Below are 62,628 nucleotides of genomic sequence, written 5' to 3'. Positions count from 1 at the left end.
ATTTTCACAGCATATCTCTCTATCTGTTTTTTCTCATACAGGGTTGTTTAGTCTATTTGATTTAGTACACTTTTCATCTGCTTTCTGAGTCTAAACTACCCATGAACAGTATTTATCTGCAAAATTCATCCATGGTGAATCTCCCTATACAACATCTTCACCAGACTTCTGAAGATGACCTTTCCAACTATTACTCTCTGATTTGCCATCTTCATCATCTTCCATGCTTTCACCACCTGTGGTGGAGATACCTCCAGCAGTACCCGACAACTGAAGGGGACCTTGTGGAGACCCAGACTGAGATGTACTGGACTTTGAGGAGGCCCCATACTGATCTTGACCCACCCATAGTTCACCTAATACCACCACTGTTTGATTCCCTTGTGTCTCAGCTGTTGGACCTCTACGAGTGTGAAGTCTGTATTTCTGAAACAAAACAAGAAAATTTCATCTTCATCACCCATTAAACAGACATAGCAAGAAAGATAACATGAAATTGAAGTAAACCTCAAAGCCCACCTGCAAATGACTCTTCACTTCATCATTGGTGAGACCATCTACCTTCATCAATTCTCTTATTTGCTTGGGTGTGGCAGCTGCATATATAAATGAGAGATTAAGGACAGATGAATTGAGAGATCCAAAGTAAACAGTAACTTTTGGTTTGCAGGACTCAAAAAATTAATGTTCTGGAGATCTAGCAAAAGAAAAGGGAAAAGGGAAATCACTTTATGTTAATTTTATACCTTGTGAACCTCCAAGCTGTTGAAGGGCATTAACAAAACGCCGGTGTAACTCCGGGGACCAGCATCTCCTTTGCTTCCTTGCAGGTTGTTGCTCTTGTTGCTGTTGCAAAGAAATTGTCTTCTGAGCACTAATAGGAGATGACCCAACAGTTTTCTTCGGATTCAGACAAGAGCTTGCTTCGGTTGCAGGAGTTTCAAGTAGAGGAGTCAAAAGAGAAAGCCCAGTTCCTGGTACGGCCTCCTCCTTGTCTTCATTCATGGGTTGTGCTGGAAAACCAGAATAGCCCTTCAAAGGCATGAACGCCTCTGCTCCTCCACTGTTGTTCTTGCATAACTGAAATGAGTTATCAGTGGTACTGGGACAGTGATCATCTTCTTCGGGTCCCTGTCAACATATTGGAAAATTATTAGGAAAGTATAAATGGAAAATAAAGTTTTTTATACCAACTGAAATTCGTTTAAATCATTTAAAATTTTAGATATTATCCTTCTGATTAGAAAGGGAAAGAAAAAAAACAAAGAAAGAATTATTCAATTATCACCTCTTTTCCATCTGCAACAGATTTCTGTTTACTATCGCAGTTTAGATCACCATTAGAACAACCATTTGTACTCCACAGCTGAACAGAGCTCATCCAGTTTTTCTTATCTTTACAATCCTTATCCATTTTAATCTCTCCATCTTCCTTACAGATTCTCTTTAATGGAATGAATTCTTCCATTAAATGTCGACCATCGGATGCCGTACACTGCATTGTTCGCTCCTTCAATACTTTAATGGCTGCAAGCAATAGAGAGAGATACAATTCTTTAAAAACCACAAAGAAAACCCATCACATATAATCATAGAAAAAAAAAAAATTAGAAACCCATTGCAGAAAATTGAAGGAAAAAAAATGGGAAAACAAGGGTTGCCCTGAAAAGCAATTAGATGAAATTAACAACCCACCATCGCTAACCAGAAGCATGCAGAGAGGAAGCTCGCGCTTAAAGGCTTCGATCTTCCTCATTTCCTCTTCTAACATCTTCACATAATCATTGAGTTTCGATAGCCTCCCAGAAACGTCTCCGATCATCGAAAGCTCTCGAAGAAAACTGCTGATAGTTTCAGGAACATACGGCGGATTAAAATCTAAGCTCAGTTCCGGCGGATTCGAACCCATTTCTTCTTTTAGATCTCTCTCTCTCTCTCACACACACACACACACACACACAAAACACACAGTGTTCTTGTGTTTCTCTGTATCAGGTGAGAGCTCTAACAACGCCCAGATAAAACGATAGATTGATGGAAAGAGATCAGAAAGGCAGAGAGAGAGGTTTTATACGAAACGATAAGATGCCCAAAAACCGGAATCAGGGGATCTAAAAGGGTTGTTTTTGGGAACCAGTGAAGAAGGATTAAATCACGAAGATTCGGTTAGACAACGCCGGTTCTCGACAGCTCAAACTCACTCTCGGGTCGTCGCGTACCTCCTGGATCTTCATCAATCGCTGAACTCGGCCCACTCACTGTTCTGAGTCTCGACTCAGCGAGTTTTGAGACATACTCACACAACTCATACTTTCTTTCATTTATGGCATGGAATATAAAAAAATACCTTAAAAAGATATTCCAGGTTGTGCTTGGCTTTGAAAGATTCTTGGTGTAGTAGGTGGGGCTAAAAAAGGAATCACTCACCCATGGAGATTTTCTCTATTCAATGCATTTTGAATATGATTTATTTTATTCATATTGCTTTTTGTGTCAGTATCGAAACAATCTCTCGGCAAAAAATTGTTTGAGAGAGACTGGTAAAAAATTATCCTCTCAGTCTTTATTCGCATGAAAACCTTTGACACTGAATTTATCAATGAAATGAATATCAGTGTGATAATGCTCATTGATAATGAGTGTTATAGAATCTAGGTGAGAATGGTCCCTAAATATTTTTTTTTCCTTCCTTCCTTAATAACCCTTCAATTGTTCAAGAAATTTGACTTAGTAAAATGGATTCAACATTAGACAAAGTCTTTTTATTATAAAAAAATATTATAGGTCGAGGTCCACCTAAGGCTGGTAGTCAAAGAACAAAAGAAAGTATTCAACAAATATTCCACTTATCATTCTTATGAACACCCAAAACCTTAAATTGCATTTGCTTTCGAATAATAAATTTAAAAATTCATTTTCGATTCTTTTAGAGGTGATTTGATTACCTGGTTAATACAAGAATGATATTTAATGATAAATAAATGAATCTAAATTACAGGATCACGTATCAATCTTTTGTTGCAAGAAAACGATAAAATTATTAATCTTAAATTCAAAAATAAGTAGAATATTCACCGAATGATTCAAGCACATTCTTTGCTAAATCAAATAAGCCAACCACCCAGATTTTTGAAAAAGAATAATTATAGGTAGGTGACCTGATCAAATCCCATGTTCTTGTATATATTATTTGACTAATTCAACTTGAAATAATAAAAAAATAATATCCCAAATAATTCCAATAAGGTCCAAACAAGATTGTTCATATCATACAAATCTTTAATTATAGACTAAGCGAAATCTCACTGTATATCTAAATAATTATAAAATTAGTTTTTAAAAATAAATTTAAGCTCATTCGGATAAACCAAAATTAGGGGGGGGGGGGGAAATAATTATATGAGAAGCTTCTTATGGGTTTCATTGTTATTTACACCCTTCAACGTTGAAAAATCTGTGTTGTCATTCACGTGGCATGTGTAATCCTTAATTATTATTAAATTATTATTAATTATTTGAAATGAGAAAAAAAAAATAAATTTTGAATTTTGTTAGTGGTGAAACGCGGCTATTGGCTGGCTGGGTGGGCCCTAGCCTATTCTGTTTGACTTTTCTACCCCGTACACAAAAGTCTTTTGCTTTGGGAAATAAAAGAATCTCCACCGATTCCGCTCTTTCCCAACTCCCAAAATTGACCCTCAACTAACACGTGCTTGTAATTTGGGACATGAGGATCAACTTGTCTTTTCAAGTATTTCACCGACAAATTAATGTCATAAATCATAATTAAGATGTTCTGTGATGGAAAGAGGTTTCCATCGAAACCGTCTCGAATCAACGACTTCTTTACTAAAAGGTATTGGTTTTAATAATATTTTTGAACACGTAAATACAAAGCTTATACATTAAGATTGAGATTTCAATCCTAACGAGATCTAGATCCACGACCTTTTAATTCATCTTAACATATCTTTATCATAACCGTCACTTTCACGTAAAAAGTAGAAGTTCAAACTCCCTTTCGACTAGAGGCAAAACTAACCTCGCATTATATTTAAGTTATATGTAACAACTACCACTAAGGAGTAGTCAAGGTACACATATGCTAGTAAAAACCCTAGTTCCCCCCCCCCCCCCCTCAAATTGTTTTTTACAGAGAATGGATGCCAATAGAATAGTTGATTCTTTATCGTAGTTGGCCGTTTCGGTAAATAGCAATAGAGCTGCCCTAGAGCGGCTCCACTCCCCCATTTTTTTAAGTTTTGTTTTTTAATTATCTAGTCTTCTTTCCTTATATATGAACGTTTGACTCTTGTTCTTATTATAACAAAATTTTAACGATAAAGACAATGGGTAGAAAGGTCATTATGACCACCTAATGTCAAATCCTGACTCTACCCTTATTGATAAAACTATTATTTGTTTGAACAATTACCAACCAGTGGTTGAATTGGTGTAGATCCCATTTATAAAACATGGAATTCATGGGGGGAGGGGAGCGGAATGAATGCCTATCAAGATTATTAATCACATGATAAGGGAGGGGAATCTAATTCAAGAGATCATGCCAAAAGTAGTCCAAAATGTAGAAATAATGAGCCGATTTATTCAGTTAACTCAGTTTTAAACATGTCTGAGTTGACTCACTTTACTTGAATTAAATCGGAACATTTTACTAGTGTCGATCACTGACTCACTTGTCCGAGTTTTCAACAATCGAGCACGTTTTGATGACCTTTATTTAGTTAATTATTTGGAGTTTGTATTTATTGTTTAAGATGACATTGTTTGGGGCATGTTTGGTTATATGAAATCAGATATTTCAAATCTTTGGATCATGAATGCGAGATTTATACCCGTTTGATTGTGAAAAACTTAGGATTCATGAAATCTAGAGATTCATCTTTTTACACTAAAAATGTAAATCTGTAGATTTTTGGGCATGGACCCGTACTATAAAATTGCCAAACATTTGAACATTCACAAAAATCACATCGACCAAATAGATTTCATTCAATAAATTCAAAATAACCAAGAAGTTAATTTTATGAATTATGAATCAAATCTATGGAGTCATAATTCATAAATAACGGTTTGGTTAATCTGTATGTAGAATGAAATATGTGGATTTATCCTAAAAAAGTGTTTGGTCGACGTGATTTTTGTGAATGAGCAAATGTTTAGTACTTTTATTATTAGGGAGATCTCAGGATTTGGAATTTTCACAACTAAATGGTTATAAATTTCGCATTCAAATCTCTGAATTCATGTAACTAAACAGACCCTAAAAAAATGCAAATTTTCGTGATCTTCTTTACTTAATTAAATTGTCCGAAGTTTGAAGAGGATAAATTTTCTTTTCTTCTATTAATTTGTTTTTGCATGTAAGGTTTAAAGTATGGATATCGAGTATCGTATCGGTAAGGTGATTTTAAGAGACGCATCGTTCTGTATCGAGTATTGTATCACTCTGACTAATGTTTTTAGTATATTTCAATGGAGAGACGTATCGAGACGTATCGTATCAGTTGGGTCAAATATGGATACGTATCGGCTAGTATCGTATAGTATCGTGGGATACTTTAAACCTTGCTTGCATGTACACCCTTAGCTCTTGTGTCTCCCCCAAAGGGAATTCAAATCTCTTAATTTATTTTATTAAATTAATAGAATTATTGGAATCTTGATAAGCAGAGATAGTGGAGTAAAAGATGCTGTTCCCGTGAAGCATATTCGATGTGATGATTACCACAAACCCTAATTGGATGCATGAACTTTTGTCACCTTAATTAGGTGGCGGTGAGTTTCTTATTAACAAAAAAGGAATCTAAAAACAATGGAATCTTTACTTTTTTTATTCTTTTATTCCCTCTAAATAACAAAACCAATGAGATGAACAGTGTTAGTATCTATTTCAACTCTGATTCTTGTTTCAAAGGTTACGTTTGGCATCTTATGTTGGTTGGCAAAATTGATTGTTTTCTAATAAACTAGTTTTGAGATTTGTGTTATGATTTTTCATTTTCTTCTCTTCTCAATGATATGTGGGTTTGATTTTGCGTGACTATAGGAGGTGGCAGGGGAGTGATGACCCTTTGCGGGTAAAGGAGTTCATGAAATTTTCAACAACTTTACATTGACGGCCTAGGCTTTGAATCAAAAACTATTTTGATGAAGCTAAATTGCATTCGAATTCTTTATTTGAGAGCGCACATTATCTTGAGATACAGAGGCGGAGCTACTCGAGGGTCAAGGGGCCATGCCACCCACCCCTAATAGTTTGAAAATTTCCATGTTCCCCTTTTTAATTTGTTGAAATTTCCTTTTTGATCTTTTTTAAGTGCGTGAAATATTAGCACTTACCTCCCCCCCCACCCTTTCCTTTGTTGAATTTTTGTAATTTAATCTCTCGTCCTCTTTCACGTGTAAAATATTAGTACTTATTGGCCCCCTAATTAGAGAAGATGTTGAGTAGAAAAGTACATGTCATTGTGCTTTCTGAAAATTTTTAATACTTGCTCGCCTTATGTCAAATCCTAGCTCCACCCCCAAGTGTTGTTAATATCTCAGACTAGTGTTTTGATATTAATATGTAACTCTCTTCTCTTCTCGGTGTAATTATTTAATAGTATTTTTGTGTTTTTTTTCTTCTTCATTTTGTAATTGTTCCTAAGATTCGATTCTAACATTCATTCAGGCCTTCGATTTGATTAATCCTGTGGCTGTGGGCTTATATATATATTGAACTATATGAACGAAGGAGATACTCCAATCTGGGTTTGTGAAGTTGGCTCTGGTCAATATTCAATGCTTAGTGCTTGGGATTATCTCAGAGAATCCTCGCCACCGGCTTTCTGGTCAAAGTTGGTCTGGTTCCTACTTGCCAACCTCTTGCTTCTCTTTTCAAGCTTGGACGGCCATATACTTCCAAATGACCGAGCATCAGGTGAAGGGACAAGGAAACTGAAGATCATTTTTCTATAGGATTTGGACATGGTTGCTACGACTCAATGGCTTCAAGATCACTTTCACAGGAAATAAAATGGTTGGAAACTCACTTCTGTGGAGATTCTTTAATGGTATAGATTTTGAAGATGATTCAGTTTCACAGTGGCAATATCGTATTTGGGAAGCGAGAAACTTGTTGGTGTTTCTAAATGTTAAGTCGACACCAATTTCCGTTCTCAGACACATATGGTTCTTGATACTCGCAGTCGCTATGATACTTTTGATCGGATTGACTTGTTCATCTTGATTTCTTTCAATTTGGGATATCACTGTCCTTTTTATCCATCCACACCAACAACGACTAGTTTGGGTCAAGCCATCTGAGGGATGGGTAGCCATCAATTGTGACAGGTTGGTTTCTTCAGACAATAGGGCGAACCTCGGAAGACGATGTCTTATTTGCTATAGCTGGTGGCTACACTTCACAGAACGTATTGCATATGAAGCTGCAATAAGCCATCCTCACTGGATTACGAGGCACTCGTCGGTGAGGATATCAGAAGGTTGAAATCAGATCTAATTCTTTAACTGTAATTCAACAGATCACCCAACTTTGTGTGATCTAATGGTCATTGCATGATTTGCTAGAATATTTTTGGTTATTACAAGGCGAATTTGATGAGTGTGTGTTTTTACACTGCTTAAGGGAAATTAACGTAACAATTGATTTTTTAGCAGCCATATGACTACTAACATAAAAATTGTCTACATGTGAATTATTTACCTGAACGTCTCCATGTCATCATCAATGACAATGCTCGTGTACACGTTTATTATCGTATGTAATGTTATTTACCTTTTATTTTTAATATAATATCAAACCCGGCCCTTAAAAAAAAACATGACTTACATTGGGTTATGAGGGTGGAATGAGATTATCATTCAAGCTACACTAAAAAAATGTAAAAAGCAGTGTAGTTGCCTAGTGAGTGCGATAACGACTAGAATCTAAGTCAATTAGAGGGTCCATTATTATCTTGTTAATTAAGATTTGGAAAGTTAATGATCTTTTAAATACGTGATAAACCAGTGGGCAGTGGCAGGAAGAAAATCAAAGATTCCATGCAATGAAAGCGGAATTTGGAAAAGAGAAAGAGAAAGAGAAAAGATTCGAATTTCCACCTACGGGATCGATCAAGAAATCTAAGAATGATAGATTAGATACGGTGCAGTTTAAAGAGATATCTTTATACATACAAGTGTCACTATTTATTTGTTATGGATTTGATGACGTGGCCATTAAGGAATCGGTTCGCCGCATATGCATATGAGCGGCTTTGGTTGGTTTTCAGGAATCGGACTCTTGGGTCTGGGTTGCCTCCATCGTCCCTTTTGGATTCTAATTCTATTATTATTGTATTTTCTTCGGTCACTTTCTCTATAATTACGGTGAGTGGGACCCATGCGTTTTTTTTTCCACTTTCGTTATTCATTTGAATTATATATATATTTTCTCGCTTTTTCCTAGTAATCAATCAGAATCAGTCTGAGTCATAATCTTACCCATACGCCAAGAAAATTGAAGAAAGAAAGAAAGCGCGTCTTCGCATGCTTTTCAGAGTTTCCATGATGAGGAGCTGAATCTACCAAAACGATCGACGACCGTTGCAAATTCCCAATTTCGTATTTCCAAAGTCTGCTCCAGACTTCCATCATTTTCCTCTATATGGTTTATCACTCCAAGATTCCTAATTCATTCTCTCTCTCTCTCTCTCTCTTTTTCTCTCTATACTTTGCTTTCAATGCAAGTAAGGTGGTGGGAAGTTAACTACCTATATGTGTAAAAGCCCACCCATGAAGTCTGGATCTTCCACTTATGTGGAGAAGAAATTTTTTAACTGTGGTAGATAAAAGTTCATTACATATGTTCAATTTAAAAATAAAATTTCTTTTGGAGTGAGGTGTTGAGAATTTGTAGAAGAATCTACATGAACACTTGAAAGATTTGAACTCATTCCCATCAAGTCTGCTTTATTTTTGGGAATTCTACTTTTCAAAACTTTGTTTAGAACACACTCAAAAAGGATTCTTTTTTTATGTTGATATTTGTAATATTCGATATCTACATTCTAGTAATCAAATCTTGATAAGCTCATTAATGACCAAGAAAATATTAGAAACCATGATATTTATAGCGTTCGATATCTACATTTGAATAATCAAAAACCTTGAAAAGACTCTTTTTGGCTAAGCAGTGTTGGAGGTTGATCTCTCAACCCAAATATCTTAGAAACCATAATATACTTAATGCAGATGCTTCTAGATATAGCTCTTGGGGTTGGAAGAGCAAAGGGGCTGGGAGGGATTTGCTTGCCCTAGGTTTGGTTAAAAAAAATTGGAATGGGTTGTGCACTTCCATTTATCTTGATGCTTGGGTACATTCACTTCTTGTAAAAAGAATTGTTAGCCCTCTTATCCCAAATGGACCTACTTTGGTATATGATTTGATTGATTGGAATAGAAGAATGTGAAAACCTAATCCATTGAATTTCCTATTCTCACAATTTGAAGTGAGTGAAATATTGACCATACACATCTTGTCTGAAACCACGCCGGATTCATGGCTATAACAAAGCATCAACATGAAGTTTTTTCAATCAAGACTACCATCTATGTCTGTCAATGATGCCAGGGACTCACAATAGTGCATCTTCATCTAATCCCATGAACTATTGGAAAGAGATTTGGTAAACCCCTAACATCCCAAAGATTAAACATTTTATATGGCGAACGGCTAGTGATGCAATTGCAACTTCTGAAAATCTATTTAATAAGAAGTACAACTTGTCACCTTTATATTTACTTTGTGCTTCCTCCATTGAGTCTTTATTACATGCTTTATTTCCCTACCCTCATGCACAAGATTGTTGGAGAGCCTCTCCTTTGAGGATAGATTATGGAGAATTTTCTAGGAAATCAATGCATGATTGAATTAGGTTTCTATTGTGCTTGGGAAAACCAAAGCAAGAAAGTTGGTAGAGGATGTGTTTTATGCAATGTTCATGGTGACTTTCTAACAACAAAAACGCCTTTTGGCAGAACTATCTCAGCAGTGGCAGTGGAAATGGAGGCCATAAGGGTGGGTATCTTTTGGCACAATCACTACAGTGGTGAAGTTGGTGGTTTTATCTAACTGCAAGTGTGCAATTGAGAGTCCGGATCAGTCACCCCGACGCTCCCTGACCACAAAAACCAGTGGGGCCTACGGTGAAAAACACTTTTTGGAAAAAATTTAAAAAAAAAAACTTTTTTCACCAATGGGACCACTGGTTTTTGTGGTCAGAAAGCCATGGGAGAGCACTCTGTGCTCCCTCGACGGGGAGAAGATCTGGATTCTGCAATTGAGGCGATCAATGAGTGTGGCTTCTCCCTTGATAGAATCACAATTGACATTCTGATGAGATTACCAAATTGAGAGATAGATTCAATCACCTTTAAGCATGTAAGTAGGACTCATAATGCTTTTGCAACTTATACTGCTAGATGTGCTAGGTCTTTTGATCTTGTTAGGGTTTGGTGGAACTGTCCCCCTCTCTTTATGTTGGATTCTACTTTCTCTTCCTCTAGGGCGGTTGCCCTTGAGCTTCTAATATAATCATCATTTGGGCGGAAAGAAAAAAAAAAAGAATTTTGATTTTGTGATAACTACTTGTGTTTGATTTAAACGTGGACTAAAATTTGTTACTTCAATTCAATCAAATACCTTAAAACATTGAAGATGGATGAGATTCATAGAACTAAATATAGATTTTCCATGTGGATGGCGATGTTATCTATAGGTATAATCTAATGGATAAACATCTTGATTAATACTAATGACATCTATATATTAGACCTATCAATTTGCCTTGCAAATCTAGGCAAATTGATGATAATGACAACGATGACCATGATAGTAGTGGTGGTGGTTGCAATAGTCATGGTAACCATGGAAGGCTTTAACAAAAAGTATAAAGAAGAAACATAAACCATATAATGTCCTTATCTCTTTAGCCTCATTGGTAACACATCACAAGAAGTCAAAATATCAAAACTAAGTAAACAACACCTTATCCTTGTTACCAAACTCTCTTTATCTCCTACCTTCTAATTTCTATATCCTATCACCAAAACAACTTTTTTTTAAAAAGAACTTATGGAGAAAGAATGAGAATCAAAGTGAGTTTAGATTTCCTAACAGATAATTAAGTTAATGAATGCTTTATTTAACAAAAGCTTAATGACAAATGTAAGAGCTTTGTTAGGTTGGCTTCTTTAGAAGCTAAATCATGAAACAAGGAAGAAGGGTTTGAATCACTTTTACCTCATTGTATCAGTAGTGTTTAAGATTAGGACGTCTCCTTTGCCTTTAATATTGCTTCTAGCTGCATTTTTCACCTTCTCTACTAAGTTTTCAATTTAGTATCTCAGAGGCAAGTAGGATTTGTTCCAAAAAAGAGATAATAAAGATTTTACATATCATTTCTTATATTGCATGCTTTTATTTTCTATGTTCCACTCTTTTTCCCCTTGAGAAGAAAATTGTTGAAAAACAGAGCAAAACAAGCACATAAAACAAAATTTTATGTGATTCACTCGGGCTATGCTCACAACTAAACAGATGTGACATTTCTGCTATTTTTGAAAAGGCAATTCAATTTTGTTTTTTTCTTTTGGTAAATATACAATCTTGGTTAAAAAACCCCCATAAAATATGAACTTTTTTTTATTAATTTTTCTTTTTCTTTTTTAGGGTAGAATTAGTAATCACTTAAATGGTTATAGAATATAGTTTGAATAGGAATCTTTGTGTTATAATATGATGTTCTTTTAACAATGTAATGAAATATGAAAACTTTTTTCATTCTTATCCAAAAAAAAATGAAATATTGTAATATCTTATACTTTTTAAAAAGGCAACATGATTTTGATAAAAATACATAAAATATGATATTTTTTATTAAGAAAATTTTTTCTTGGATGGTTTTTACTAAGATATCATCTTTTTCATTCCCTACCATACACCACAGAGATGAGGATTTCTCCAATGGATTGCCTGAAAAGCATCTAAGTAACTCTACTTAGAGCACATCAGTAATGATGGGATTCTTGAAAATGCACAGGTTCATTTCTTCTCCTTTGGTCTTCACTGATTCATTGTTTCTTATGTATTATGGCTTATATTTTACTTATCATTCATCCATTATTTAGAAATTCATCAGTGCATATTGTTCATCATGTGCATCCTAGGAATAACATTGTGTTTTACACACGCCACGAATCAAAAGAGGAAGCGTTGAGTATACTACGAAGACGACTGAGAACTGATGATCATAAGAACTATAGTACCTATGGGGCAATAAAGAAACGAAACTGTTCTGTCCATCTAATAATTAAATTTGGGGTTTCCTTTTCAAAGTTTCAGATCCCCGTTGTTCTTCACTGAAAGCAATCATATCCTCTCTAATTTATTTAATGACTTTAATATTTAGCTTTAGATCGATATTAATAAAGGATATCTTTGTTAATTTTGAACAATGAGCAAATGTTGTCGTTTAAGCTTTATTTATTCGTGTGATAATTTTTCAGGTTTGTAGATATGTTATTTCCTTAATTCTTGTTTGAAATTGTTAATCACATATTTTGATTGTAAAGATATTGCTCTACCATTCTAGATCCTTAGGAGTTGATCATCCTGCACTTTGGGACTTCTTTTCTTGAGTTCTACTAATTTATTTTATTTTGTTTGATCCGTCTGTGTAATTGGAATAGTTTTTTTTTTTTTTAATCATTTTAGCTTAATATTTCATCCTCGCTTAATTTTTTTGCAAGTTAATGTTTGGTTGGAAATTTGGAGCATTTTATTAATTAGTTGAAATATTGTGAAAAGCTTATGATCATGGGTTTATTCAAGCGGGTGCTGAGTAACACGCCTCATTCCCTATCCAGACACCATCACGTGAGCCTCACTCTAATCTCTACCACGCTCTCAAATTTGACGATAACGAGGTGAAGGATTGTTTGCTGATAAGGGTTTCTCTAATGGGTCACCAAAGATGAATGTCCCCAAAGAAGCAGATTTGCCGCCTAGAGCATAGCATTAACAAGGAACTTCTTGCAGATTTTGCTACATAGGTTCATTTATTCTCTTTCAATCTTCACAAATTTATTATTTCTTATGTATTGTCATCTCCCAAATTCTGAATGCTTGCTTAAGTTTTCATTGGTTGGTCTATTTTTCTTCAATAGAATTACTAGGTTAAGGCTTCGAACTTGATACTAAGAAAGATGTGTCTCAATTGAAGTTATTATTAGAAAAATCTACAAAGTGAAGTAAAAATGTGACTCTCTATTGCATGCTTTGCATATAGTTTAGTCTGCAATGTTGTTTTTTAAACTACCTATCGTATATTTGTCGGAAATGTGATCCTAATAAAGGCATTTTAGTTGCAATCTTTAGTTCCTAAAAATCTGAAACTAGCAGGTTGCAAGTTTGATTTTCCAATTGGAAGGGGTTTCCCACACGGATTTGGCTGATTAAAAGTATGTAAAGCATTTGACTATAAAGTCTATTTTAGAATCAAATAAGTAAACATGCTCAATCATTTTTTATTAGCTTTTTCTAAGAGAGGAAATTAGTTGATGAATCAATAGCTTCCCTTCGAATTATTGTTTTTCCCGCTTTATCTCTATGGATTTTTACATTTTTGAGTCATGATCTTCCACTTGGATTATTGCATAAGTTGCATATTTTGAAAAGATATTTGTCTTCAAATCCTTTGGTATAAATTTTCTTATGAAATATTTCTTAGGCTATTGTTTTCAAGTATCATCTCTAATGCCATGCTTGAGTGATGTTTCATTCTTTTCTTCTCTAAAACTTCATGAGGCCATTGCTCGTGAAGGGTCTCAAGAGTTTAAAAAAAAGCATCATAATCCAAGAACCATCTAAAACATGTGCACTCAAAAGTCCCCTCTTGATGATTCCCAGAAACTTTATAACAAATACAGTGAGTCCTTCAAATAATGCATTACTTAAACATTGTGCTTTCTCCCCCAAAATTTGATTATAGGAAGCCCATGTATTCATTGGAAAACCTATTGTGTGACTCCTTCTCCAAGCCACATGGAGAACTAATAGAATACCAAAACTTGGTCGATCTTCTCCAACTCGCAAAGATTGAAGGTTATCTCTTAGTGTCTCTATCTCCAGCTCACATTAAACGAATGGTTCTTTTTTATCTTCCAAATCAAGTGGGTGCTTCTTTTGTTTTCAGATTAACATAGAAATGAAAAGAAAATTATAAAATTATTTTATTTAGATTAATAAACATACAAATGAAAAGGAAAAAGAAAAACATAACAAAACATTCAAAGATAAAATAAAAATCAGGGGGGGGGGGGGGGGGGGGGGGGGGGGTGGGCCCCGAAACCCCCCCAGGAGACCCCCCCAAAAAAAAAAAAAAAAAGACGCGGAATATTAAATGCAATGCAGCAAACCAAGGAATTCTAAACTTGAGTAGCAGCCAACCTTTTTATCAAATCCATGAATTATCCTCTAAGCTTGTCTTCAAACCCAAATACCAATGTAAAAGGGACACAATACGACATTTCCACTTACCCCCCTAGAAGTAAATCATGGTGCAGCCAAGCCCTTTCGATGGACGACATGTCAGCTACATAAATAACCAAGCACTGATGTGACGTCCATCCAAAGACATAGGCAGCAAATGGGCAAAGTAGGCAAACACTACCTTTGGGCGAAAAGGATCTAGATTTGGACCATAACCCATATAGAGAGCTGGAGAGTTAATTTCAACTCGCTTAAATTCTTGACACGTGTTTAATCTTAAATAGTATTAATTAATGATGTTAAGGAAAATCTCACATTGACATTGGACACACATCACCGAAAATCCAACCAACCAACCATTTAAATTGGAATATTTATTTCCTTTCACTTGGGTACGCAGAAGATCCAGAATCAAGCAGCTCACATCTTTTTCTTTCTGTCTCTTTCTTATTTAATTTCTTCACCACCTTCACTTGTAGATATGGTTTGAATCTTTTCTCCTATGGGATCTAAATAGATCCAAACACAATTTACATTTGGACGAAAATCAAATTGTTACCCTTTTAGGTTTACCGTTTACCACATCATATCATAAAAAGTAACAATAAGAAGACGGGTGCAGTTCCATCGGAACAAACAAGCGCTTCCTACTGACACAGGTTTTTAAGAAATGGGTCCCGCTCCCACCTATCCCATTTATAATAGAGTGGGTCAAACGATGTGGGACAATCCACATCCGTTACAGGTCGTTGCTAGGTCATCATGGTTCTTATCAGGTTCTAGATATTTATATCAGATCTTTTACTAAATAAAGAACAATAATATTATATCATTGAATAAGCTTCTGAATCTTAGTATTATTATATGATTTTATATTTATACACACCAGCTCGCTTGCACAATACAGAGAGAGGATAATAAAAGTCTAAATCCCCACAGTATTGAGAGCAAATTTGTTTGAAAGCTAACCATTGTGATTGTATTCATCTCCAGAGATTTAGAACAAGGAACCTCCACAGCAGGTCGAGTTTTCTTTACTTCTCTAATCAAAGGTTAAAAAGAATCAGAAACTGGCCAAGCCCGAATCCAATTCCTGCTGATCCAACATCCATCATTCTGAAAACTACTGAATCTGGGTTTAAACTTCAAAATAGACACCCCTATGACCCTATGGAAGAACAGTGCCAATTCTCTACCACCCAAAGCCACAATCCCTCAGACCCCACCAGGGATGTTGATAGATAATCAAAATCCCTATATGCATCTCATAATAAAATTTTTGAAAAACTTTGATACCATGTGAAATGCTTAGAAACTAATCAGATATGGTCACTATTAGTAATATCCAAGATTCCTTCTGAGAGTCCTTTTCACATGGAATTCTACTCCCTCCTTTCTAAGAGAGACAATTCCAGTTTTAAGTAATCAAACTACCTCTAGGGTTGAAATTCAAACAGTCAATGTTGGATTGTAGCACTGAAGCAAAGGAAGTTGGGTATAACTTCGTTGTCAGCAGTAGCCATCATTTAAAGTTTGATTCCCTACCAAAAGATAACAAAAAAGATTTCCAGAACCAAAAGATCTAACTGAAGAGCTATTGACCATCCAGGTGGTCGACCATTGTCCAACGCTGGATTACAAATCCATCCAACTACCAGAAGAAGAAAAAAGGATTAAAAATCCATCCAATGGTCGGTATACTTGAAGTCAACTTCTTGGCTCTATAGAGAGAAAGCGACCTAACAGGATTCCTGACATGAATTTAATAAAAATCAACCATTGATGGAAAATATGTATTTGTGAACATTTTTAACAATTTCATATCTAACCTAATAATCATGAGACAATTCATAAGCTTCACAGAGGGGCTGGATCAGTGCTTCCAAGAAAGAAAGAACGAAGAGTCACTCTCATAATGAGCACAAAAAATATTAAGAAACCTGCCAGTGGGTTAATGCAGCAAAAAGAGTTTCTGGCACTATAATAAAAAAATATAAAAACAAAAACCGCAGCAGCGAACACAGAAAAACTGATGAACAACATGCAACAGGCAGTATGAGACAAAGCACTAACAGCATAGGCCACAGAAGTAGGCAAAACCTGTTCAACAGTGTATCCACATTCACTGACTTGTTATATATGGAATCTGAAGAAAGTGCTCAATAAGACAATGAATAGCTCCCTCATTTCTCTGTGAATACCAACTAAGCACAGTGTCTGATCATTTGAGACCATTTAATCCATATTCTGTGAAATTTAACTCATGATGTTGAAGATTGATTCTTTACAGGGATTCTGCACTAGTGATCAATTTCCAACCATCAATATGTTTCAAAAAAATGCAATATAACGTGTGGGTAGAAACGAGAGTTTCTTTAAATACCCATGAATAATGCAAATCATCAATAATGGCATACCATTGCAGAAAAGTGAAGATCTGGCAACTAATGCCAATAGCAAGTTTTCATCAGAGTACTAACCACTCATAAGAAACCCCATCCTTGTTCTAATCAGTCAATGTAGGGATGTTGTAAATCACAATATTTATTTGTTCTGCAATGGTTCCAACAAATCGCTATTAAGGGAGGTATAGCTTCAACTGCAGCACAGAATTTTCATTAATCCTGCATGATGGTTAGTTCAACTTCATAAACTTAACATTTACATTAATAATAGGCCCTTCATGCATCTGGAGAGTAACATGAATAATCAAAGTGGATGAATTCTTGGTACTGAGTAATAGAGGTCAAAAATTAATGAAACTTCCACGACTTTAATGAGTCCAAAAACGAAATAAAAGGAGAACAAAAGTATTGGCAGCGTTTCAATTGAAATTTCGGTCATTTCAACACAGATAGAAATGCACTTACAGCAAAATTTCACCCATTTGAGCTGTTTGTGCTCCCTGAAAAGGCCAACCAAGACTCATGGCAAAATATGCTTTGTTCCAGCAAACTTGTGATCATTAAATTGGACTAAAATGAGAACCAGAGCTTTCAAACTATGCCAGTAAATTACAGTCCCCACTCCAAAATTTGCTCAATCAATAAGAAACTCTCATGATTGACAAGCAAGCTTCTGCTGATCTCCTCTAGATTTGACATACTACTGAATTCTCATTAGTCTCTATCATGCTCACGCTCAATCACATGATATTGTACTAATTAACAGAAAGAGACTTAGATTCACTCAGCCTCTAAACCATGAATTAGCAACAAGAAAAATATCTTTTGAACCACAATATGACAGATATCTATTACAACATTACTACCATTAGTTAAAACCCTATAACCACTACACAGTCACCAGGTTGTAAGCCCTGGCTATCTGAAACCTTCAATGCGCTGTTCATTGGTCCTTTAAATCATCTCTCAAATAACATGAAATGAAAAGGTGAGAAGAAACAAGAAAAGGTGAATTTCTAATCCATACCTGGACTCCCAACATTAGTTTAGATTACTATCTCATTGCTTTAAACTTGTGATGCTACTTGAAAGGATGAAGACTTTAGGAGTACAATTTTAGTTTCACAGGCAACAAGAAACTAAGCGGATCAGAATAACTTCATCTCCAACATATATATTTAACTAATTTGCATGACTTTAAAAGCCAACAAGAAACTAAGCGGATCAGAATAACTTCATCTCCTACATATATATATAACTAATTTGCATGACTTTAAAAGCCTCAACTTTACAGTCTAAAAGAAATGAATTAGCGAATTTCAGGAAAGGCACATGGAACACATAGCTGCAAAATTTAAGCCTCCCAAAAAATTGAATTATATATCTAACAATTCTAGAAGACAAAAAAAGGAAAATTTTAAAATGTGTAGGGAGGGGAGAAAGGAGAAAGAATTTCAACTTTAGATTTATTCCAAGATATCTCAATTTTTTTTGAATTGTAACAATCAAATAACCATAACTTTAGCTGTACAGATCACATAAAGTTAACTGGGCTGCCACTCACCAAAAATTTGATCTTCAGTGCGCACACATTAAAATGCTTATATGGAACTTTATGAGAGCTTCTAGAGCTTTTCCCAAGTAACCAGGCTTTAATTGCAAACTTCTTTCGAGTGACCCATGAAACAACAAGACACAACTATATAATGGAGGAACCAAGGTTCAACCTTAATGTAAAATAAGAGAAAATTTCAATCGATGGCCCCAAACCCTCAAAGAAACTCAGTCCTACTGGATCAATTACATGATCTTTCAGAACTGATAGAGAAGCTGGAGTCAAACAAATTCATGAATTAATTTAAAGATCCAAGACCAATTTTAACAGTTCCTAGTCCATTCGAGTTAGTTTTCTTCCCAAAATCAACCTAGTTTTCTGAAAGGTATCTAGTTTCAAACAGTCAACAACTAAATTAATGGATCAAAGGAGATAAAGAAGCATAACAGGACAACCTCCAAGTTTATTTAAGCAGAAAACCTCTGCGAATTTAAATTTTAAGACAAAACAGATTCATGCACAAAAGTCAAATTCCAGGCAAGGCGAGTCTCTCTTTTAGTAAAAATCCCAGACAAACACAAGTGTCAATTTGTTTGACTTTAATCCTCCAATATCAAGTCTTTCCATGAATGATCAACAGCAGTGACTAGGGGGTGAAAGGGCTCCAACACCTAATTCATTCACCATCTAAAAACTAGTACTAAAACTTCGTCCATTGGCGAACCCTAATATCAGATAGTGCAACAAAGTGTAATATAAATGCCCAAATGCTACTGTACCTGCAAGACTTTACCATCTGTAATTTTACAGGAAGCACTAATCTTGTTACCGCCCAAGAAACAAATCTAGAACAGCTTAGGATACATAACATGATGATGATAGTCAGAATGGAGGACCAGTTCATGCACAATACAGAGATGAGAGGTGAATTCCACTGAACATGATTCCACCCTTGAGCCAACAGGCAACAACTACAATATTGAGGACAATGTTCACACTAAATTTTTTTATGATTTTCTCATGCCAATTATTTCCCACCAATTCACCATGAGTCAGTTGAATGGAAACTAAAATTTTATTGAAACACAATGACGATCCAAATCAACACCCATCCACCATGGTAAGACAAATTCACACGCAACAAATAAAATCACGTCTGATGATATAGGTGGTATCTGGAAAAGTATTAACACCAAAAAAGCGTATAAACCAGGGGCAGGCCTTAGTGCAATGGTCTGTGGAACATGGTTGTAGCCTCTGAGGTCAAGGCATCCAAACAGCCTCTCAGCAAAAACTGCAGGGGCAAGCCTGTGTAGAAAAATTACCTCCCCCAGGGACTCTGCTTGTTTGGAAGCCTTCGGCACCAAGTTTGCCCTTTAAAACTATAAATCCATGTAGATTTGTTCTTAAATTGGAACAGAGCCTACGTTTGAAACTCAAAATCTGTTACATTCACGCATAAACCTACACTCTTGATGATCAAATCACGATTCAAAACCTCTTTGACATCAAGGTTCTGCATGATTTCTGAGTGAACAACAGCTGGAAAATGTGATGCCAGAATCTCTTTCCCATTTGAGTATCAGAAAACGAACAATTTAAAATGAAAGTCCTGATGATATCAAGGTTTAGCAATCAAAAACCACAAAAAAGACCATTGGAATGAGTCGAATGACAGAAGGAACTGATTTCCATTCCACTTTTGCTATTGTTCTTTTGCCACTTTGAAGAAGGGTACATAATTTAAGTCAGCTGAACAAAAATTCCAATTTGAAATTACACCCATGACCAAAATTGCCCATTTCCTTGGGTTTAACATAAAAACCGGTTGGAGTAACTCAATGTTCTGTCTTGATGAAATGAGTAGCAAGTAGCTTTGGAACTGTAAACCCATTGAAAAAGTCGACCTCAAAGAGCTCTTTCAGCTTCTCATCACATATTACCCTCCTCTTATCAGATGGATCCTTCATTGACAAGCATAAAACATTGAGGAGTTTTACTTGGAAATGAGAGAACGAATGAGAGAATGCAGGAGGAACTAGGGTAATAAAAGAACTGGATCGGATCCAAATCACTTGTATTTAATTGGAATATGGGAATTGGAAAAGAATATGCATAATGAAAAATATCGGAATATAATCAGATATAAACCTGAGCATTGACGTATCCACTCCAATCATAACTTAAAATTATGATAAAGTTATAAAATAACTACTTTAACACTGTTATATGTCTCCATTCATCTAAATTTTTATGAAAGTAATATTTTAGGTTATTTTAATTAAAAAACATAAGTATAATAAAAGAAGAATTAATCAGGTATAATGTTCGAACTGAATTCAGATAATGATCCATCTGTTACAAATTTCAATAAATTTACAATCTAGAGATGACTAGTAATGGAAAACTATACATAATTTAATAAGTTTTCTATTCACAATTACACAGACCAGCATCAAGAAGTGCCTATGAATGATAAGAAAAGATCTTTAAGTTCTTAGAATTCCACAGCTTACAAGAAACCCTACAAATGACTATAACTATCTTTGCCCGTATGACATGAATAGCCCAGTAAGTCAAATCAAAATTACTATGTAGGATCTTACTTAGGTGCTCAATGTCCAAATAACTTGATGCACAGCATAATGTTTTGAAAACTTGATGGATATAAGCTTCCCGTTAAAAGGGCCACAAAAGAAGCCCATCAAAATGGGCAGATGTTAATCCTGATCTACATCAAGTACAAAAGCAACCATCATAAGTTCACAACTAACTCTATGCTTGCAAGATGGCTTGTGGTTGTTCCAAGGATGATGCATGTCTTCATTTATTTCATTGGAAAGATACTGAGGAACTTGTATGGTATATAACTAGTTTTCTAGTCTAATAGTCTCTCCTTTTGGTTGTTCAATACTTCAAACACAAGGACCATAAAAAAATTACAAATACATGCTACTAAGCAATTTGATAGCCTGCCTATTAAAACCTATGATATGCTCTATGAGTCCACCATTGGATTATTTGGATATTGTACGCAGCTGGTTGTTCAAGTCTAGCAGTCTCTCCCCCTTAGGTTGCTAAATCAGAAGGTTCACAGATAAGTATTGATTCATGACACCAAACAATTTGTTAGTATGCCTTTAAAACTATTATTAGTCCATAAAGCAGACAATGCCACAAGGTACAAATAAAGTTTTAAGAAACAAGTATAAGGAGCATAATCGATGGGCATCTGACATCCTAGTGTAAGAGATTCTTTACCATAAAATTGTCCCCAATCCCTTTCCCACAAAAATAAAAAATAAAATCCCAAGAAAACACAGCAACCTGTCTTATTTGAAGAAGCTATCTTTTAAAAATTATTAAATGAAGGGTACATGTTGGACTCAGAAAAGCTTTTAGAGAAGACATACACAAGAATACATTAGGACTAAAGGGTGAAAAATAAAATTTCTAAGATGTGACTCAATGACCGGTTAGGACAACATACGGTTCAAGAAAGGAGCGACAAATACCTGAAGGTTATTTTGTTTTATGTACTCCCACATTCTCTTTACAACATCCGACCGTGAAAGTTCACTCTCACCAGTGCCAATGAACTTCACTAAGGCCTCAGAAAGTGGAAGAGGAGCAAGAAAACCAGAGCCTCCCCCCTTCTGTCGTTTTTCTTTCGGTTTTGGATCAGTTGAATCTGAAATAGAAATAGCGTATTAATATATGGATAACCCTTTTTTTTCTAACTTAAGCAGATCATGTTATCAAATGGATAAGTAGAACTCCGTCATATGCTAATGAACCAAGTAGAAGAAACAAAAATTGAATAGTTATTAACCTCACCTTCATTTCTCTCTTGCTTCCGTTGCTTTTCTTTTGGTGTTGACTTGTTTTGTGCTGTGAAATATATTGATAACCATTATCAGTGATCTCTTAAGCAATTATGAATTTGTCAATGTTACAGCATTAAAGGTAACGTGAGTACAAACAAGAATAAAAGGTCACACAACATGACAGCATGAAACATTCAGAGAGCAAACTGAATAACAAGACAGCAAATTAACAATCAGAAGATCTGGATGAAGTTAAAAAATCCCAACGGAAGGAAGGTTGTCAAAGCGTCTGCCTAGGCCGCCGCCTTGTCACCTTGGCCCATTTCTAGGTCAAGGCAACCTGGAGTCGCCTAGGCAACACCTTATTGCCTTGCTTGGTGTTGCCTTGGTTTTCGTTGCACTCTATTGCCTAGCATCACATTGACAACCATGCAAGGAAGGATACAAATAACTGGGCTAAGATTAGATATTTATAAGAAAATGATCCCACATTCAATGTAAATGCTTCTAACAGTTACTGCCTAAGAGCCAGAGAGAATACGAAGAGTAAAGAATTACCATGAAATGTAAAATATCCTCCACAAGACCTGAACTTTTTTGTTGAATGCCTAAATTTTTACAGGTCCTTTTAAGAGCCTAATGACACAGTTTATTGTGAAACTGAGACTGAATTGGGGACAGTAGACAGATAAACATCTCAATCACAACATACTGGACCGGAAGATTATCATGAGAACAAGAGGGACTGTTGAATCAAGAAGTAAAACAAAGTTTCCCAAATTTGTTGAAATAACTCTCAGTGGTTTATTCACCCAGGGAAAAAAGAAAAAAGAAAAACAAAGTCACTCTTCGAGGTTCTACATTTTCCTGGTTAAAATTAGGATTATTTGATGCTCAGAAAATTGATTAGTTCCTCTTTTAGCTGACAGGGAGGAAGACCTGTAAGTCCCTACAGTCATCAAAATTCCCACCACATATCACAAGTCGACCTTCTTTCAAGATATGTGATCCTACTACCACAACTTTTCAGATTTTGTTGATTTTGGTAACCCAACTCAATTGCAAAGATTATTTGTGCAACAAATGATAATAGACCAGAATCCAAAGAAGAGGACAAGAGAAGAGAGATGAGAGCTGAAAGAACTGAGAATGGGAAAACTGTGCAATAGTTAAAAAAACTTATTAGTCAACCCCCCTTAAGTACATCAATCAATAGAGATACTAGTGTCATAGTCTGACTCCTATAACAACAAGAAGAATAGAGATACGAGTGTCCTAGTCTGATTCTATCTCAAATATTAAACTATAGACTAACTAATGATATAAATCAACTACATCATGTTGGATAAAGCCCCAAGAGTGAAATATAATGCATTCCCCCTCAAGTTGGAGTTTATTTATCAAAGGCTCCAGCATGGACCAGTAAGGATAGATATAACGAGTGTCCTAGTCTGACTCTAACTCAAATATCTAACTATAAACTAACTAATGATATAAATCAACCATCTCATGTTGGATAAAGCCCCAAGAGTGAAATATAATGCATTCCCCGTCAAGTTGGAGTTTATTTATCAAAGGCTCCAGCATGGACCAGTAAGGATAGAGATTACGAGTCTCGTAGTCTGACTCTAACTCAAATATCAAACTAAAAAACTAACTAATGATATAAATCAACTATATCATGTTGGATAAAACCCTAAGAGTGAAATATAATGCATTCCCCCTCAAGTTGGAGTTTATTTATAAAAGGCTCCAGCTTGGACCAGTAAGCAGAGATATTACATCAACAAGTGTTGAGTATCAGTTGTCAATGCCAGTGAGCACGGAGAGAAGAGACCAGCACTCTAAGGTAACAACATCAACTTAAGTACACAAAACATCAGCAAAACATCAGTATATATAATCTTCCTGTCGAATGAAAATCCAATCAGCAATATAGGCAGCGATGAACATGAACCACAATTCCCAATCACAGCAGCAACAACAATGTCAAAGGCACTTATCAAAGGCTGGTAGAAGTACTCATATTCTCATAGAAAGATACAATGGAGCATCCAACTGCGGCATCGAAAGCCCTTCTTAAGAAAGGCAGGTCGTAAGTAGCATCCTGCTCAAACAAAGGCAGGTATAGAGGGCCCAAACTGAGGTCTCAAATAAGAACTCTAATTATAGATAGGCAATATAGGTTGCTGCAGACCAGACAACATCAAGTGTATCTAGATTAAATAAGCTAAATAATTACTAATAACCAACTAGGCAGTTTAGGTTACAGCAGATCAAAACCGGAAGTATAGGTTATTGTGGATGAGACAAGATCAAGTTTTTGTAAACCAAATAATTATCAATTGTGGTTGAATACAATCTTCAGATAAAATTGTCGCAGAGGGCATGAAGAAATGCTAATAGTAATCTTCAAATAAGAGGCAACACAAGTAATTAACCAATAATCAACAACTCAAAGGGTGAGCATCATAAAAAGTCAATAAACAAGAATCGTGTTGCAACAAAATCCCAGTTAAAATAATCTTCCCATTCAGGAAAGATCCCAACAAAGAGTATCCAATATACTGGATACCTACTCCAATCCCCCAATTATAGTAGCAAATAATTTCCACGCAAATATCAATCATTAAAACCTAATAAGTCAACAGCCGCCTAGCACTAATTGGTGATGTTGGCGGTGCTAAGCCCATGCTCACCAGAATTGTGATCAGGTCCCACCAAATAAGCAAGAATATGGCAAATATAAGCCCCATGGAACTTAAGTAGTTATTGTATGCAAATATTGAGTCAAGATACCTTACTGGTTTCAGTGTGGATCCAGCCAAGTAAACAGTACGCAATGGCAAAAACTAATGTCAAAGTTGGAAATATTTCAATGATAGAAAAGGGGTTAAAGATCCACTTTTAAATACAATATTGGCCAAAGGGAGAACTTGCAATATATCAGAACTTTCAGGAGGGGTAATTGGTAAACAAAAAAGTGATCGGACATGACAGAAATTAATATTTATTGTTTATGGATAAATTAGTTAATAACATGAAATATGGATATGGACCAAATTAAGCATGAAAGACAAGGATATTTAAAAAAACAGATAAATGACATGGAGCATGGACAAGGATAATTATTAGGTAAATAATTTAGAAAAAAAAATGAAAATCTAAGAATAAAGTGATATAAGCAGAAGAATAGGAGAGTTAAACCGAGAAGGGTAGGGAAGGGTAATCACGGCAAAACAAACTCAGATTTCCCTTTTCCATACCCTCTCAAACAGAAACCAAAACAGTATCCAGCAGTTTTACCTCCATATGCAAGCCTGAACCACTCAGCAATTGGAACAGATTGAATGGCTTGAGATGGCAGGGGTTTATAATACATGCTTTAGGGGCAAACTAGGAAAGGTCTATAAGATATGGACCAAGTGGAATAAAGAGAAAAAGAAGGGTTAATATGAGAAAGTTAAATCAAAGTAAAAGAAAGAATGAAAGATAAGGAACTGTAGAGATGATGTTTTTCCATATGAACATGGTAGGATAATTTTTGAGATCTTGCCGAGATTTGGCTAGATATTTCTCTTTCTCCATTTAGCAAGACAAGACGATGTGAGAGATGAGATGACGTGCTTAGCACATATGTTCTCAAGTGTCGACTCTCAAATTGTAACCTTGATCATAGGATTATAGTTTGAACTATAAACATGTTTAATGTATTCGACCAGATCGAATTTCAAACATTGAGTATTACTGCATGAGTGATAATGTGTACAACAGCATCTTAAGGTTTTGCTGCAGCGTAGTTGTTTGACTCATTCCCACTATTTTTCTTCTCATATCTGAGGTCACCAATGTGTTCAAAAGGGCTGAAATAGCCTGAACAAGAAGTTTCAACCCCAAATGACCCCTAATACCCCTCAAGTTGGAAAAAGTTCCACCAACTCAGCAAGATCTTGCCAAGATCTCCAGACAACTCTCTTTTTTGAGTTGGGGAGATGGGCCTTCAGATGGAGATCTTGAACCATGCTACAACTCAAAAGAACCTAATTTAGTTTATACTTCTCTTACCCACAAAGATGCTTCACCCTAAAATTTATGATGGCCTATTGTAATACCGGGCCTATTGAAGAATTGGAAAATGCCAATCTTGGCAGTAGTAGAAGCTCAGATCCAGTGTCTGCAGAGCCCTAAGGACCCTCAACAGAAATAATCCATCAGCACATGCTCACTAAATCGAAGCAAATCAGCTAATCACAGACAACCACATTATCAAACTGGCAAACCAGAAGATGGCAGAGAAACCAGCACCTAATCACAGATATAACCCCAAATTATAATTTTTCTTTTTACAAACATGGGAAATCAGCAGCTGTAGACACCAATACATATCTTCAATTGATCAAGGTGAGTTTCAATTGTCGCCAAGAATGGAACAACAGAAACATCGATGATTCTTAAAAATCCAGGGAGAGATGGACCCAGAATAGTGGTGTGACTTTCTTATAGAAGAAGATGATGCCCCAATAGTTAAAGTAGATCGGTTGGCCAGTTTCGTAGAAACCAGAAAATGATTGGAAGAATATCTCCCAAGAAAAAGGATCTCAACCCCTGGTTTTGGAGAACCCAAAGAGCAGCAGCTGGAGAAATAACAAGGACCAGCAAATAGAATGAACAGACCTCCTAGCAAATAATACTGGTATGATTGAAACAGCAGGAACTTTTCTTCTTCTTTTTCGACTAACAGACTCTTCTCAGATATGCAAATTTTATTGCTTTTCTTTCTTCTTCTTATTCTTCATTGCTGCGGTACCACATAACAGAAGATAATTCAATGGGCGTACCCGTTACCAAAGCCTTCTGCACAAGTAGAGTCCCCTCAACAAATTTTCCTGGAAGGTTGTTTCAACTTTCAATGCCTTGACCTTGGGGGTGCAACTGTGGTCCGCCAACCGTTGTGCCAAGGCTCGCCCCTTAACAGAAGATAATTCAATCCAGAATTTAAATAAATGAAAGGGAAGAACTGTCAAAAGATATTCGATCATTTTCCAGCCGCCTTATTTATAAGAGTTCATTACATGCACCCCTCCTGGTTTTGCAACGAAACTCATGAGTTTGAAAGCAGTGTTCCATGGAAAATTATCATCTCAAATCCAGTGCATGGTACAACGTCAAATGCACCACGTGGGTTCACAGGGCAGTACACAAGTTTAACCAGAAGTTTGTGTTCCATCTGTTCCTGAATAGCTTCCACATCCATGGAGACTACATTAGTAGAATATATAATTTCTGGGAAAGAATGTTTAATGGTTTTTAGATTGAAGAGGGAATCTGTACCCTTCCTAAGCAAGAAAGATTCAACAGATGGCAGAAGTGGGGATATGTTAAAATATAGCAACAATAAAAGCATCCATCTGGAGACAGAAATTCAGTATCACTTGTCATGAAAAGCCACACACATAATTTAATTCAACAGCTAGTCCAATTTCATTACAAGAATCAGGTTGTTGACAAAGATGAGCAAGGAGATATAATGAAAAAAAACCTAATCTGGAATATTTCTGGAAACATCCCACAATTCCCCTCCGTTTTTGCATCCAAGAGTGTCCAATTTTATCAATAACCATTGAGGTTAGTAAGTTCATGAAACATTAAACCATTTGACGCCTCTGGGTTCTGATGAACTTTAAGTCATTAAGTAGGCCAGCTCACTATGAGTCAAAGTCCCTCATATATCCATTTAGACTGGTGGCAGCATTCTGTGTTTGACAACTAAACTACCAAATAATTATCCATATGCATATCTACTCTACAGATAAACAAATAGGAATACCATCTTCTGAATCCAATGGCCAGATATGCTTTGACAGAGCTTTATTCATTTGAAACATGTTAATGGAATCAACACGAAAAAGTTCTTGCAATCTTTCATCACAAATTATGTTTCGTCTATTGCTTGGATCTTGCAAATTGTTCTCTCGAATGTAGGCCCAGATTTGCTTGACAACCTAAAACCAAAATAAAAGAGCAAAAGAAGCTGAGTACCAAAACTCCATCATCCACCAAAGTGACAAAGCAAAGAAGGATCAAAGAAATTTTAGAAACTTCCTAAAAATATACCTCAGTTCTAGCCAACTCCGACACTCCAACAAATTTTTGAAGTTGAGGAGACAAAGCACATAATTTGGTAAATCCACCACCTCTTTTCTTTACCTCTTTGGTAGGTTTGCTTGTCCTGCTTAATAATGTTAAGTAACAACATATTTAACATTCAGAATAGAATAAAAGTGACAGCTATTAAACCAATATTTCTAATGCCATCATTGGGATGTCCGATCAATAATTTTTCAACAACAAGAATATATGAGACAATTTTCTATATCAAATATTAAAAACAAGAATTAAAAAGTAAGCATCTGTAACATTAAGAGGTTATTAGTGTTGCAGGGGTATATCTGTCAGTATCCCTATGTCTCATGTCCTTATCAGTATTCTCATTATAGCTATTAATGATAAAAAGATCTCCCCACAAAAAAAAATTAGAGTTTTTTCTCTCGCTGCTTCTTCTTGCTGAAACTCGGTTTCTGATACTGTGTGACAGTATCAGAGCATTGATTTAGTAACAGTTGTTCTATCTCAGCAAAGAAAAATGGGCCAAACAAGGCTAAAGAAACTATTTCGAGGATTGTTTGGCCCATTTTTCTGTGAGCTATTTCAAAAATCCTATTTATTGGGGTAGATCAAAGTAAAATTTTGTTGCAACGATAATGTTGCTCCATTGTGGCAAAGTGATGATGGGATCAAACCTCCTCTCTAACAAAGCAGGGTATGACTGTAAATTATGACCCTCCTCATGCACTGGGTGTGCTATCTTCTTATCAATGTGAAATTCTGGGGATGTATTCTCTATATCGGAGTGACTATAGCAGACTGCCCTAGCCCTCTGTGATTTTTCGGGTTTCATGTACCCTATGACTGACTGTTTTTGGTGTGTTAAGTGATTCGCTGTTGGAGATAAGGGAGTGGATGCCAAAAAACACTACATAGCGTTGTAGCACAAGTTGTAAGGCTAAGATATGAAATAGATTAGGTTTTGGTCTAGGATACAATGGGGGGCCACATGGATGAGGAAAGACAATGAGTCAAGTTGAAGGTGAAAGGTCAGATTCAAGAAGAGAAGAATAGGTCAAAATTAAAGAAGATAGGGGAAGAAGAGAAAAAAATGGGAAAGGAAGAGAAAGGACAGGTGAGATAAAGAACTCACCTTGATGGGGAGGAAAAAGGAGATACTCAATGCAGTACCTGAGCTAGCAAGCTTCAAATTTGTTTCTTCAATCCAACCTCAATGCTACATTTGTTAGCTACAGAGGTAGCATTTAAAGACAAGAGTAATTGTGGAAGCAATTAAAGTCTAGAAACTAAAACCAATAAAAGCGGTGGTGGATATTGTGTTGATAGATAAGACCCAAGTGGGGATTAATACCAAATTAGAATCATGGAGAGTAGCTTTGAAATCAAAAGGCTTTAAACTTAATAGATCAAAGATAGAATATCTAGTTTATAACTTTAGTCATGATCGGGCAAATGATGAGGTGGTGATACTTGACGATAAAGAGATTCCTCAGAGTGATTGTTTTTGGTACCTAGGTTCAATCATAAGTAAAAGATGGAGAGGTGCGTCCGAGGTCTTATGTGATCGGCATATTCCATTAAAGCTTAAAGGAAAATTTTATAGGACTGTTGTTCGACCAGCTATGATGTACGGTGCAGAGTGTTGGGCTGTTAAAAAGAATCATATAGATAAACTCAGTGTAGCAGAAATGAAGATGCTAAGATGGATGAGTGGCAAAATTAGGATGGATAAAATAAGAAATGATCATATTAGAGTTGGTCTAGGAGTTGCTCCCATAAGTGATAAGCTTCGAGAAAGTCGTTTGAGGTGGCATGGCCACGTTCAACGAAGACCTATAAATGCCCCTGTATGGAGAAGTGATATAATCCATATTGAAGGAACTAGAAGAGCTAGAGGTAGACCTAAGATAACCTTAGGAGAAGTGGTGAAAAAGGATATGTATAGCTTAGGCCTTGTATCTAGCATGGCCTCAAACATAACGGATTGGAGGGCAAGAATCCATGTAGCCAACCCCATTTAGTTGGGACAAGGCTTATTGTTGTTATTATATATTATAAACTAAAACCAAGAAAATAGTAATTACTTAGCCATTAACTCTTTGATTGTCATAGAAAACTCAAAAATGACTCCTCAAAAAACTTAAAAACTCAAAAGAACACATAGTTAAGCCTTGGAATTGGAAAAGGCAAAAATATTGAGGAGCACTAAATGACATCAGACTATTCCAGTGGCATCTTGAGCTTGCCTACAAGGGCCCAGCCAATGAAGAAAGTCTTGTACATGGTTTTGCCTAGCTAAATCCACAATTGTGCTTGGTATTGCCTTTGCAGTTTGGGTGTAGTGCCAATGTAGACCAAAATAACATAAAGGATCTTCTTCGGCCACAGCATCACTTTGTTGTCTATGAAATATTACGGGCTCTTTGTATGGCTGTCAATGCCATGTTTCACACCATTCTGTGAGTAGAAAAGAGTACTACAAGCACAAAATAGTACAACAAGCAGACCCATTTGCATGCTAGCTGCATGTGCTTTTCAATTTAGATCTTGAGTTCGTGATTTTTTGAAACCTCCATACATCAATAATTATGAGCAAAACGGAAAAGTAGGAATCTTGGGCTTGCTTTCACCAGTATCATGAAGTATCAGTGAGATCTCTTTGTTCAACAAGTATTCAAGAACTAAAATCAACATTCAGAAATTCTGCATCCTCAGGACTGAAGCTAGACTTTGGAGCAGATATAAGCAGACTCTAAACTTGATGAGGATCTCAGACCTAGATCAGAATACCAACTGATGTTTTGGTGTTTACCAAGAAAACAAACAAAATGCCTCAAACTGGCCTTTTAGAAGCATTAGGGATATTGAGGCACAACAGCTTGTTCTTCCAAAAAATAAAGGGTGGAAACTTGGAGGAAACTATAGACTTCCTCATTGTAACTGACAAAAGGAATCAAGGAAAGAGGGACCGGAAAGGCTAAAGCAAAATGAAAGCTAATATTATGTGTTAACCATCAGAGTTGTTCCATTGCAAAAGATAAGGGATGTCGCAGAAAAACTCAAAGGGTACTTTTGCTTAAATCATTTTAGTAAATGTTACCGCAGAATGCAGGGGCTAAACTGTATGAACGGAAGAATAAGGTTCAGAACAGGAACAGGAGTTAGGTAGCATTGAGGAACAACCATAGGTACTAAGAGAGACAGCTAATATGAATGGCAGGCATTAAACAGTTCTATAAGACTTGGAAAGGGTAAACTTTAGTAGAAAGCAAGGATCATGCGTGTATGGTTTGGTGGACAGAACAAGGATTACTAATAATGCTACCAGTGCTAGTAAGAGAGCTGACAATTTTTCCACGGCCAACCCCTTAGAAATTTGGGGAGGATAGTGCGAGAGACTTCCAATTTTTTTTTGCACAAACTAGAAAATAAACTCTTGATAAGGATTAGTAGTAATTAATCAAACAAAATAAACGAATCTCATATAAAATTAGGTTGATGCTATAGATTTCACATAAGAGCAGCATATAAAAATGAAAATTACAGTAAGTTTACTTCAGTCAATTAAATAAATTTACTTTGATGCAAGTGAATTTGGGCATAATTTAATGGATAATTGATCTCCAATGCATGCTGAAATCATGTTCATGTTCAACGGGTATGCCCTAGACATAGTAGAATGGAGGAACTGTAGGTTTCATAAGGCCTTGCTGAATTGGGTTACATAAAAGATAAAGAAGAAGAAAACAAAGACTTACATCAAGAATTAGACTACATACATCACCCAATTGAATGAAAAAAAAAATTTGCCCATAAACATGCATACGATTAGAATGTGGCAAAACATAACAAGTACACACCTTTTGTCCAATTATGAAGAATGCACAATAGAAATCTTATCAGTGGCTTAAACCAGGAAACCAACCGAAAGCACAACACCACCACCACCTACATCATGGAAGCGGGGAAAAAAATAATCGAAAACAGAAAGAAAGAAAAAACACTCACGCTTTTTTCCCGCTGCCACTTCCATTTCTCGGTTTTTCATCTTCATCTACTTCTCCTCCTACATCGTCATCTTCTTCTTCAGAATCGGAATCACTACTATCTTCGGATTTTATTTTCCGCTTACCACCATTGTCAGCTCCTGCATTTCCGTCCTCTTCGTTCTCCTCCTCTTCTTCTTCGTCTACTTCCTCAGCTTTCTCCAGTTGGCTCTGGAGAAAGAGGTCGACTTGCTCTCTAATAAACGCTTTCTTGTCTGATAAATCGATTTCAAACTCTTCTTCTAACTTCCGACGAACAATAGCGGTGGTGGTTGTGTTTAGGTCTGAAGTTCTGAGAAACTCATGAAGCCTTACGACAAGCTCTGAGTCAGACACCATTGTTCTGCAAATCCCTCTCTCTCTCTCTCTCTCTCTCCCCCTCGCTCTCGCTCTCGCTCTCGCTCTCTCTCTCTCTCTCTCTCCCCTCTCTCTCTCTCCTTGCGCTTCGCTTCGCAAGACCAGAGAGAGTAATTACCAATTTATGAGAACAAAATAAATTGCCTTATTTCGTGATTCGTGACATGGGGATTCTGGGGTGGAATGGCCTATTGGGTAAGGACGAAATTAACGAGGTGAACTGAAGTGCGTGCGATGGTATCTTCCAGGGGGACATTTATGGAAATACATAAAAGTTAGTGGAGCCGTATGTCGTTGTCTGAAAAGAAAATCCTGTCTTCCAGAACGCCTATTAATGTCACTTGACGAAATTACCCTTTGACGTACCTTTCCGGGTTTTCCCCATTTGGCTAGAAGCATTTTGAAATTGGACCGGGATTCGACTCGGAAATAGAACCTGGTTCCGGTTCTTTTCCATATTGATCGGGTCCACCTCAATTCAATCGAACAACCAAACCCTCCTTCGTTTTTTTGCCATAAAAAACCCTAGACACAATCAAGAGGAAATCACACTATAAATCTATAGAGAGTAATATATATTTTCACTTTCACCAAAAAAAAAAAAAATGTTTCTAGTAACATGTATTGTCTATACACTTTTTACACTCCAAAACCTCTTTTCAACGATATACCATTAGATCATGACTTATGAGTACGTCTAATTTGAGTTTGTTCTTTAAGATTTATTCACATAGAAGTTATATTTTTCAATTGCAATATTTAAAAACATTAAATGATTTGTTTCCATTTCTAAGTAAATGATTAAGGCAAGATTTGAATCTCTAAGGCCTGTTTGATTACATGAGTCTGGAGATTTTAAATATCTATAAATTTCAAATCTGTGAAGTCATAATTCATAAAATTAACTATTTGGTCGTAGAATAAGATTTGTATTTTTTTTTTTTTTTTTTTTTTTTTTTTTTTTAGTAATTTTTTTTTTTTTTTATTTTTTTTTTTGTTTTTTTTTTAAAATATTTTTTTTTTTTGTTTAACACGTGTTATATTCTGTTTTTTGTTCTTTTTCAAATCTTTGAATTCATTTAACCACAAATAGCCCTAAGTAAATGGTGTTAAGTTGTTAACTATATATTAGTTGTTGTGTATGTTAATATGATAATTGCTAATGTTACAATCAATATAGTTTTCGTGTAATTTATTTTCTGTCTGAAAAAAATATAAGATTCCTCCAACTCCACAAAAAGAAAAAGAAAATTCATTTTCCAGTGGGTTTTTCTATTCTTCCTTTTTGTTGGTCAAATCTGCATATGAAATCACCATATGATTGTACTTTCCTTTGATGAATTTCAACCATTATAAGGTCTTGATGTTTATTGAAAACAATTCTTACCTTACAATGAGTGTAGAAAAACAACTGGGTTTTGTATTTTGAAGTCTAATAACTTTCAACGTAGTAATGACTTATGGTCCAGTGTTTATTTCTTGACCGGTCTAATTTGAATTTCAATTTCGATTGAAATGGTCAATCTCTACCTGTCTCATACGTTATTCCAATCAACTTTGATTTTGTAGAAATTCTAAAAAGAAAAGCTAATACCAAGTTGATTTTTTTTTTTTTTTGGTAATCAATACCAAGTTGATTTACTTATAAGTTTTAGCATAACAGAGAAGTGTGTTGATACATTTAGCCAAAGAAGATGGGAAATTAAAAATATATAAAATGATCCACTAGGCCAAAGGCATTGCGTGCTCGTGTTTATCAAGCATCTAGCCATGTCCCAACGTGAAGCAACTTCTCCATGGTATGCCTCATCAACACTCAATCTATTGTTTCCTCTTTAAGCCATCAAAACTCAATCAAACCTATTAAATGCACAATAAATCCAACCCTTTTTCGAGTCCAGATCTGCACCCCGTCAGGGGAGCGCCCTGTGCTCCTCGACAGGTTTTCCACCAAAAAAATATGTAGGACCCACAATGATGGATGATTTTTTTTAATAAGTTTTATGATTTTAACCTGTGGGGGCCCACATGTTTTTATGGTGAAAAACGTGGAGAGCCATGTGAGTTGGACTTCCTTTTGCTCAATGACCTTCTTACCTAATAGACTACCCATCGGACTCGTGCATGCTAGGCCCAGGGGATGGATCGGAGAAGCGCATCGGAGTGGAGGAACGGCGGAGATCCACTAGCCCTAGAATGATAGACTCTTTATTAATTACCTCGTTGAAACATTTCATAACATGGCTAACATGAAGTAAAAATTACTGACAACAAGATTGAGATATGTAGATCTGGGCATGTTTCATTGTTCCATCTTGTATATTGTTGGAGCCTGTGAAATATCTGGTGCTAGAAGGACTACAAAATTATGAAGCTTTCTTCTATGTTTTTATATAAACTTATATTATATTATAAATTTGTAACGCGGAACACAACAAGCTCATGTATTTGGCATTGACTTTTCGAATATTGTTATATATATATATATATATATATATATTATAGTTGGTTTATGTTTACTATTTTCTTCATGTCACTGGGGCTCAATATGGTCCTCCTTGACCAACAATTAATTATCATTTCTCACAACATTTCATATTTACATTTATAAACTTTGAGTCGATGTTTAAATTTAAAACTAAACTTTATTGTTATTCAATCTTTGTGATCGATAGTGATTAAACGATTTTGTAAATAAAGTTTATATTAATTTATTATTATCTTAGAGATGTGATTGTGAACACCATTAAGATTTCTTTTTAATAATATTTTTGTTATTGATACTATTAGTGAAATATTGTGCATACATATCTGAGTTATTTATTATAAATTTCTTAGTGTTATTGTATGGATGGCGAAGGAGCATTTAATTTTTCTGTTTTTAGGGGTCAGAGGAAGTCTTTGATGACAAATATCTATCTCCCAAATAACATACTATTTGAATCTTATTTAGTGGATCAAATCCCAATATCTTTCATATAGTTTTCTATTTAGGTTATACTATTTAGTTTGAATTTTCAATATTATTTTACATAAAAATTTCCCCATATTATTTTTTTTTTCTAATAAAATATTTCAAAGTTGAGGTTCGGAAAAGAAACATTTCAAGTTTAATCCAGTAACCAAAACATTAATTTTTTTTTTTTTTTATTTTCAAGCATTAATTTAAGTTTAAATACACCGTTTTTTTTTTTTTTTTGGTAAGAAGTTTGATAGAAGATTGTATTATTTTCGTATCTTTATAATCTTTACCATGAATTTAAGAGGAGAATTCACTTTTAAGCATGCTTAAAAAGTAAACAAGAGACAAACTTTTATCTGCAGCAGCTGTATAAGTTGCAACCAATGGTTTGGATTTTTCCATGTAGTTAGAAAGAAATCCAATGGTGTCAAATAAAAAGTGGGGGTTTAGTTGTAAATGTGTATATTTTTGTCAATTTACATTCGATGGTTTTATATTTTCAAAATTTATAAAATAGAACCCCTAACTCTACTTGACTTTAATCCCTCATTTTGCAAGTCATAGTTTAACAATTTACTTCCCCATTGTCTTCCTCGAGCTCTAATGCAGAGATTGAAGTGTACAATAAATCCAAAGTAGGAGTCATGCACGTGTTTTTCCTAAAAGCATAATAATCAATAAAGATAATAAAAAGATTGATCTAAATCAAGAGGCTCATTGGTCTTCACTTAGGTTAGCTTATTGAATCTCATGGGTTTCACAAAAGTAATGATATTTGGTGCATGAGAGAATTTCTTGCTCACATTACTAAAAATGTTCGGTCGATTTCTTAGTATTCGATGTTGTTCATAGGAAGAAGACCTTTTGAGAGTTCCGTCTTTGTAAGGCTCACACCAATCTAGTGCTTTCTATGCTTCTTGGTCATCTGCAATGCCATTATTATCTTACCAAAACTCTGTTTTTTTTCTTCTTTTTTTCGCTAATTTCATAAACGCTAATATAAAACGAGAAAAATATACTTACAACTAAACCCCAATTATTTATTTTACAGCATTAAATTTCTTTCTGAATATATGCAAATCCAGACCATTGACTGCAATTTAAAGCCGTTGCAGTAAATAAAAATCCCACCAGAGCCGGATCAAAGGTGGACCATATAGAGTGGTATAAAGGCACTCTCTGTTGAGATCATGATCCACGTGGCGCGGTTGCCATTTGACCTCTTTTCCGTTCGTTACCCGAATTTTTTTTTTGAACATTTTCCCGATTTGCCGAATTCAATATGGATATCCGATTATTGACATGTTTAAACTACTTGCATCATCTTTAAACCGTCTGATCTACTCATGATCAAGTGAGATTCCAATTAAGAGCTTTATACACCGTAAACCTGTGCTCCGCGGGACACAATGTCTTTCCCTCTAAGAGGATTATGGATTTAAAGTTTCTTCGAAGAAAGGTATTCCGTAACGCCGTAGCACACCCTAAACCCGAAGTCTATTAAGTCTTGAATCAGACCAAAATCGGAAGTCGGCGGAGATCTATTGACTCCAAAAGTAGCTTCCGCAGATTTTTGTTGCACGAAAGCCACTTAAAACGCGAGACTGCAATGTGACCGTTCTTACCGGTATCGGAATCAGTGAAGATCCGGTAACAAGTTCATGTAAGCTCTCAAAGAAAGGAAACTGTCAACGTCTAGTACCGGTATGCCGGTCTAATGCGTCTCCGATATTTCCTTGTCAACGGCAGGCCTGTAGCGTACAACTAATGCAAGCATTGTCACTTTCTGTCTCTTCAAATTACGCATCTACCCTTCCGAATTGGGGAAACATCGATGCGGTTACCTACCTAAGTAAGGACTTGAACGTCATATCGCAAATTAATGTGGGACCCATTTAAGAAAAATCCAGACGCTTCGGCGAGCAAATTGCTGAAACTAGAGTTAAAAAGATAATTCCACCGCTAGCTAAGGAGAATAAACCATTATTAGGCATTAACCTCACTATGTCCCCACAGGTAAATTTACCATCTTGCCCATTCGTTGTCATTTTATGTTTTGTTTACTACTGCAGAAGTTGCAGAGAGAGGCGAGAATCTGACCGTCCATTTTTGGCGGCATGGATCGATTGGTCGAAAAGGTTCTTACATTAAATTCCGATCCTTTACACGACGACCAAAAAAAGGGCCATCCCTCGTGAGTTGTGAGTCTTGTGACCCTTATCCGAAGTAAGGGGCACGAGGGAAGTGTCATTAATAATAGAGTCAAGGGAGTGAATGGTCAATTAGTGAAAAAATGAGGGAGCTTTTGGTCGTACGAAGAAGAAACTGGAGACATTTTTGTAATTTAATGCCCTTTTTGGTTCATTTATTAATGTTTTACCTTAAATGTATTGCCTAATCCATCGTCGATCTGATCAGAAATATCTACTACTGCGTGTTGAAGGTTTTCCCATAGAAGAAGAAGCAGAAGTAAAGCAGTTCACGAGCTCTCACCGGTTCTGCAACTTATCTTTGTTCTTCTAGTTAGATTAGACTGGAAAGAAAGTAAAGAAAGGAAGAAGAAAAGAATTTGTAGGAGGTAAGCAAGCTTCACGGATTCAGCTCTTCATCTGTCTCTTTCTTCAACCAACTGATTTTTGAATCTTGATCGCTCGATTTGCAACGGATGATCGATCCCGCGCCACGTTTTGTTGCGCTGGCTCGATCGTGATTAGGGTTTGTTTACCGGTGTCTTTAGTCTGATAATGTGAGCTAAGCTTGGTGGGAGAATAAGGTAACATATTGTGTCGATGGATCGATCTCAAGTCACTGTTGGTCCTGGGATGGATTTGCCGATAATGCACGACAGCGATCGGTACGAGCTTGTAAAAGATATCGGTTCGGGGAATTTTGGCGTTGCAAGATTGATGAGGGATAAGCAGACTAAGGAGCTTGTGGCTGTTAAGTACATCGAACGGGGCGAGAAGGTTAGTGCGGCTAAATTATTTTGTGTTTTCTGTTGAGTTCTTGATTTTTGTGTTATGTTAGTGTCGTGGTTATTGGTTGATTACCATTTCTATTATTGGTGGAGAAAGCGAAGCAGCAAAGTGAATTTTAGATGGCTGTGACCTCTGTCTAGAAATGGATGAGAAAAGGGTGACCTTTAGTTCTATCGAGTGGCTTTTTGGTTTATCTTTACTGAGATTAGTGTTTTCCCTCCCCGGAGTTTGGGAGCGCCGGTGTTATTGAGGAGTTCATTAATGGGAGTGAAAATGAAGGAGTAAGTTGAGATTTTGATTGTTCTCTCCCAGTCTTCTACTACTTCTCCTAATTTTAAAATCCTCATTAATGGAAACCGCTGCTTCTGTTTGTTCTGAATTTTTTAAGAGTTTGTTAGTTTGGTTCATTTATTTCCATTTTGTTGAATTTCTATGGTTTGCTTTTGGCGGGAATAATTTCCTTTAGTGCCCTGGGTTCTTGGGGATATTGATTCCTGAAGTTGTTTGGTTTTATTTTATAAAATTCCTTGCCTTGCCTTTATGGTCGAGTACAGAAGTGTCTAATTTGGTATTGTTGTCATCGTGGTTTTATGTGTTTTGATCAACTCATCAAGCGGGCTTTCCTTTAATTGCAAGGATCTGAGATGCTGAAAAGTCTGGTAACATGGTACCTTATCAGATGGAAACTTCTGTGCCTGTAGATGGATTTTAGTGGCTGTTCCTGACTTATGGTGAATAAGTACTAAGGTTGGGAAGAACTTAAAAAAGTTTTCTGCGCTACCTTTAATATTGAGTGGAGTGGATGGTTGGCAATCCAAGGGTGCGAAGTGGAAAATGTAAAACTCTTAAGTTGAGTGACAATCTTTTTATAGAGGATTTGCAAATGCAGAAGCCAACTCTATAGGTGGGGTGACTAAACTGAAGCATAATTAAAGGAGGGAGAAAATAGGTAATGAGCTACAAGGATTTATGGTGGTTTGGCAACTTGGCCTGCATCCATAATCCATTCACAATGAGATACATTCTACTGCCGCAATTGTTCTATGCAGTGGCAATCAAAACAGAAGTAGTTATCCAAATGGATTGATTAGTGGCATTCAGACTTTACAAGTAGCTTTCCAAATGGCTTACTATTAAGCTTCTCCAATCACCTTAGTGATTCTACCTATGTAGGGCATACCTTACACACAGGGACCAAAGTAAGAACATATCTCTAGTTAAATCTTAGCAATAAAGATATTGGATTTTTGTATCACTTGGATTCTTGGTTTCGGTTGAGGCTTAGGTAACTTTAAAGTAAGTTTTTTAGACGTGGAGAAAGAGATACGCAGGATTAAAGAGAAGATCCAGAGTCTGATGGAGTTTGACTTCTTCATGATGCTTCCAAGTCTTAAAGTCTTCAACCATTGATGGATTTGGGATGATGACCTTTCCTAATTTTGTTCATCAAGCATGAATATCACTGTGCTCATTGCTCATGAAATGGCTTGCATTTGATCGACTAGTTCTTTTTTGATGCATGGTAGTTCACTTGTGCCTTGGGGTTTGTAATGGTCTTCTACATTGCTCACATGTTGGTAATCCTATGGACCTTCATCTTCTTGTATGTTTTTTATCATCAAAAAACAAGGGCTTCGATTTGGGCATCCTTATAATTATGTGATTGTTCGGAGGGTATCTTTATATTTGCTCCTTTTATTATTAGTTGAACATTACTGTGCTTTTGTGGGACACAAGTCATTACTCCCAAAGTCATTTCTATCGCAGTGTCTGAGTGGGAAATCAATCTTGGGATCACTGCTCTAGTACCTAGGGGTCATTGCGAAGCAAAACAGTAGTGTGGCATGCTTCAACACCAACACCACCATCCTTTCTTCTTTTCTGTCCACAGCACATAACATCTCTTCTTCTCGCATTTCTCCTACCTACGACACCAGCGGATCCTAAGACTTCTGTTTCCTCTTTCTTCTGCGACTTCTCTTCTGTAACACCACCATAAACGCTATATTATCCAAGCATCACCATAGTCCCCTTTCCTTTCCCAGTTTTATACTTTTCCCTTTTGAGTGTTTTCGACATGAGCAACTCTTTGTGGTTTTTGTTTTCCCATTGATGGTCTCCCTTTTCCATATCTTATCTGTTGCAGATGACTTAAAGCAGCATTCTTTTTCAGCAGTGTTGTTTTTGCTGATGCTCCTTTGAGTCTGGTGATGCTTTTTTGCTTTTGCCAGATTTTCACCCTTGCTATGTTTTAATGAGCAATTGGGTTTTCTTTTGAGTAGTAATTATGTCCGACTGAAGTAGCATTGTGTCTATACCTAATGAAGGAATGAGTTACAGCCCTCATAGTAGTGATCCTGATGACTTCCTTGCGATGGTTGTGTCTTTGCCGGACAAACTTGTGTTGCTTCTCTCTTTTAAAGAATATGAGTACTGAACCTTTTGCTTTAATCTATTTAAATATTTGGGGTCTTTGTCATGTGCCTTTATTTTTGGTTATCATTGGTTTGTGATGTTGATTGTCATTCTTGCACTACTTGAGTTTAAAGAATGCATCACAAATTTGACTAGTTCAGTTGTTTTAAACTTCTCTATAGCATGATTGGAACTCAATTTGGTGCTACTTTGTGAGGTTCTTCAAAGTGATAATGGTTGGAAATATTTTGAGATATTTTTTCCCCAGCCCTTTCTTGCTATTGCAGGTGTTATTCATCAAATGAATTGTGTGGATCCTCTAGCACGAAATGCTGTCATAGACCAGAAAAAGGGCAACCTTTTAGGGTTCCATGTGCTCTCATGTTTGAAATGCATTTCCAAAATACGATTAAAGTGAAGCTAGTTTTACTTCCACTTGCCTCATCAATCACATGCCTTCTTGCATGTTGGGTTCTCGATCTCCTTTTGATATTCTTCTACTTCAGTCCTCATTTACTGTTTCCCTTAATGATTTTGACTGGCTATTCTGTTATATAGAAGGCTATAAGTGCTACCATCCACCTTCTTGTCTTATGTTCTTCGCTATGGATGTCGTGTTTCATGAGTCTACTACATTATTCACCCTCAACATATCTTTAGGGAATTCTTTAGTGACAATGTATCATTAGTTGTCCCTCTTGGCAGCCCATATTGCCTTTTCCTGAGCTCTATGTACATTCTTCTGTGCAGGGGGACCAACTGAATATTGATAAACCAGTGTAGGTGTACACTCATATTCAGCCTTGCAAAAATCCTGCAGATATTATCACAGCTCAACCCAACTAATTGCTTCCCTTAGTTGAAGGTTTCCTATTGCCTGATCCAACTCTGGTAACATTGATCCTTTGAATTTAGCTATTACTGCTTGTAAAGGGAAGCAGAGTTGTACTCACCATCCAATCTCTCATGTTGTATGTTCCTTGTCTTCTATTTCTCTTCCCTAGACTTGGTTGGATAAAATGGTAGATTCAAGATGGAAGGAGCCTATGATAGAGGAGGTTAGAGCTCTAGAAAGAATGATACTTGGGGTCTTTTTCTTCCCCTTCTAGGAAAAGGCATGTAGACTGCGAATGGTTGTATACAGTAAACAAAGAATAAATGGCAATGAATAGGTATAAACCAACTGGCTGCAAAGTGGCTGACTGGAAAAGATCGAATTAACTTCCAAGATACCTTTGTGCTTGATCCAAAACTGACTACTGTTTGTGTTATCCTATTGTGGTGTTGTTAACTTGGGTTGGGTACTGCTACAACTTGATGTAAGAAATACTGTCGTCTTGTACCTTCTGTTGGCGATGTGCTTCTGGCCTTAATTGGCTGGGTCTTGCCTTTGGCACTGTTACTTTCCCTCTATGGTGGACTTGAAACAAGGAGGTACATATGGATGTTCCCTAAGGATTCACAAGCAGGGAAACTCATGCGGATGTATGTGAACTCATATCTGCCTTTCTGAATCAATCCCAGAGAGCCAATCCCAGAGAGCTTAGTTTGGGTGTTTTCATAAGGCTTTTGTCAAGGCTTTATATACTCAAAGTAATGCTGATCACACCCTGTTTATCGAGCAAATATAGCGATCACAGTATCATTCTTATAGTCGAAAATAGCATAGTTGTATCCTTTTTGGGACAAAACTTTGAGATCAAAGACTTATTTCAGTTGTGACACTGAATTGGGATTGAAGATGTTCATTCTTCTAAGGGACTCTTCCTTTCTAAAAGGAAGTATAGCTTAGGCTTTCCATAGACATGGATGATGGATGCTTGGCTGTTGTTCTATTGACACTCCTCTTGAAGCTAATGCTGTTTGAAGGGCAAAGATGAGGAGCCACTGGGGAAAGGGGGTAATTAGCGTCCACTTGAAGATTGATATATCTTTCTCATATTTAACCAGAGATCGCTTGTGCTTTAAGTTTGGTCTGCTTGACCTGTGCCACACTCACCTCGATTTTGTGCATCATATTCTAAGGTATCTGAAGTTGGTGCCAAGGAAGGGATACTTCTTTCTCCCCATGCTCATGTGTGTAGGTCCACATCTGCCTATTGTTCATTTTTTTTTGGACAAAATCTTGGTACCTGATGTAGTAAGAAACAAGATGTGGTTGCCACTTGCCCATTCAAGTGGCCAAAGCGTAGTTTTGTGGTATGGTGTATGGCATTTGTGACTTGTTGTGGCTAAAGGCCTTCTGCAGGACCATGCTATTACCTCAATTCCGACATGATGTTGTACTATGATGGCAACCCTGCCATTAGCATTGCCCCTAATCTAGTTTAAAATGACTGGACAAAGCATGTGGAGCTACTGTCGTTTTATCAAATAGAAAATTGACCAATGAGTTTCTCATATTCTGTTTGTCCAGTCTGGTGAACAGTTAGCTGATGTTTTCACTAAAGGTCTTAGTAGTAAGGTTTTGCATTACATTTTTAGCAAGTTGGGCATGTCTGACATCTTGGCACTAACTTGAGGGGGAGTGTTGTAATGTGTGGTTGACGGGATATTTTGGATATCCTTCTAATTTTTTTCCTTCTCTCTTCTTATTATAAGTAGAACATGGGTATGCTCTCTTGGGACAAAAGTCATTGTCTCCCAAATCATTTCCACCAGAACTTGTCTTGATAAAGCAGTACTACATTACTTAAGGCAACAAGATGAAATATCTGGAAAATTAAAGACTGTGTGCATAGGAAACTAGTGATTCTATTGAAGTATCTTGGTGGCATATTTCAGACTTATCTTATGTTAGCACTCAAAAAGGATTGGAATAACAGACAGTTATAGTCTATGAAATATGGAGTTCATTCTGATTCTGCTATTATTTGTGCAGATTGATGAAAATGTGCAAAGGGAAATAATTAATCACAGATCACTGAGGCACCCCAATATTGTTAGGTTCAGAGAGGTCAGTACTGTTTCAATCTCTTCATTGCTGTTTGTTCAGAAAAGATTGATGTCTTAAAGTTTCTCTTACCATCCTACTCTAGGTCATATTAACGCCCACACATCTGGCTATTGTGATGGAATATGCATCTGGTGGTGAGCTATTTGAGCGCATATGCTATGCAGGCCGGTTCAAGGAGGATGAGGTTCTTAAATTCAATCCTTCTTGTTTGCTTCTGTAGTCTGGTTCCTTCTGAGTACTTAACGTTGGTCCATTCCATTTTTGGCTGCAGGCTCGCTTCTTCTTTCAGCAACTTATATCAGGAGTCAGCTATTGCCATTCAATGGTAGTTCAACAAGGCTCTCTGTTTGGGTTTTATTTCTTGTTTATTATTAGGATGTGAATGAGGGATTTGTCTGACTCCTTGTTGTCTTCATGAAGCAAGTATGCCATCGAGACTTGAAGCTAGAAAACACACTGCTGGATGGAAGTCCTGCCCCTCGTTTAAAGATATGTGATTTTGGGTATTCTAAGGTACTTCCTTCTTAACTTATTCTTGCAATGCCAGATCATATTGAATATTGGAGTTTAAGACTGAGATTTCAAACTGTTAAAGTGTCTCTATTCTTGTTATGACCAATTTCTTTTTCATCATAATTTGGGTTGCTCTGGTCATGGAGTATCTGATTTCTGTACTTTTCTATCTGTGGCTTCTTTCTCAGTCATCAGTACTTCATTCACAACCAAAGTCAACTGTTGGAACCCCTGCATACATTGCTCCAGAAGTTTTACTGAAGAAAGAGTACGATGGCAAGGTAAAAATCATTTACGCATGTCACATGAAATATTTGAAATTTTCTAACATAGCATATCTTTTTCCGCATGCAAAGGATATAGTTTTTTATATGCTGCTATATTCTTTTTAATTGTTTCACCAATGATTTATTACACTGGGTTGAGCTGAAGTTTAGAAATTAGCCTTGTATTAGTTTTCCTGTGGGTATTGCCATTTCTTGTTGCATTTTCCTAGAGGAATTAGAAAACTAATAGTTGGGACTATAAAATGATTGCCGTTCAGTAGTGTGTCAGCAAGTTCTTTAATTCACTTTTTGTAAGTGGCCCCCCTCTTTTCTTTTCCCACTTAGTAGGACACTACATTGAGATTATGCATGTATATTAAGTAATGGGGGAAAAAGTACTGTTGCCTCCTGGACTATAGCGAAATTATTGGTTGAACCTTGCATTTACCAAGATTACTATTTGCTCCCCCTCACTTCAAATGGTGTTAAATGGCTGTTAGGTGTTAGTGCACAAAGTCCATTTTATCCTTCATTAAAATCAAGTATTAATGCAGAGAGTCTATCATAAGCTAACAAAAATTAGAAAGATATTTTACCCTGGACCTGAACTCTTTCATTTTCATTTAAAATGACAAATTTACCCCCCCCCCTTTTTTTTCCTTTCCTTCTTTCTGTTATTCTTCCTCTGGTATGAGTTTCAACTTTCAAGTAGTGGGTGAAGACATACCTTAAAGAAGTGGTTGAAGACATACCCTCCTCACTCATCATCTTCATATGCCCTCAGATCAGACCTTGACATTGTTGTTATCAGATGGGAAGACAAATATAATAGGGAAATGGAGTTTCTGTATTTGGAAAGTAGATTTCAATTGAACTGAACTTGGGTAAAGTAGGCTTTATTGAAGATAAACTGATGGGGATGACAGGACTAGTTTGGTTCTGAACTGGTGATAGAGGAATGGGGTTTATATGATCGGAAATATCAAGGAATGGATATCAGAAGGATCTTCTTAATCTCATCCTTATGATCACAGCCGTGATTGAACAAGCTCTGAAAGGATTCTTCTTTTCAAGATGCAGAAGAGATTGAGAAGTAATGGGTTTTGGAACACCACAGAATTTTTTCTCTTCTATTCCTCGATTGCAGGAAGCATGCAGTGTCAAATGTTTTGGCGTAAGATGCGACAGCATTGAAAACACTAATCTCTTAGATGTAGAGGATACATGGAAAAATGGCTATGTGAGTGTTTTGTAGCCTTGCAAAGTCACAACCAAAGAAAAAAAGAAAATTAGTTTGCAGTCTATTGACTGAACTGGGTTATGAAGGGCATGAGGTTTTATGCTTAGCTATGTGAAACTATTAAAGAAATGGAATTGATGTAGTGGATTTTGCTTCAAAAATTCAAACCTTCATGCTGCTGGACTAGTGCCTCTACCCTGTAATATATGAGTCCCTTCTTTTTTTTAAATAAATTTCTGTGGGCAATTCATTGATGTAGTCTTTTCCTGTCAGCTTGTTAGATGATACCTGTCTCCATAATGCTATAAGATCTAAGGCCAGTCAAACATACACAAAGCAGACAAAGAAAAGGTGAACGTTGGGAGTTGACGTTTTCATCATCCTCTTTATCCTTTGTTCTATCATCACTCCTGTCTCCATTGTCTTAATCTCCTGTTCTGTCCTCCCCTGGTTTCTTTGATCTCTTCCTCTGAAAGTGATTTATTTGAGCTCGGATTCCTTCCCTATTTTGATCAATACCACCTTCTTTCTGGCTCTTATCTCAACTTGTCCTTCATGTGATTCGAGTGTTGGCTTCTAAGAAATGCACCAAACCTTTTTGCCTCCCAAGGAGGAAGAAGGCGTAAATCAGCTTCGGACCTCAGATAAAATTGTAATGTGAGAGACTCTAGGTTTCGGATTAACAATTCTTGAGTGAGAAGTATTTGTATTTTGTTGTGAAAAATAACAACGCAAGTGTACGCTACTGTAACAAGTAATATAATGATGAAAGAATGATTGTTCCCTCGAGGACTATGGAGTAAGTACCAAACTAATTATATAAATTTGATTCAAACAAATAATAAAGAGAGTTATCCTAAACCAAATTGCAAATTAAAACTTTAGTTGAGATTTGTTAATAGCTAAAAGCTTAGGGGTCAGATTTCACCATAACTAATCCTTCCCACCCTTTGATCCATCTTTATAATCTGAAATATTTTTTTTCCTGATTGATAGTCCAGATTCCCTTCCCTATTTACTACGCTCTCTCGAGTACTAATAGAAATTCTCTCAATTGCTAATCCACTATATCTCTATGTGAATTAAAACAACTAAGAGATCATTAAAGCTCTATGGATTCCCATGTAGCAACTACACAAATCATATAAGTATATTTCTACCCTACATGTAATTCATGGCATTTACTCCACGAACTAAACACATAAATCCCCTATCAGTTTATTATGATTAACGAATCAGTTGATTAGTGGCCAATTAATCAAAAGCATTAAAAACATAAGTAAATACTCAATCAATGGAAACGATATTCAGTATTATATTGATGAATTAAAGAGCATAAATTCAAACTTAGGCTACATCTGATCCCTAGAGAAATAAAATTAGTTCATTCTAAAAATTAAAGATATCACAAGAAGTATAAAACATTGAGAGAAAAGAAAGAGGAAAAAAACTTATTCCAAAAGCTCCAAAGTCTTCTTTTCTTCTCCTTTCTGTCTTCCGAAACTAGTTCTCCAAAAAAAACTGACGACACCTTTCCCAAAGGCCAACGATTTTTTTTCTTTCTTTCTCTTGACTTCCTTCTCTCTCTCATCACCACCTTTATTTCCTATTTAGTCCTCATTTAGATCCTCCAAATCACTTAACTTTCCTAGAAGCAAAATAATCTCCTCAATCCACTTTCCTTGTAGGATATTAATCCATCCACATGGAGAATTTCTATAAGATTTGGTGCTTTGACTCGTGCTTTCCTTCTTTTGCTCAAAAAGTTAATTCTGAAAAAAACACAAATAAAAAAAAAAAAACTAAAAAATCTAACAAAATGTAAACCAAAAACCAATTCATTAGTCGATTGAAAATCTACTTATATTTACAGAGTCCTGCTTGAGCTAGGATTCTTGTTAAAGATCTCTATCATGATTGGGATACCTTATCCTCGTAGAATTGGGATTCTATCCACCACATTTCCCTATCATCAAATTTATCATGTTTCACTCTTACCTATATCTCCGATGCTGTATGCATGCAAATCCAATGTAGAAAGGATGTCTTTTTTGCCATTGAGTCCCATACTTCTGTGACATGTAACTAATCAGATAAAAAGGCTTTGGGTTGGAAAATTGCTGACACGCAAGGTTAGGATTTTGTTCAGCTGTACTTTTTCCTAGGTCTAAAGAATATGTTGGAATTTATTAATATAATTAATAAATTAAATGCCCAAGGGCAAATTTGGAAACTCACTATTAGGGTGGTTACAAAATAGGGTTATATATTTTGGTAACCATTGCATAAGTGAGTGTGTTAACATTACGTAAGTTTTCAAAGAAAATGAGGTGGCTCCCATCTCTCTCCCTCTCTCCAAGAAACGTAGGAAGGGAAACCTAGTGGAGGTTTCTTTCCTTTGCCTTAGATCATTCTTCCATCTTCTTTCCACACGGCATTTGGGTTGTGGAAATACTTCCATTTCCTTGTGATTGTGGAATCATCCCGGTAGAGATTTGGTGGTGGAACGAGAACGTGGATCCAGATTTACTTCCGCTGCGAATACTTCATAAAAGGGAAAGTGAATCCAGGTAAGGAATCTTTCCCTTTCAATTAATTGAATTGAACTAATTGGAGTATTACCAACATTGGCATCAGAGCCATTGGTTCCCACGGTTCTTTGTTCCTCCCCATTGTTTAATTTCATTGTATGGATCCAATGGGAGGATCAAGGGTTTTTGGAAACCCTTATGTTTTGGAGAATCCAGGGTTTAATACGAAACCCATGGGAGAATTGATAGGGTTTTTGGAAACCCTTATGTTTTGGGTTTGGATCCGAATGGGAGGATCCTTGTAAATTTCCCTTAGGATTTTTTGCATGAATTGATAATCCATGATAAAAATATATATATATATATATATATATATATATTTTAATATTTATTGCTGAATTTTTTTCATGTGTTTTTGGATGATTTTTTGGGTGAAAAAATGTGTTTTACCGTTTTTTGAAAAAAATTTTTATTTCATGAAAAAATCCGAAAAACGCTGTTTTTTGGTCACTGTGGACCAGATGGTTGTCCGTCTATTCGTCTGACATAACACATTGACCCAGATGGATTTTCCGTCTAGGAGACGGTCATCCGTCTGGTTGTAGAAAGCCAGACGGATTCCCAGACGGAGAGCTGTCTCAGAATCCGTCTGAGAATTTGTCCAGTTTTGAATGTGTTTCTATTTACTGGACATCAATGGCTCACAATCTATGTGATGTTTGAGCATTGAGGGCCTAATGGGGCCTAGTGGGAGCTAATGAGGTAGAAGTGTTCTGTGTGAACCACCTCATAGCATTAACATGATTGCATGTTTTATTTTAATAAAACTGTTTTTTATTTATGGGTTTATCAATCATGTTTCTTGCACATAATGAAACTAGTGTATAAGTCTATGTGGGTTTGCATGAGAATTTGATCGAATGTTTGTTAGCATCCCTTTTGGTTTAAATGCTTATCCCATAGGTTGACTATGCTAGTATGATTTGTTGTTGCATGAGTTGTGTTTTATGCTAGATTAATTGAACTCATTCATGTATGTAATATCTCTATAATAAATGGCTGCTACCAAGAGCATTGTTGCTAACTTCACAAAAGGAGATAAACTGAATGAGAGGTATTATGACCTTTGGCACCAAAAGGTGCAGTATCTCCAGAAGAATAGAACATGCTGGAAACCGTAAACTAGATCATGTCCCCACCTGAGGAAGGTACCACTGCACAGTATAGTTGGAACCTTGAGTTTTACAATGCCTGGAAGAGGAAAGACTGGGTAGCTAGGATTAGTATCCTAAGCTCCATGAGGGATGACCTGATGCTTCGGTTAAAGAAGCATAGGACTGCAAAGTCTTTGTGGGAGGCTGTGAAGTTCCAGTATGGAGGGACTTCCACCACAAGAGGCCGCCAGCTCAGACTCACATTTGATGGTTATAAGATGCGCCAGGGTCACACCATGAGGCAGCATATAACCATCATGTCCAACATGATTAGTGAGTTGAGCGCATGTGGGCGCCAAAAGACTGATGAGGAGCAAGTCTCTGCAGTCATCAGGTCATTGCCTAAGTTTTGGGAGCATATGAAGATCTTCTTGACTCATGTTGATGAGGTCAAGACATTTGATCAAGCTGCCAAGAACCTTGAGCTAGAGGAGGATTGGATGTTGGCCGATGTCCCTCACACTGAAGTAGTTCCTGCTGAAGCAAGCACTAGTAAGGGTGCAGGCTTCAAGCACAAGAAGGAGAGAGCTCAACCTCAGTGGTCTAGGCAAAGTAACAAAGGTGGGAACAGAAACAAGAGTGGTTTATGAGACATGGTTTTAGAGTTGTATTTGAAAACAATTCTTTGGTTTTGTATCTAGGTGATACAGTTTATGGTTATGGTTTTCTTAATAATGGTTTTATTGTATTGGATACAATTGATAATTTATCTAATCCTAGTAATGCTTTTGTTTGCCAAAATATTGTGTGTATTGATTCTAATTTGTGGCATGCTAGACTAGGACATATTGGCTTAGATAGGATGGACAGGTTGGCAAGAGAAGGTCTCTTAGGCCAAAGTTCACTATCTGATTTGCCAACTTTCTGAGTCATGTCTAGCAGGAAAAGCAACTAGAAAACCATTTAAAAAGGCTTTAAGAGCCTCTCTTCCTTTAGAACTTATACATTCAGATGTATATGGACCCATGAATGTGCATACTAGAAAAGAACAGGCTTATTTCATCACATTCATAGATGACTATGCACGGTATGGTCACATTTATCTAATTTCTTATAAGTCAGAAGCTTTAGAATGTTTTAAGAAATTCATGAGCTTAGTTGAGAATCAGTTAGATAAAAGGATTAAAACTCTTAGAACGGATAGAGGTAGGGAGTATCTCTCCGATATGTTCAAAGGGTTGTATGATGAAAAGAGGATATCTAGACAACTTATTATTCCAGGGACTCCATAGTAAAATGGGGTTGCTGAGAGGAGGAATAGAACCTTGTTAGACATGGTGAGATCCATGATGGCACATGCAAATCTACCCATCTCTTATTGGGGAGATGCTTTGCTGACTGTGGCCTATATCCTTAATAGAGTTCCAACCAAATCGGTTCCTTCCACACCATATGAGTTGTGGACCAGAAGGAAGCCATATTTGAGTTACTTGTGCGCATGGGGATGTGCAGCATATGTTCACTCTACTTCTCACCAATATGGAGAGCTTGGACCCAGAGGAAGAAAGTGTATCTTTGTGAGATACTCTAAACCCTCAAAGGGCCATGTCTTCATTGGACTAGATGAGAGTGAGAGGAGAACGGAACTTGAGTCTAGGGATGCAACATTCTTGGAGAACGATTTTCCATCTCTTTCAGGAGTTAACAAAGAATCATCGGAATTCTTTGAAATACAAGATAGTGGTCTTGTCACTCCAGGGATTCAGATTCTGGATAATGAACCTGGGGTTCATCCAGAAGATCTTAGTGGGAGTGGGAGTACAGATGTGATAGCTACCTCAGAGGGTGAGCAATCTGACATGCACTTGCACCGTAGTGGGCGCGGGCAAATTCCTCGTCGACGTTTCGACATAGAGGATGAAGCCTACATGGTAACTCCTAAAGAGATCGACTGTGAGATGACTTAAGTCGATGAGCATGAACCGAAGAGCGTGTAGGAAGCTCTTGCGGGGTCAAGCTCAAAGGAATGGTTGAAAGGAATAGAGGAAGAGTTGGAGTCAATGAAAGTTAATCATGTCTGGGACTTGGTTGACTTGCCGTCGGGCCGAAAGGCAATTGGGAACAAGTGGGTTCTCAAAATCAAGAGAAAGGCGGATGGATCTATTGAGAGATTCAAGGCTCGTTTAGTGGCTAAGGGCTACACCCAACGAGAGGGCGTTGATTATGAGGAAAGTTTTTTGCCTGTGGTTAGGTTTGCCTCAATCCGCCTCATATTAGCCATTGTTGCTCAGTTGGACTTGGAGCTTTATCAGATGGATGTAAAAACTACTTTTCTCAATGGAGAACTTGAGGAAGAGATCTATATGGATCAACCTCAAGGCTTTGAAGCTAATGGACTTGAGCACAAATTGTGCAAGCTTAAGAAGTCCATATATGGCTTAAAGCAAGCATCTAGACAATGGAATGTGCGCTTCCACCAAGCTATGATGGAAAATGGGTTTTCCATGCTTGAGGAAGACCACTGTGTTTACACTAAGAGATCTGATGGTAATTATGTCATTCTGACACTGTACGTAGATGACATACTTATGGCTAGCAATAGCAAGGAGCTATTGGAAACTGTTAAGAAATGGTTGTCCTCCGTATTTGATATGAAGGACATGGATGAAGCAAGCTATGTGCTTGGTGTCAAGATTGTCAGAAATAGGCAAAAGAGATTACTGGGTTTATCTCGGAGACCTATATTGACAATGTCTTGACGAGATACGGATATGCACAACCGCAAACCAATTGATACTCCAGTGGAGAAGGGTTTGCATTTAAGCCTTGATATGGGTCCTAAGACTCCAGAGGAGAAAACCAAGATCGAAAGAGTTCCATATTCCAGTGCAGTAGGTAGCCTTATGTACGCTATGATGTGTACTAGGCCGGATATTTGTTATGCAGTGGGTTTGGTTAGTCGATACCAATCAAAACCAAGCATATAGCATTGAAAAGCAGTCAAGAGGATATTGAGATATCTCAGAGGAATGAGTAACTACATGCTGTGTTACCAAGGATCGGATTTGCGGTTAGTTGGCTATAGTGATGCCGACTGGGCTGGAGACATCGATGAGCGCAAATCAACCTCTGCATATGCTTTCTTGCTGAATGGCGGGGCCATTTCGTGGTGTAGCAAGAAGTAGGCTTGTATATCCTTCTCGACCATGGAAGCAGAGTATGCGGCATGCTCATGTGGTTCAAGAGGCTGTTTGGTTGAGGAGATTCATTCGACATACTGGGATTGTGATGACATCCAAAGAGGCTGCCCTTGTCTACTGTGATAGTACGACAACTCTTAGCTATGTCAAGGACCCCAAGTATCATGGGAAGACCAAATATATACAGTTGAGATATCACTTTGATAGAGACATTATATCAAGGAAGAAAGTTGTACTTAAGCACATATCTACTAGTCAGATGGTAGCTGACCCTCTAACCAAACCTATAGCCAATGATGTTTTTATTTCTCATGAAAAATCCTTGGGCTTGTGTAGATTGTGACTTACTTTTGTACTGAGACTTTCTTATTAATGAGTAATATGAGTTCATTCCAGCATTTCATTTATTCACTTTCTATGTGATTGTGTTTTTCTAGCATAAAACAAGATATGTCAATAGGTAGGAATGGCTCACTCACACGAGCATTCGCCTCTGGCGCCTTGGAGGTGAGCAGAGATGAGATGGATTGTAAATGACTTTGTGTAGGTCAGTTCATAATCATGATGTCGCCTTGATTTGGAATCAAGATGGATTTCTTTATTGTGAAGAGAATCGACATGAATGTTCCCACTATTCATGTTGCCTATAGGAGCCAAGTGCGAGTATTTTATGTGGCGCTAGGGTGGCGACAATAAAGAAACTCGGGTTAGGTGCAAGAGGTTACGACTAGACTAAGACCTGTATGGTGTTAAGATGGACATACGTTCTATTGTATATAGAATGCTCCACCATAGCACGTATATCATACTATGTGTGCTTAGCAATCTTTGGAAATGAGAGGATGGATCCCTGCTCCTTTCATTGTGCGAGTCCTGGACCTTATGGTCCATTAGTGTTCTTAGTGACTTTCGACGACATCATGAAACGAAGGATTGATGTGGCTACTTTGGGGTGTTACCTATGGTCATGATAGATTCGACCTAAAGGGGCACTACCGGGAAAGGAGTCAATCCTAAGTGTAGTGATGGTCTGGGGCGAAAGGAAATGTTTAATTCAACTGCACCCTAAAAGTGTTTGCTGGCGCCAACTGTATATGTTACAGTAGTGAACATTTTAAGGAAAGGTGATCTCTCAAAGGGATCGAGATACTTTCAGTCTAGTGAGTTTGAATAAACCTAGGACACTGTGTTATACTAATGCTTATTTGATATGTTTCTTTGAGTGATGTGCCATTTTGGCCTTTTGGGAAGGTTTATAGTTTGGGGCTCACATTTTCAGGTATATCACCGGTCGCACAACCCATTTTGCCAGTATGACTTGTGGATATTAGTGTCTGGGACACAGGTGGTCTATGTATCTGGGATACATAGTGAAGAGATCAATATATATATGTATATCTGGGATATACACGTGTGTATGGGACACAAGAGGTCTATGTATCTGAGATGCATAATAGAGAGATTGAATATGTATATCTGGGATATACATGTGTGTCTGGGACACATAGCAGAGAGATTGAATGTGTATATCTGGGATATACATGTGTGTCTGGGACACATAGCAGAGAGATTGAATGTGTATATCTGGGATATACATGTGTGTCTGGGACACATTGAAAGATTAACACTTGCCCTTGTGCAAGTGGGAGCTATTGGAATTTATTAATATAATTAATAAATTAAATGTCCAAGGGCATTGGAAACTCACTATTAGGGTGGTTACAAAATAGGGTTATATATTTTGGTAACCACCGCATAAGTGAGTGTGTTAACATTACGTAAGTTTTCAAAGAAAATGAGGCGGCTCCCATCTCTCTCCCTCTCGCAGTGAGAGAGAAGAAAGTCTTAGAGAGATGGAACAGATGCAAAGTATGAGTCTCTTCCAACTTGGGATGACCATGTGCTAGATGATTTTCATCCCATTGACACTCAAGGTTTCTATCTCTTCTCTTTCTCTCTCTCTCTTCTCTCAAATCAAGTTAGAGTTTGCTTATGCATTTTACCTTTCTGTGTTATCCATGAAATATGAGGTTTTGTTAGGATTTTTCCCTATAATTTCCTCTTTTCTCAGATGAATTTTTAAATCTGATTTCCTCTTTACCTTCACATTTTGTTGTCATTTTTCTAAGGTTATTGACAAAATTCCCCAATTGACTGAGTTATACTTTTTAATGTTTCAAAGTATTCATTCCCCCCCCCCGATCCATAGAACAAAACGAATTAGTGAGGTCCTTCGAAAGGAGTAATGCTCATCAAAGTGTTTTTTGGAAGGTAAGTAATATGTCAAACTAGAAATGAATTCCTGGTTTGTTCCATTTAACTGACGATAGGCATCGTAGGGTTCCTTTCGATTAGGGTAATTAGAGAGAGAGAAATGAGAAATGCCATGAAATAGAGGGTGGAAACCATTCAAATTGGGATCAAGTTCTTCATCACTTAAAACTCTATTCCAAAGATCCTTTACTTACCCTAATCTCTGGCTTCTTTCAATATTGGCTTTGATTGCACGGAACCAAGTTGATACTGAGTTTCCCAAATTTGGGAATGCTTAAGGTGGTGGTCGGAGAAGAAGGGTTGCAGTGGGAGAAGTAGCGGTTGGGGGGGGGGGAGAGAGAGAGAGAGAGAGAGAGAGAGAGAGAGAGAGAGAGGAAAATGAGTTAAATGGGTAAGGGCATTTAGGTCATTTAGTGAGTTAAATTGGGAGCAATAATGTAATTTCAATGCCTAGAGGGCATTTGGGTCATTTGCATTTCAAATTTTAAATGAGTTAAAGGTTGTAAGGGCATGTTGGTCATTTTACCCATCACTTAATAGAAAATCTTAACTGTGGGTAACTTGTAATTTTGATAGTGGGTGCCATGTAATTTATAGCATAATAGTGGGTGGTCACTAGTTTCTCGGTTTCATCCCAATAATAGTGGTGCCATGTAAAAATCTCTTAAAAAAATACATCTATTTTGGCACTTGTACAGGCGGTTATTCTTTTTGAGCTAATAAAAAGGTTGATGGGCTGAAAGTGGACTGGATGCAAGTTTGGACTAGATTAAATTTTTCCTAGTGTATAGTTTCTAAGAAATCAAATATGGTCAAGGGCGGAGAAGTAATTTGCAGTTGAATTTGGATGCAAGAAAAGAACCGACCACGAATATTGTGCAATATAGAGTGGAGACGAAAATAGGAAATAGAAGGGGGAAAAAAAGAAAGAAAGAGAAGAGAAATAATTTAGAGATTTATTCCACCCTAAATCTCTTTCGTCCTCCAATGTTTCTAATGTTGATTTTTTATTATCTTTTCCCCTTTCTGTTCCTTCCATTTCTTGTCTCCCCTTCTATTATTTCTCCACAACTTACTCTCTCACAAAGTACCACATTATCTAATTTTACTTTGATTTTATCTCTCCTTTCCATCTCCTACTCTTTTTCCACTTCTTCTATCTCCTCTCTTTCCTTTTCATGCATTCTTAAGTCTTATTGCTTCTTTTCTTTTTTTTTTTTTTTTTTTTTTTGTGTGTCTTTCCTTTGTTTTTTATTTCGTTGTTCCAATATTTCCTGTATTCTCTTCCCAAATTTAAGTTTCCTACCATCCGTCTATGAATACCCCTCCTCGCGTCCTCTTAACTCGGTCACATTTCTCTTAGCAATAAAGTTTTTCTCACTTTTTCTATTTATCTTTGGCTTAGTTTATTTAGTATACCTGATGTTTAGAGTTGCATTTATATGAATATAATTAATGCATTTCAGAGTTTTGCCGGTTAAGTGAGCAAACTAAAGTGGTATATTTCCCTGAGAAACGACCAATTGGCCACACAATGCTGTACCTTTGCCGTTACTATTATTTTTCTGAATAGTTAACAAGCAATGGTGTAGTAAGGCATACAATAACTTTTTGGGGGATAGTTCTCTATCTTTTTTTGGATGAACAAAGATTTCATTACCAAAGGAAAGAGAGGGAAGGGAGCAAGCAAACACAAGCGCAAAGCCCGTAGAAAGCCAACATAGCAACAAGCTAAACAAAAATAATAATTAGCAACAACCAGTAAAACCAAAAGAAGGTCGAGGGACTAATTTTTGCCCCTATTCTTTTTATTTTATTTTTATTTTAAAATTTCGTATGGGATGTTAAATCAATTATGAAATATCCATCCAGATTGTGGTGCCCCTTAGTGAAGCGTTTGCTTCTTCGAAAATTGACACGATTGGGATTGTCGTCGTTAGAAATTAGGGCTGAATCTTCTAAGAATGTGAGGAGAGTCCATCCCATCGAGGATGTCAAAATTAGCGGGCCCGTTAGAAACATATTGTGAAGGGATCGACATTTGGTCCTCAACAACAGACGGGAGGGAGGAGTAGTGAGTGACAACAAGGCTGACCAAGTTTTTAAGAAAGCGAGAGATCCTCAATTCAGGGAGGAAGGAATAGGCGGGTTCACTAGAGGGGTGACCGTTAGAAAAAGAAAGGTAGATGGACCGGTTTAGGAAGCACGGGAGGGGAGGCCCACAGTCATGGAACAGCCCACAGCAAGGGGGAGGGAAGAATAAGAGGGAGTTTGGGGGAGGTTGGTTGATGGGCCCCACAATGGAGGGCCTAGCATGGGGCAGGTTCCTCGATTGTGGTGGAGAAGTCAAGCGAAGGAGGGAAAGAGGTGGAGAGGTTTAGCGAAAAGGCCAGGGATGAGGAAGAGAGCAGTGGTGCAGGTGAGGCACAAGCCCAAGAATGGAAAAGTTCACAGGCTGGGGATCGTAGATTGCTGGCGACCGGAAGAGGACAAGCACAGTTGGCAGCGTTGCTGGGCTGAGGGTTGTTGAGGGGATCTGAGACAGGGACTGAGTGAGACAAGTCTTGGTCAGGGAGCTCGGAGAGGTCACCATAAGCGGTTGTCTTAGGGAAGTGGTTGTCTGGGTGGCAGAAGGGGCATTCGAGGTGTCACCAGAATTTGGGCAATCAGAATGGCTGAATGCCTTGCACTGATGGTAGAGAGGAGGGAGGTTCTCAAATGGAGAACTTGACAAAGGTTGACCACGTCTCTAACCAGGACTGGTGTGGGCAGTGGGGAGCAAGTGTAGACCCCGACACATATTCTGGCAAATGATGGTCGTCCTTGCTTGAAAGTGGTAGCATCCATGCGAAGGGATTTGCAGATGAGAGAAGCAATATGAGATAGGCTATCTGAGTCCAAAATTGCAGAGGAAGGCCTGGGAGGGATACCTAGAGGGGAATGGCATTCAAGTCCATTTTTTTAAGCTTCAGTGGCTCCACTGCGTGAGGTAAATGCTTTTGTTCCCAACCATCCAAGGGGAACCTTCAATTGCCCGGAGCATTTGACTTCTTCATGAAGAACCGGAAAATAAAGACACCATTATAGAGCAAATATCAGTGGAGAGAATATTCTGCTTTCCACTTCTTAGAGAGGAAAGCATGAGTAATCTTGAAGGGATGATGGGGGCTGATGAATTTCCCAACAAGGCTAGCCTTCCATTTTGTAATACCAAGGGCTAGGGAGGAGTTGGGACAAAGAGCAAACCTGGAGGAACCATCGGCAAGGAGTTGGATGAAATGAAGGGAGAGGTCAGCATTTGCATGGGAGGCCGTTGGGGGGAACAGGGAGGACCAAGAGGGAGGGGCAGCTGGAGGGGAGGGGTTGTCGAGGTAGGGAAGGAGGGGAAGGGGGTGGTTCACTCATGGCTTCCCCAGCGGTTCTCTATCTTATCCTTCAATATACATTTTTCTCCTTTTGGTACTTTGCCTTTGGGCTTTTTTTATGTTAATTATGCTTTCCTTTTGTAGAATTGTTATCCATTGGATTTTTTATTTTTTCTGGTGGAGGTTGTGGGGTGAAGAGAGTGGGAAGCTCTTTGCTTTCCTTTTCTGGTTGACCAAATCATGTAAACAAGCTTTTGATTTTAGCTTGTCCACTGCTGATCGAGCATCTATTGTTCTACAAACTGGCATCCATTCGCCCTGCCCCTTCTAATGGAGGAGTTCAACGGTTGGGGATGGGGTAAGGGAATGAGATTGGTCTTCATGAGAAGAAGAAGAGAGAAGAAGACAGGTTTAGGATAACAATCTATTATGCATTGCTCAGCAGCACCAAAACTCTTTAAAAGTATTCATATTAATCAAATCATCTCTAATTGACTATCCTTTTTCTAGGTACTATCTATCTATTTCTAGTTCAAACACTTAACTAGTCATCCTGTGTGGTGCGCTTCTAGCGCATTGGGAGGCAGCCTTTTGTTAGAGGCCTAAAGTCCTAGGAGGTCTGTGATTCGATCCTCGGTCCCCTCCACATCTCCCCCCCCAATCCCATCCCCGAAGGGCCTATGGGCTCCAGTCATGATGACTGGCATCAACTTGGTCAAAAAAAAACTAGTCATCCCGAATAATAACATTATTCATACTTTATGGCCTTGTGAAATAGGGTCATTACATTAATCAGCCCAAAATTAGAAGCCTAACACCTATAGAACCCGACCATCAAATATAAGTCTTTTGAGGCAACATGAACCAAATTGGACAATCTTAACTGCCTCACCACCTCCTCCACATACACACATACAGCCACCAGTGAAAATGATGGTGATTTGCTCTGCCAATGCAAATGTGATGGAACCTTCTAACAAAAATTTTATTTATTCATGGCTAAACATCCATGATCCAGATGATGATCAAGTGTGCAATAGCATCTCTTCCATGCCAAGCAGGTAAGGGTACAGGGTACTATAGGCTTAATACCTCTTTCATGCACGCGTGTAGGTGAGTTCTTTCTCTAATACACTTATCAGTGATGGGATTATTAGAACTGGTATTACAATATATAACCTTGCATTTGTTAAAATTTTCCTCACTCAATGAAATTGGGTGGTGTATTTTCTTCGTTTGCAAAGAGATCCTTTTGGAATACATACAAAAGTTCATATCTTAAAATCATACCTTCTGCCACTAACCCACTTTTCTGACATGCCAGATTGCGGATGTGTGGTCATGTGGTGTAACCCTTTATGTGATGCTTGTGGGTGCATACCCTTTTGAGGATCCCGAGGACCCAAAGAACTTCCGGAAGACAATACAGGTACTTGGTCAGGCATTGTTGCCAGCTTGTTCTTTTGGTTATTGTCTTGTGCTGTGAATATTGACTCCTTGGTGGTTGGCTTCGTCTTACACAGCGAATATTGAGTGTTCAGTATTCAATCCCCGATTCTGTTCAGATATCTCCTGAGTGCTGCCACCTGATCTCAAGGATTTTTGTTGGCAATCCAGGAATGGTTAGTAAAATATGTTTCATATGAACCTTACGTTCTTCAAGTTTCTATGTTATAGTCTTATAGAGTGTTTTAGAGAGGTTATTGACTAATATTGCCTGGTAAACATCAGTATTCTTCTTGCACTAGCCCAATTTATCTTAGGCTAAGGAGTTCTTTTCATTATCTCTTGGTGATTTTAATTGTATTTGTTGGTTAGTATGGTTGTTGAATTACAATGCACTCCTGTAATAGCCTTTAAAAAAAAATTGCTCTTGATCTTTGTAACCTCGTTAAATAGAAACTCCTCTGGGTGTCCCTCTGATTCTTCCTTCTTATTTGAAGCGACTAAATATATATAGTTGGACACCTACCTCAAGGAAAGGTACCTTTTTGCTTACATAGATCCTAACTTCTTCACCAACATGGTGAAGAAACAGAAATAGGGAGTTGAGGTGGTTGGTATCATTCTAAATTTCGTGTTGATTTTGCAAAATTGCTGCTAGTGATGTTGCTGTATCCGCATGTATTGCTTTAGTGATGAATTTGTCTGTCTTTATTGTCTTCTCCATGCAAACTATAATAAATTTTCGGCTTTCTTACATCACTTCTCATGATGAAATAGTTGCTGTCTTGAGATATTTCCTTTTGGAATTGGAGGTTTATGATAATCTGAAGTGCCACTGGAAAAGAGAGCTACAATGATAATTTACTTTCTTCTTTTCTGGGCTATTATGAAATCTCACTTACTGAATATTGCATGCAACAGAGGATAACCATGTCTGAGATAAGAAATCATGAATGGTTTTTAAAGAATCTTCCAGCTGACCTCATGGATGATGAGAAAATGAGCAACCAATTTGAAGAACCCGATCAACCAATGCAGAGTGTGGACGATATCATGCAGATCATAGCTGAGGCTACAATACCTGCTGCAGGAACTCATGGCCTCAATCAGTATTTAATTGACGGCCTGGACATGGATGATGATGATGACATGGACCTGGAAACTGATCCTGATCTTGATGTAGACAGCAGTGGGGAGATAATCTATGCAATGTGAGCAGCAAAGCTATGATGCATCTATGGTTTGCATGCTAACTTCTGTGCGAAGCTTGCTCGCGACATCATTCTTCAGCAGCAACATGTGGGGGGGGGGGGGGTTGGATTGAGGAAGCTGGGGGCGGCCTGTGAGGCAGGCTGATCAATGTGTATATCTGCTAAATTGGTAAGATGGAAAGAGGGTCCCAGTTGCTTGACTACTATCAGTCATCCTATGGCTGTCGAGGAGTTTGGAAATGTTTATAGTACACAGCTCTAACAAGTCTGTATGTTTGCAAGGAATGAATTAAAGGTGGTGGGAATTGGGATTGTAGGATATGGAAATTTGATGGGTTTGGTGAGGACGAACGTCTCCGCTGTTGTTGTGCTTTTGCTTTTGCTTTTACTTTTTATTCTCGATCTGTTCTTTGTTCTGTTGTAGTGTTTTCGCCATCACCTAACGGCATATATGTACTGCGTCGTAATTAATTGAACGGTACGGTTGTTTGAACTTTGAAGCAAAACGGGTTTTCTTTCTTGTTGTCGTGTTTGACGTATCTTTGAAATGGAACGTTCAGCTGTTGGATGTTCTTCCATCAAACCCGATTCGCTTAATACAAGGTTTATTAATTTTTTTAATTATATATGTATTGCATGGTATAATTGCACTTTGGTTCTTTGGGTTCTCATCCCAAGTAATCCTCGAGCAGAGATGGGATGGGAGATCCTATTCATTCGGTCTTTCGGTTGTATATAATCAAAAATGAGTTTTTGTTATACATATTGTGTGCGTGTGTATAGAATAGAATTCGGACATTCGGTATGAATTCGTGTCTCATTTACAGTTGTAAGGGTACGAGATTGAGATATTTTTGTTTGACTTTTGCCTTAGAGAGGTCTTATTTGTTAGGCATATTATTTTAATTTGTCATTGAAAATTGTTAAATTGTAACATGAAGGTGTGAGGGGTGACACTGCACCAATTTGGGAATACATCATCCACCTCTGTATAGTACGTACAAGTTGAATGGAGGCCGAAGGACAGGTTTAAAAGGGTAATCATGTTCGACAAGTTGCTTTTGGAAGCGGGTTCAAGTGTAACAGTACGATATTGGAAGCCCTTAAGCAAGAGGCGGGTTTAGAAGTTCTCTATTTATCTTGTACATGCGACACCGCCCCACTTACCGGCTTTCTCCTTGCCAGAATTCACCCACCAGAAATCACTTGACGTTTCAAGTGATTTTTCAGTTACACAAAGA

General features: G+C 37.2%; 3 protein-coding genes across 5 annotated transcripts in view; 1 reads left to right on the top strand and 2 right to left on the bottom strand.

The window, feature by feature from the left end:
• Nucleotides 1-2,154, bottom strand: part of LOC149014929 (transcription factor HHO6-like) — a 3,172-nt gene extending 1,018 nt beyond the window's left edge. For both annotated transcript variants that reach the window (XR_016173466.1, XM_089155625.1), the window contains exons 1-5: nucleotides 1,696-2,154; nucleotides 1,289-1,527; nucleotides 747-1,131; nucleotides 520-596; nucleotides 1-426 (exon numbers count right to left, since the gene is read on the bottom strand). The exon at nucleotides 1-426 is cut by the window's left edge. Coding sequence is in view for 1 of the 2 variants with exons in the window: in XM_089155625.1 (XP_089011751.1) it covers nucleotides 145-426; nucleotides 520-596; nucleotides 747-1,131; nucleotides 1,289-1,527; nucleotides 1,696-1,909 (1,197 nt within the window). In the remaining variant the exon portion in view is untranslated. The remainder of the gene's footprint in view (nucleotides 427-519; nucleotides 597-746; nucleotides 1,132-1,288; nucleotides 1,528-1,695) is intronic.
• A 13,281-nt stretch (nucleotides 2,155-15,435) lies between these two features.
• Nucleotides 15,436-32,930, bottom strand: LOC149014928 (uncharacterized). Of its 2 annotated transcripts, none has more exons than XM_089155002.1 (6): nucleotides 32,482-32,930; nucleotides 28,462-28,579; nucleotides 28,175-28,349; nucleotides 22,358-22,411; nucleotides 22,036-22,211; nucleotides 15,436-20,484 (listed from the first exon to the last, which is right to left on the bottom strand). In XM_089155002.1, the coding sequence occupies exons 1-6, from the start codon at nucleotides 32,856-32,858 to the stop codon at nucleotides 20,359-20,361; spliced, it is 1,026 nt and encodes a 341-aa protein (XP_089011128.1). In that variant the 5' UTR covers nucleotides 32,859-32,930; the 3' UTR covers nucleotides 15,436-20,358. The 2 variants fall into 2 exon arrangements, with proteins under 2 accessions (XP_089011128.1, XP_089011129.1); XM_089155003.1 differs by having other exon boundaries at nucleotides 28,462-28,576.
• A 5,256-nt stretch (nucleotides 32,931-38,186) lies between these two features.
• Nucleotides 38,187-61,480, top strand: SNRK2.3 (sucrose nonfermenting 1(SNF1)-related protein kinase 2.3). Its single transcript, XM_089156883.1, has 9 exons — nucleotides 38,187-38,804; nucleotides 44,113-44,187; nucleotides 44,270-44,371; nucleotides 44,459-44,512; nucleotides 44,608-44,700; nucleotides 44,889-44,981; nucleotides 60,055-60,159; nucleotides 60,254-60,352; nucleotides 61,098-61,480. The coding sequence occupies exons 1-9, from the start codon at nucleotides 38,628-38,630 to the stop codon at nucleotides 61,389-61,391; spliced, it is 1,092 nt and encodes a 363-aa protein (XP_089013009.1). The 5' UTR covers nucleotides 38,187-38,627; the 3' UTR covers nucleotides 61,392-61,480.
• Nucleotides 61,481-62,628: the final 1,148 nt, after the last annotated feature.

The sequence above is a fragment of the Hakea prostrata genome, chromosome 5 (assembly GCF_041222555.1).
Source record: "Hakea prostrata isolate BN-2017 chromosome 5, UWA_Hpros_2, whole genome shotgun sequence".
Lineage (NCBI taxonomy): Eukaryota > Viridiplantae > Streptophyta > Magnoliopsida > Proteales > Proteaceae > Hakea > Hakea prostrata.
This window is presented reverse-complemented; position numbering and strand designations above follow the sequence as displayed.

What these genes read in the sequence shown, in the direction of transcription:
- LOC149014928 (XM_089155002.1), bottom strand. Translation starts at nt 32,858, where the DNA reads ATGGTGTCTGACTCAGAGCTTGTCGTAAGGCTTCATGAGTTTCTCAGA. An exon ending in AGTGGCAGCGGGAAAAAAGC is followed by an intron (nt 28,580 to 32,481) that starts GTGAGTGTTTTT and finishes AACATTATTAAG; the next exon opens with CAGGACAAGCAAACCTACCA. An exon ending in CGGAGTTGGCTAGAACTGAG is followed by an intron (nt 28,350 to 28,461) that starts GTATATTTTTAG and finishes TTTTGGTTTTAG; the next exon opens with GTTGTCAAGCAAATCTGGGC.
- SNRK2.3 (XM_089156883.1), top strand. Translation starts at nt 38,628, where the DNA reads ATGGATCGATCTCAAGTCACTGTTGGTCCTGGGATGGATTTGCCGATA. An exon ending in GCCGGTTCAAGGAGGATGAG is followed by an intron (nt 44,372 to 44,458) that starts GTTCTTAAATTC and finishes TTTTGGCTGCAG; the next exon opens with GCTCGCTTCTTCTTTCAGCA. An exon ending in GTGATTTTGGGTATTCTAAG is followed by an intron (nt 44,701 to 44,888) that starts GTACTTCCTTCT and finishes CTTCTTTCTCAG; the next exon opens with TCATCAGTACTTCATTCACA.